At 45.1% G+C, this 71062-nt stretch overlaps 1 protein-coding gene across 1 annotated transcript; it reads left to right on the top strand.

Moving 5' to 3' along the window:
- Positions 1–19300: 19300 nt before the first annotated feature.
- LOC310646761 (solute carrier family 2, facilitated glucose transporter member 11-like) lies at positions 19301–67750 on the top strand (the record flags this gene model as incomplete). Its single annotated transcript, XM_083373425.1, has 13 exons — positions 19301–19390; positions 25219–25444; positions 27211–27500; positions 30514–30674; positions 31515–31639; positions 32732–32861; positions 33202–33350; positions 33752–33939; positions 34167–34277; positions 37772–37873; positions 38012–38087; positions 38580–38707; positions 67550–67750. 13 exons carry the CDS (start codon positions 19301–19303, stop codon positions 67748–67750), a joined length of 1977 nt encoding a protein of 658 aa, XP_083229551.1.
- Between the last annotated feature and the right edge of the window lie 3312 nt (positions 67751–71062).

Here is a 71062-nt window from a genome sequence, read left to right as displayed (position 1 = left end):
GGCTCCAGAGCCGCATGCGGCTCTTTCAGCCATCTCCTGCGGCTCCCAGTCCTCCGCCAAACAAAACAAAACACGGGACTAAAAAAGTTCAACCAATCAACTCAAACCTCTCATGGAAAAAAAACTTGTGAAGTTTGAATTGATTGGTTGAAGTTCTTTGGTTTGTGGGACTGCCCACAAACCTTCTTCGGACTGCACATGGCAGTGGAGGAAGAGATGGGAGGACTGCTGGAAAGGTGAGCAGTCAGATGGGGTGTGCGGGTGTGGTGGTGGTTTCTGAGCAGCATATGGAGTCTCGGGTGCTGCCAGACCCCCCTCCTTTCCCCCCTTTTCCCTCTGTGTGTGTGTGGGGGGGCCCCGCGGGGAACGGCTGGTAGGGAGGCGGCAGTCTGGCAATTTCCCCCCCCCCCCATTTATATGTGTGTCAGACCCGCGGGGAACAGGTGGGGCCGCAGTCTGGCGTTTCCCCCCCCTCGTGTGTGTGTGTGTGTGTGTGTGTGTGTGTGAGAGAGAGAGAGAGAGAGAGAGAGAGAGAGAGACCTGCGGGGAACAGCTGGTCGGGAGGCGGCAGTCTGGCATTTTTCCTCCCCTTGTTTGTGTGTTTATGTGTGTCGGACCTGCGGGGAACGGCTGGTAGGGAGGCGGCAGCCTGGCATTTTTTTCCCCTCGTTTGTGTGTGTGCATGTGTGTGTTGAACCCGCGGGGAACAGCAGGTAGGGAGGTGTCAGTCTGGCATTTTTCCCCCCTCATTTGTGTGTGTGTCGGACTCGCGGGGAACGGCAGGTAGGGAGGCGTCAGTCCGGCGTTTCCCCCCCTCCATGTGTGTGTGTTTGTGTGTATGTGCTAGGAAGGCAAAGCCTGCCAGCTCCAGGCTGGCCTTTCCAGGAGAAGCTGCGTGCGGTCAAACTGTCAGGCCAGACATCCCTCCCCACCCCTTCAGGCGGGTGTAAGCTGGCAGGAATTGATTCAACCTAGGACTTGACTGGAGACCGGACTCGTCACTCTGCTTTCTGGGCCGGGAGGGCGAGGATGCTGAGGAGAGGCTTCAGTCTGCGAAGCTCAGCATACCTATCTATCGCACCTCGGCTCATGCCTCCGCCAGTCCTGCGCAAACTCCCAGGCCGAATGGGAACTGCATGGTGCAGCCAGCAACTTTCCCTGCCCCCGCTTCCATCCCTCCCGGCTTCCCTAGCCCAGCGTCTGCTGCAGGAGAAGCCAATAGCAGGCGTGGCCTCCCTTGGTGTCGGACCCGTGGGGAATGGCTGCTATAGGTGGCTGTCCGGTGTTCCCCCCCCCCTGTGTGTGTTGGGCCCACAGGCTTGACACACAGACGCAAACACCAGACCGCTGCCTCCTGTTGTGACTCAGGGCCAGCCTGTGGGTCCGACAGCCGGGTCCGATGTATCGGAGGACTCAGATGTGGGGGAGGAGGGAAACGAACCGGCTGATGATGATTTGGAGACTTTGCAGAGTCCTCAGCCGGGAACCTCTTCTCAGCTGTGTGAGCCCGAGAGTGCGGAGGATGATGACCCACAGCTGGCCCTGTTCAAGGACGCCCGACGCAGGAGGCAGACGAGCAGGGACAAACAAAGAAAGGCTATGGGACTCCTCGGGAGGAGGCACAGGGAGACCACGCCCTGAGCTCTCTATAAAAGAAGTGTTTGGGGAGGGGCTGGTTGCTGAAAGCAACTTTTCCGTTTGAGAAGTCAAGCTCTTGTATTCTTGTATCAGTGTAATTAAAACTTGGCAGAAGCCTTTTGGTCTTGGACGCTTTCCAGACTCTTCTTTTGATTAGGGGTGCGAGAAGAGGGCTGGTTCAGAACACCTCCCTAGTGCCCTAGCTTAGTGCCCTTGCGAGATATGGAGGTGTTCCAGGCTTGCGCTCCACTCCCCTCCACTGTTGGTGACTCTCTACATCTGGCCCCGACCTCCGCTGACTGGAGCCCATTGGCAGAGGTCAGAGCCGGTGGTACAGAGTTGTCAGCCGATCAGCGGCCCTATGTATGCATCCTCCTGGGCTCACAGGAGCTCTGGTGTCTCCGTAAGTCCGGCCCTGAACTTCACAAGTGGAAATTGAGGGAGATTGGCATTTCTCAGCCCGCACTGATCTTGCGCTCCTTACAGTCTCCCTTTCTTTGTTTTAGCTTGCTTTCTGTTGATCAGCACGTGCGGAGAAACGCCCATTCCCTCTGCTGCACCGTCCCAATTGCTTGCCTTGCAGCAAGGCAAGCAGTTGGGACGAAGACTCGAGTTTCGGTGTTTCTCCGTGCCCGCTGATCAGCGGGTGCGGAGAAACGCCCATTCCCTCTGCTGAGCCGTCCCAACTGCTTCCCTGGAGTACCTCCATATCTCGGCAAGGGCACTAAGCTGCCTCAAAAGCAGCCACCACTGCCGCCACTGCTGCCACCAACCTTTCTGTTTCTTCCGCCCGGCAGGCAGGCATTGCTACTCCTGCTGCCAAAGACGGTCCAGTGTCTCGACAAGCACACTTGGCCGCCCCAACAGCAGCCGCCACCGGTGGGGCGATTGCCTGCTCCTTGAGGCTTGCTGCTGCCATGGGGACCGGCATGGGGATTTGTTTTTGCGGGGGAGGCGGAGGCTGACGGAGATGCAACAGACCTCCAACGTCTCTTTTGCCACTGCCTCCACCGCTACTGTCGTCGGCTTCCGCTACAGCTGAACCCGGGCAGCCTCCTCCACCCCCAGCAGTGGCGTCCGAGGATTCTCCGGTTTCATCAGAACCAAGCAGCAAGTGAAAAAGTTGGCAGTAGCGGGAGTGGTTTTAATTGCCAAGTGTCCCCATGGAAATCAATGGAGGCGCTGCGGGTGGCCTTTTGATTGGTGAGTGAATGAGAGCGAGAGAGAAACTTTTTCGAGCAAAGTGTGAGTGAATGAGTGTGTGAAAGGCTTTTTAGAGCAAAAGTGAGGGAATGAGAGAACCAGAGAGAAGCTTTTGCAAACAAAACATGAGTGAATGAGAGCAAGAGAGAAGCTTTTCCAAGCAAAGGCGAGTGAATGAGTGGAGGGGGTAGGGCGGCTGCATGTCTTGCCTTAGGCTCCACTGTTGTCAAGCCTTGTTTTGCATATGCATGTGCATGCGCACATGTGCGCGTCCATTTTTTGCGGCTCCCAGTTTTTCCTTTTGTGAGGGAACCGGTTCCGAGTGGCTCTCACTGTTTCAGGTTGCAGACCCCTGATCTAGGAACTCAGTTAATGGCTTGTTTTAGAAGTAATGTTTCTTCCTCTGTTGCCTGTCCGTATGACAGTTTCTCTGAAGTGCTTAAGTTAACAAAATGAGCTTCCTGATGTTTCTATTCTGGCTGTACATGAGTCTCTTTTAAGCAACACCTGTTATCATCTGCTTTAGTATTTTACCCACTTCTGCAATTGCCAGAGACCTCTGATTATATTTTAATAAAAATTTCCAGTCTGACATAACAAATATTGAAATACTATGGGAATATTTTAGAAGCTTTATAATGCTGGATTTAAAAAGGTTTATATTTTATATTATAAATATATTTATAAGCTGCTGTGGACATGGCCTATCTGGATTTCAACGAAGTGTTTAATTCAGTTGCACATAACAAACTCATGAAAGGTTTTTCAGGCTTTGGCTTAACCACTGGGTGGTTCAGTGGTTAGAAAGTTGGCTCAAGGATAGAACCCAGGGTATGATTGTTAATGGGCCACTGTCTGAGACCTGTCACAAGCAGCCTTCTCCCAAGCTTAGTTCTAGGTCTTCTGTTCAGCATTTAAATGATACAACAGAAAGGTTGCTAGGTAAGATTTGTCTTTTTGCTGATGACACAAAAATGTGTAATAGAGTTGATGTTCCTGGGGATATTCGTAACATGGAAAATGATTTGGCATGGTTGGAAAATCGGTCAAAATGTAAACTGCAGTTCAGGGTTTTTAAATGTAAGATCATGCACTTGGGGGAAAAGAATCCTCTGGCAGGGTCCAGTATTGGGGGTCCAGTGTTGGACAGCAGAAGAAAACATGTAGTTGTGTTCATAGCAGATGACTGCAAAATGAGCAAACAGTGTGGCCAGATAGCTGTGAAGGCAAACAGAATTCTGGGATGTACCACTAGAAGGATCACCAGCAGGAAAAAGGAGGTCCTAATTCCGCTATATAAAGCTTTAGTCAGACCCCATTTGGAACACTGTGTCCAGTTCTGGAGACCCTACTTTAAAAAAGATATAAGACTGAGCGGGTCCGAAGATGGGCAACAAAAATGCAAGCTTTGAGGGATAAAACATCAGGAGAGATTGAAGGAACTGAATACATGTAGCTTGGGAGACAGAAGGGAAAGGGAGAGGGGACATAGTGTAACAAGATGGTGGGTTTGTTGTCACTGTGAGTTGAGAGGGGCATGAAGGGAGGCTCAGCCAATCTCCCTGTACACATGTTGTACTTTGATAATAAAAACTCGTTCGTTCATGGTTTAAACCTTTAAATATATTAACCTTTCTAACCATGGCCTGGAGGTTGGGGACCCCTGTTCTAGAAGGCAGCATTTTCAGTATTAATCAAAACTCAAGAATACGGGGGCATAACCTCAAACTGACAGGAGGAAAATTCAAAAGACATATTCTTCACAGAAAGAATAGAGGAAGCTTGGAACCAGCTTCCAGCAGAGGTTGTAGCTCGATCATAAGTAACTTAATTTAAACGTGCTTGGGTTAAGTATATGTCCATCTGACAAAAATAAAAATAAAAGTTTAAAAATTAATATAAATAGAAAACAAAAATATTAAAAGGGCAGACTTGATAGCAATTGCACTTAGACTTATATAGTGCTTCACAGCCCTCTCGTGAGTAGTTTACAATGTCAGTGTTTTGCCCCCAACAATCTGGGTCCTCGTTTTACTGGCCTCAGAAGGTTGGAAGGCTGAGTCCTCCTTGAAAAGCTGTGGTGGCACAGTGGTTAGAATGCAGTATTGCAGGCTAATTCTAGTGACTGCCAACTGCCAGCAGTTTGGCAGTTCTAGTCTCACCTGGTCAGCCTTTCATCCTTCCAAGGTCAGTAAAATGAGGACCCAGATTATTGGAGGCAACATGCTGACTGTAAACCCCCACCCCCACCCCCCCAGAGATGGCTGTAAAGGACTGTGAAGCGGTATATAAGTCTAAGTGCTATTGCTATAAAAGCACCCTGGTGGCGTAGTGGTTAGAATGCAGATTACAGGCTAATTCTGCCAACTGCCAGGAATTTGATTCTCATTGGCTCAAGGTTGATTCAACCGTCCATTCTTCCAAGGTCGATAAAATGATGACCCAGATTATTGGGGGCAACATGCTGACTCTGTTAAACACCCAGAGAGGGCTGTAAAGCACTGTGAAGCAATATTAAGTGTTATTGCTGCGTTTGAGATGGTCAGGATTGAATTGCTGACAATGTGAATGCAGAGTCAGCCTGCAATGCCTGCACTGCACCACCACAGTTCCTGGTGATGGACCACCAGGTCTTTTTTTTACCATCAAGTTTTCTATGTTCCTATATAGGGCCTCCATATAAAATAGTAGCTGAGTAGATCTGCCTTTGGTTTGTTTGCTCTCTCAAATGTTAGGACGGGTGGGGTGAGAGAGCACCAGGAAATCCCAGCATTAGGGTTGGCTAAATGGGTAAAAGGCAGGGCGAAGCCACATCTGCTGCTTTCTCAAAAAGTGTGTCTAATAGTCACCAGGAGTCCAGTCTGACTTGAACTCCCCACCTCATCCCCATAAAAGGGAATGCAGTGGTCTCTCACTGACTTGTATAAATGAGAGAGACTCCCTTTATCATCTCTGCCCCCCCCTCCCCATCCAATAATGCTTTCCAGGCTTTTTGCCATGTGGTAGAGTTGATATGAGGGTTTAGGCTGGGGCATACAGTTAAGGCAACCCCTCTGTCCCTCCTGAAATCTCAGGTTGGACTTGCCTGCACTGAATCAAATTCAGAGATCAAGACCTGGAGACTAAAATGACAATGTGGAAGCTTACCACAAGAAGGTTGAGGGGTTGGTGAACTGGTGTAAGGAAAACAGCCTAGTTTTAAATACTGGAAAAACCAAAGAGATCATTGTTGATTTCAGAAAAGGCAGGCCCAGCCACACTTCTCTGTGCATTAATGATTCACCTGTGGAGATGGTTACCAGCATCAAATTCCTGGGTGTGTCGCAAACGAGTAGTCTGGCTTAGTTGCTCAACAGTGAGAAACTGGTGAAGGGGGCACAGCAGCACCTGCACTTTCTGCATTGCATGAGAAAAGTTCACCTTCCTTCTCCTGTTCTGACCACTTTCTACAGGGGGACGATTGAGAGCATCCTGTCATACAGCAACACAGTCTGGTTTGGAAGCATCACTGCTTCAGACAGGAAGGCGGTGCAGAGTGATGACGATGGCCAAAAAGATCATTGGCAGTTCCCTCCCTTCCATCCAGGACATAGCACAGAAGCGTTATTTGAACGGGGTCTGTAAGATTATCTGGGACACTACTCATTCTCTTCACAACCTGTTTTCCTTGTTACCTTCTGGGAGGAGGCTTCGTGGTATCTGTAGCAGAACATCCAGATTCAGCCATAGTTTCATTCCATACAGCATTAACCTTGTGAACTCTCAGGCTTCCTCCTTCCGTTATATATTCAAGATGGACAGTATTTAATATTTTATTGTTACATATATGTAGGGGTGTGAGTGTATACATATGTTGTTTATAGTATGTTTTAGGTATGTGTCATGTATGCTTCACTTTGAGAACGGGCAACTAAATTTCATTTTTGATGTGTGCTGTTGTGCCCACAGTAAAAAAAATGACAAGATTATCTTATCTAAAACATACAAAGAACGGCTGCAGGACTTGGGTTTAGCTAGTCTAAAGAAAAGAAACGGGAGACATGGCAGCAGTATTCTATTATCTGAGGGGCTGCCACAAAGAAGAGGGGGTCACGTTATTCTCCAAAGCACCTGTCAGAACCCACCTCAACTCACATCTTAAAAAAGTAGAACTCTTGGAGACAGTTTTTCCAAGCAGGAACGTTTACTAAGAAATAGATAGCAGACATAATAGACAGGATCTGAGGGATTCCCTTACATCTCAATAATTTTAAAGTGCCCCCAAGCAAACCCCACCCCACAGTTCATTCGGTCAGTTCTCTCCCTTGGGAATGGCAGAATCCAGGGGAAGATTAGATTTGGTTTTAGCACAGAGGAGATAGTTAGAAATAAAATATAAATGGATTCTGACATCCTGCCGCCCTTAAAAATAGGAGAGATCCACCTGTAGAGGAAACAGAAATATAGATGTTAGCCTGGTTTGTTGGGATATTCTGTATGAAACTTCTTTAGCAGCTTCAGTGCTGTGATGTGACATTTATGGACCCACTCATTTTCTGAGGAGGGAAGGTGTTTCCAAGCTACTAGGTATTGAATTGCTCTGTGATACTTTCTACAATCTAGGATTTCTTTTGTTCTCCTTCAACCATGATTGGAGGTTGGGGGGGATTTTTGACCATAAGGGTGACATTCCCTTTTCAGCAAACTAGTGAAAAATTAGGTGTATTTGCCTAGGATTTTTGGGTAGTTCTAATTCTACTGTTACTGGATTTATGATTCTTTTAATTGGAAAATGTCCTATATATTTTGGTCCAAGATTTTTACAGGGCTGTAGGGATTTTAGGTATTTTGTAGATAAATATAACATTTCTCCTATACTAAATGGTGTGGGTTCGACTCTCTTTTTGTCTGGTTGTGTTTTGTATGCTTGCCTAGCTTTGTCTAAAGCTTTCCTAATGATTGGCCAGGTGTTTTGCATTTGTGCAATCCATTCTTTCAGTGATGGGATTTCTGCTTCATTTGGGATTAGTTCTGGCATAGGGTTGAAACTTTGACCAGTGGCAAGTTGAAAAGGAGTGTAGCCTGTGCAGGAGTGGACTGCGTTATTGTAAGCAATTTCTGCGAAGGGCAGTAGTAGGTCTGTCCAATTTGTTTGCTAGAAATTAATAAAGCACCTTAAGTATTGCTCAAGTACTGAGTTTGAGCATTCTGATTGGCCGTTCCCCTGAGGATGATGACTAGATGACAGTCCCTGAGTGGTTCCTAAGAGGGATAAAAATTCCTTCCAAAATTTTGATGTAAATTGCACTCCTCTTTCAGATATGATGCATTGGGGTGCCCCATGCAGTCTGTAAATATGCTGCACGAATAGTTTCACTAAGATTTTTGTGGTGGGAATCTTTTGGCAAGGGATAAAATGCACTTGTTTGGAAAACAAATCCATAACTCCCCAGATGACAGTGTTTCCATTGCTTTCTGGTAATTCCACTATAAAATCCTTGGATATTTCTTTCCTGGGGGCTGAGGGGTTCACCACTGGTTGTAACAGTCCAGACAACTTCCCTTGCAGCCTTGAGAACTGTGAGACTACCTATAAGGCCCGATCCCCACATTGATTCAACAGATGTTACAGGGAATTTTAGCCCACCCAATGAGCGAGTGCACATGGCTGCCTCACGGCCACCAGGCGAGCCACTCATCCCCAGCGAGTACCAGCACCTAGCGGAGGCATTTAGTGAAAAAGAATGTGACACCTTGCCTCCTCACTGGCCCAATGATTGTTCCATTGAACTGTTGCCTGGGGTCAAACTTCCATGACCAAGAATGTACACTATGTCTCCCCTTGAAATGGATCAGATGCAGCGATATGTGGATACAAACCTAGCGAGGGGATTCATTGAACGGGCCAAGTCTACTGTGGGAGCCCCTGTGTTGTTCAAAGAAAAAAAAGATGGGTCTATTTGTTTCTGCGTAGACTATAAGGGCCTTAACGCTGTGAGTGTGGAAAATAAATACCTTCTCCCCCTCCTGAAAGACTAACTCACCTGGTGAAGGGGAGTGTCTTCACTAAGTTAGACCTGAGAGAAGCCTATTACCGGGTGAGTATAAAGGAGGGGGATGAGTGGAAAACAGCCTTCAACTGCCCCTTGGGAAGCTACCAATTCAAAGTCATGCCATTTGGACTGCAGGGGCCCCCAGCCGTATTTATGCAGTTGATTAATGAGGTCCTAAATGATCATTTATACAAAAGGGTTCTGGTGTATCTTGATGACATTCTGATATTCAGTACGAATATGAGTGACCACATTAGACTGGTCAGAGAAGTGTTAAAGAAACTATTGAATACCAAACTTTATGTCAAATTGTCAAAATGTGAATTTCACCAAACCCGATTAGATTATCTTGGCTATAGAATTTCCGACGAGGGCATCGAAATGGACTCAGCCAAAGTGAAAGCTATAATTGAATGACAGCCCCCAAAGACTCGCAAACAGCTCCAGAGCTTCCTAGGGTTTGCCAACTTCTACCATCAATTCATTCCCTCTTTTGCCAAGATTGCTCTACCTTTTACAGAATTACTCAAAATGGGCAAGGGAGGGGGAAAACCACAACCTGGCCAAACAATAGCATGGATTATGAGTTGTCAGAAAGCTTTTGAGAATTTAAAAAGACTATTTTCTGCTGAACCAGTTCTAAAGCACCCCTGCCCAGGGGAGCACTTCGTAATTCAAGCAGACGCCAGTGACGTAGCAGTCGGAGCTTTGTTACTACAAAAGAATAAAAGTGGGGTCCTGCAACCTTGTGCCTACACCTCTAAGAAATTCACTGAAGGCGAGAAGAGATGGACAGTCTGGGAGAATGAGGCCTTTGCAATTGGGTGGGGGCTATTAAACTGGCGACACTATTTAGAAAGGAGCAAGGTGCCTTTTGAAGTATGGACAGACAAATTTAGAGGCACTAAAAACTCCCCGCAAATTGTCCCCAAAGCAAGTGCGATGGGCACAGTACTTTAACTGTTTTAATTTTACTCTAAAGTACATACCAGGAAGAAAAAACTTCCTAGCTGAGGCGCTAACCCTATTGGCACAGTAAAAAAGTGAACGCGAAGAGGTCTATGAGGCAGTTCACAACCTGCGGCACAACTCACACCTCGCAGAACCCCTAATCCTGATGACCCTGGAGTGAAGAAGATAAAACGAGACAACCTCACCGATCAATGGTTCAAAGATAATCAAACCTCCCTAACATGCAGGGATGGTTTGGCATACCTTTCATGGACAGACCATTATCTCCTGCGGTTGGGCCTCCGTCATGCCACTCCCCGCTGCTGGGAGGTGGAACCGACCAGGTGGTTCCACCCCAGGCGCCTGATGGACCCAGATAGGTTCCAGACGGTGCTTGGATTGATTCCTTCCTCCCTTTCCCACAGCCTGGTCGAGACCTTAGTTGACGCCTGGCAACGGGCTGCTTCAGAGGTTCTCGACCGTGTTGTGCCTTTGCGGCCTCTGACCTGGCGCAGATCCCAGCTCGTTTCTTGGTTCTCCGTAGACCTGCGGGAGATGAAGCGCCGGAGAAGGGGCCTAGAGAGCATTTGGAGATCCAGTCGGTCCGAGTCTGACCAAACACAGTTAAGATCCTTTTCTAGATCTTATCTTGTGGCAATGGAGGTGGCGAAGCGTGCTCACTTCGCCACCCTCATTGCATCTGCAGATAACCGCCCAGCCGCCCTATTTAGGGTGACCCGCTTCCTTTTAAATCGGGACGGGAGAGGACCCCTTGCGGGGACGGGCCGAGGAGTTTAGTGAGTATCTGGTGGATAAAATAGCTCAGATTCGGGCTGGCTTGGACTCTGACTGGGCAGTATCTGATGAGGGGGAAGCGATGGGTTTGGCCAATAATATTTGGGAAGAGTTTGACCCTGTGACTCCGGATGAAGTGGACAAGATCATGGAGAAATTAAGTGCCGCCATGTGTTTGTTGGACCCGTGTCCCTCCTGGCTGGTTTATGCGGCTTGGGAGGTTACACGAGGCTGGCTCCTGGCAGTTATTAATGCTTCCTTGAGTGAGGGGTGCTTCCCTGCCGCCTTGAAAGAGGCGGTGGTAAGGCCCCTCCTCAAGAAACCTGCCTTGGATCCAGCTATTTTAAATAACTTTCGTCCTGTCTCCAACCTTCGCTTCCTTGCGAAGGTTGTTGAGAGCGTGGTGGCACGGCAGCTCCCTTTGGTCCTGGAGGAAACTTGAGTATCTGGATCCATACCAATCGGGTTTCAGGCCCGGGTACAGCATGGAGACAGCATTGGTTGTGCTGGTGGATGATCTCTGGCGGGCCTAAGACAGGGGTTATTCCTCTGTCCTGGTCCTATTAGACCTCTCAGCGGCTTTTGATACCATCGACCATGGTATCTTGCTGCGACGTCTTGAGGGGTTGGGAGTGGGAGGCACCGTTTTATGGTGGTTCTCCTACCTCTCGGGCCGTTCGCAGACGGTGTTGGCAGGAGGGCAGAGGTCAACCCCGAGGCCCCTTAGTTGTGGGGTGCCTCAGGGGTCGGTACTCTCGCTCCTCCTGTTCAACATCTGTATGAAGCCACTGGGTGAGATCATCTGTGGTTTCAGGGTGAGGTATCATCAATATGCTGATGATACCCAGCTTTTCATCTCCACCCTGAACCAACCCAGCGATGCCCTCGATGTGATGTCCCGTTGCCTGGAAGCGGTACGGATTTGGATGGGGAAGAACAGTCTCCGGCTCAACCGGGCCAAGACTGAGTGGCTTTATGTACCGGCATCTCGACTTGTCCAAGAGGTTCTATCTTTGGTTATGGGAGGAGAGGTGTTATCTCCCGTTGATAGGGCACGCAATTTAGCCGGACTCACAACTCAGTTTTGAAGATCATATTGGAGTTGTGGCCAGGGGGGCATTTGCCCAGGTTCGCCTGGTGTGCCAGTTGTGCCCCTATCTGGACCGAGATGCCCTACGTACGGTCACTCATGCACTCGTTACCTCCTGGATAGATTACTGCAATGCTCTCTACATGGGGCTGCCCTTGAAGACCACCCGGAGGCTCCAGCTGGTGCAGAGTGCGGCTGCGCGGGTAGTGATGGGAGCACCCGGATACTCCCATATTACACCCCTCCTGCGTGAGCTGCATTGGTTACCGGTTGTCTTCCGGGTGAGATTTAAGGTGCTGGTACTTACCTTTAAAGCCCTACATGGCCTAGGCCCGGGATATTTGCAGGACCGTCTGCTGCCGGGAACGACTTCCCATCGCCCAGTGCGCTCACACAGAGAGGGCCTCCTCAGGGTGCTGTTGGCTAGACAATGTCGGCTGGTGACCCCCAGGGGGAAGGCCTTCTTTGTGGGAGCGCCAGCCCTGTGGAACCAACTCCCCCTTGAGCTCCGGATGGCCCTGGATTTCTGGTCCTTTTGCCGCGGCCTTAAAACATTCCTTTTTCATCAGGCTGACCTGGACTGACGACAGAGTTTTTTAAAATGTTTTTTAATTTTTAATTGTTTAGTTTAACTTATTTATTGGGGCTGCTTATTTAATTTCTTTTAACTTTTGTATTGTTGTTTTTATTGTTGTTAGCCGCCCTGAGTCCTTTGGGAGATAGGGCGGCATATAAGTCCCAAAAATAAATAAATAAATAAATACAAGAGGGGGAAATTGTATCTACCTGAAGCCCTCCATCTCAATGCTCTCAGACACAGCCATGATGTAAAACAGGCTGGACACTTCAGATATTTAAAAACCCTACACTTCATCCGCCGGCAATTTTGGTGGCCGGGGCTAAAATAAGATTTAGAAAACTATGTCGGGAGTTGTACCGTATGTGCCACCATGAAAAGAATTCTAGGTAAAACCTCTGGGCTACTGCAGTCAGTGGCAAACCCTTCTCAACCATGGGAAGAAATAGCTATGGACTTTATTGTAGACCTACCCCCAAATAGAGGAAATACTGTCATCTGGACTGTGATACATCTGCTTTTGAAGCAGGCTTATTTTATCGCCTGTAAAGGACTCCCATTTGCACGACTGACTAAATTGTTCCTGAAACATATCTACCGTCTGCATGGCACCCCTAAGTGAATAATTTCAGATAGAGGAGTGCAGTTCACAGTGAAATTTTGGAGGAATTTGCTTAAATTAATTGGATCATCTCAAGGCTTATCATCTGCTTTTCATCCAGCTACCAATGGGGCTGCAGAATCCACTAACAAAATGGTGGAACAATATCTCAGATGCTATGTTTCCTACCAACAGACAAACTGGACTGACCTCCTCCCTTTCGCCGAGGTGGCCTACAATAATTCTGTTCACAGCAGCTCTGCCTACACGCCTTTCAGAGTAGCCACAGGAAAAGAGTTCAGCCCAATGCCTGACTACCCTCAGGTGCCCTCCGCTTCCCAGACACTTGATCAGTGGGTGAGGGCGTGGGAAGAGGTTTGGAGAAACACGAAAATGGCATTAAAAACGACTTCTGAGGCTTATAAAAAACAGGCTGATAAAAAGAGGGGTCCCCAAAGAACATTCCAAGTTGGGGAAAAGGTTTATCTGTCAACTAAATATTTACAACTCAAATTACCCAGCAAGAAATTAGGACCAAAATTCTTGGGGACTTTCCCCATTGTGAGAATCATCAACCTGGTCATGGTAGAATTGAAGCTCCCCAGACTTTTGGGAAAAATTTGCCTGGTTTTCCATTGTAGCTTACTGAAAACTTTTTGGGCCTCCACTTTAAGACCTCCCCCTAAGAAAGCACCCGGACCCCTCTTAGTAGTGGGTCAGACCCATTATGAAGTGAAACGTATTCTTGACTCTAGAATCTTTAAGAGAAAATTGCAGTACCTAGTACAATAGAAGGGATACCCATTGTCTGAAGCCATTGGGTGAAATCTAGCAATGTGAAAGCTGACAGACTTATCAAAACGTTTTATGAGAAACACCCCAACAAACCAAAAGCCAGCTCCTAACTTGTGTTCTGTTTACAGGATCAATAGTCAAGCTATTCTCCAAAGCACCTGAAAGCAGGACAAGAAGCAACTGATGGAAACTAGTCAAGGAGAGAAGCAACCTAGAACTAAGGAGAAACTTCCTGACAGTTAGAACAATTAACCAGTGGAACAACCTGCCTCCAGAGGTGGTGAATGCTCCAACACTGGAAGTTTTTAAGAAGAGACTGGACAGCCATTTGCCTGAAATGATATAGGGTTTCCTGCCTGAGCAGAGGGTTGGACTAGATGATTTCCAAGGTCCCTTCCAACTACTACTACTACTACTACTACTACTACTACTACTACTACTACTTCTTCTTCTTCTTCTTCTTCTTCTTATTATTATTATTATTATTATTATTATTATTATTATTATTATTATTATTATTATTATTATTCCCATGCCCATTGACAACTGAGGTTGTGGTCAAGTGTCTCCATCACCTCTTCCCCTGAGGATTATGATGCTTCATATCCTGATAGCTGGTGGGGCCTCGGTCGGGGGGGAAGGCTCCCTTCCCATAGGGCTTTCTTCCTTCCCTGCCTTGTTGTTTGACACTGTATTTTTTGCAAAGTCCTCCAGTAAGGATCTTCCTTCCAGGTTAACTATTAATGCAGATCCTGTCTAATGTCAGAACCCACCCCAACCCACATCTTAAGAAAATAGAACTTTTGGAGGCAGTTTTTCCAAGCGGGAATTTTTACTAAGAAATAGGAGATAGCAGGCATAATAGACAGGATCTGAGGGATTCCCTTACATCTCGATAATTTTAAAATGCCCCCGAGCAAACTCCACCCCACAATTCATTTGGTCAGTTCCAGATCAGCCAATCTCCAGGTGGTAAGTCCATCGTGGGAAAGGAAAGATCTGGTTCCGTTTGCAGCACGATCATTTCCACAGCTCCTCACACTTCCTTCGGAGAAATAAACCAGATCCTGGAGGAAGTTATGCCTTATTGATTATATTGAATGCTCATTTATGTTTATTATATTTTGATACCTCTGCAGCAGTTTTCTGATTTTCATTGTTACATGTTTCATTCTTTTTTCTTTTAGTACAGATTGAGTTTAATTTCATTGATCTAGTGGTTAAAGCTTTGGTTCGGTCATAGGCAGCAAAGCTGGCTGGGTGACTTTGGGCCAGTTTTTCTCAACCCAACTCACCTCAGAGGCAAATAGTTGTGGAGAAAATAGGAGAGAGGGAGGAGATTTAGATATGTTCACGATCTTGAGTTATTTTATAAAAACAATAAAGATGAAATATTTGTGATAATTACCCCTTGTGATTTCCCTCATTTATCCTTTTCTGCCCATGCCCAGCTGGCATGATCATTTGCTGCGGAAGGGCCTTTGCATGGACTGTTCTGTTTTGAGGCTGTTTTTGGAATTTGGGTTTGTAGAACTTGGGTGGAGGGGCTTCTCTTGCTGCTTCTGATGCTCCTTTGGGTTCATTGATCCCACAGAGCCCTAATGCTTGACTTTGTCTTGAGATGTTGTCATTGGTAAACCAAGGATTGTAGCTTCTTATTATTCATGAACCCAGCCAGTTATTGATTGAAAAGCAAAGGGGTTGCCAGCCATTCCTCTCCGCAGATGACTACACTGACCTAGTAGGGAAGAGCAGAAAATATGTACCTTTTCCTTAGGGCAGAACTGCATGGTAGGAAATAATGTAGAGACCAATGGAAGGTTTACAACAAAGCTATCTTCTTTCCTGTTTCTGCTAATAGAAGGCAGAAAAAAGTGGGCAAATATCCATTGTAGTTGTTTCTATTCTTGATTTAAATGTAGTTTAGAGAGCAAAAAGAATGTTTTATCAGAGAGTGCATGGTGCTTGAACCAGAATCCCTAGTAATGTTTGTTTCTCCTTTCTAAAAGTCCCCTCTGTTGTGATTTTGACCTGGGTATGAAAAATACTGAGGAGAAGGACTGGGGGCAACATGATAGCAGCCTTGCGGTACTCAAGGGGTTCTCACAGAGAAGAGGGGCTCAACCACTTCTCCAAAGCACCAGAGGGAAGACAAGAAGTAATGGCTAGAAGAAGTTGTGGGCACACCATCACTGGAGGTTTTCAAGAAGAGAATGAAGGACCCAGATTGTTGGGGGCAATAAGCTGACTTTGTAAAAATGCTGTTTGGGGGGGGGCGAAAGCCCTAATAAGCAGGCATATACATAGAATGAAATCTAGATTGTAAGCCGCCCTGAGTCTCCGGAGAAGGGCGGGATATAAATGGGAAAATAAATAAATAATAAATAAATAATAAATAAATAAATAAAAATAAAATAAAATAAAATAAAATAAAATAAAATAATAAAATAAAATAATAAATAAAATAAAATAAAATAAAATAAATAAATAAATTTGTCCAGAATTGTATGGTGTCTTCTGCCATGGACAGGAGGTTGGACTGGAAGACTCCATGTCCCTTCCAACCTTGTTATTTTATTGTTCTGCTTTGTCTTTAACTTCCTCAGAAGCATGAGTTACTGTGCGTGTTCGTAACATCTCCTCCTCTGGCCTAGGAAAAGAGCACTCTAGACAAAGGTGTATGGTTAATGATGTGTAACTCACAGGACAGGAAACGAGTGTAAAAATTTACAGCTTAAAACACAGAAAGGTCAACAGGATCTTACAAAATCCACTTACAAATTGTTCCTGTGGGCTATGGTCTTACTGTCCCAAATGGAGAGGCAGCATGGTAGAGAGGTTAATATTTGACACTTGCTCTCTCTCCCCAATTTCAATTCGTCATGTATTATCTGAATTGCAAATTACCTTGATCATATCCAGCAATTGCAAACCTCTAGTACTGGTAGGTAATGGAACAACAGACCTGTGGAAAGCCCTGTTCAAGACCACCTTTGGCCATGAAAGTTTGGGAGCTTTCAGCCCAATCTGCCTTACAGAGTTGTGGGAATACTCTATATGAAAGTCAGGTTGTAAGTGAGTGAATTATGAGCTGGAAGATGATATAGGCCAACGCTCACATTCTAGCAGAAGCCCCCAAAGACCCCCTGCCTTTGTTTCATGGCTCTGGTCATGCTGTAAAGGGCATGTGAGCAGCAAAATCCACACATGAAAGGCCGGGCTGCTTTGGAGGGCATCAGTCCCATTAAGAGCCCCTCAGGAATTAACCCCATTGATTCTGACATCAACATTAGTAGACCTTGCTTGCTCTTCAGCCGATTGGTAAACCTGGTTATTCACAACAAAAGTTGAGGGGCTTCAGAACAACATCTCCTGGTCTGTAGGCATCTGGTCCTCTTGCCCCTTACTGCCGCCGCCTCCCAGTTCAGTGGAAACTTTCAGAGCAGCTTCCCACCTGCCAAGCTAAATGTTTGCATCATGGTGTAACGGGTGACTAAACACACATTCCTAACTTAGAGATTCAGACAGTCATCCAGCATTCTTCCCAAAGAATTCAACAGACTGGCCGGGTGCAAATCTCAAGCAGAATGAGCACACTTCAGCAAGTGGTACAGTTTTAAGTTTTATTTTTGGGATCAGCTGGTTGGCTTAGCTATTCTTCCTGGAATCCATGGGACATAGGTGGGTGGTCACTCCTCTCTTTTCTGGGGAAGCCCAGGGGTTGTGGGGGGAACCTTGCCACACTGTCGTGAGCGATGGGAGCTACTTCCCAAAGCAACAAGACAGCCACAGTCTGCTGGGGAGTGGGGGAGGGTTGCTCTTCAAGGGAAACAACTTGTTGAAAAACAAGTTGAAAAACTTGTCAAGGGAAACAGCGCCTGCAGTTATAATTTTTAAAAGTTGGCTAAGCATCTGCTTTGCTGCAATAATGCCAATGCTGATTGCTCCAAGACAAAAAATGGCAAAGGTTTCATTCTTCTGACAGCTGTTAGGAAATGGTCCCTGTAGCAAGACTTGGAGGTCAGTGAGTAGATTCAGAGATTTAACATTAAAACTTAGAATAATGTGGTTGCATAAAGTTGACACCAATAAACTAATACTTTGCTGAAGAACCTTTTGATTTTATGAGAGCATTCAGTCTTTTGGGGTAGGAGCGTCTCAGCGTAGCATGTCTTGCCTTGGGAATCGGGTTCCAGATTGGTCTGATCGCAAGGGCGTCTCTTGTGAACAGCCCTTTTCAGGTCACCTCACAGATTTTCAAGTAGATTCAAGTCTGGCCTCTGTTTGGGCATTCGAAAACTTTGATCTTCTTCTGATGAAGCCATTCTTTTGCTGATTTGGAGGTATGCTTTGGGTCATTGTCATGCTGAAAGATGACATTCCTTGTCAGCTGCCTCTCAGGCCCATGGTTAGCCAAATGTACACTTTACTAAAGCCAAGTGGTTACAGAAGAAGCAAAGCTAGATCCAGGGTTTTCATGCTTTGGGCATTCTTAACTTAGTTAACTTTCTCTTAGTTCCATCCACCTGCCTGGTTATCAGAGAGTCCAATTGGGTGCTAACAAATTGTTTGGGTAACAGCTCCTGTCTGTGGACTAGTTGGCTTTGCATTCCTTTACGTGACCTTGAAATGCCTGGTGATTCTCATGGGATGGCAAGATGCATGATTTTGATTCCTCATACTAATCCTACCAGTGATCTTCCCCTTCGGTTGCATATGGTAGGCTGTCAATAGGCAATGCATAACATAGCAGAATGGCAGCCCTGATATTCCTCTTCATCATTCTAGTAGAGGCCTGAAAGTTTTGTGCCAAAATTGATTGACGTTTGGAACTGTTCATCTGTTTCTCCTCCTTGACTATAGTACCAGTTCCGGGTGAAGAAAAGCAGCTCCAAAGATAATGCTTTTTTAATAAAAGTTTTATTTTCTAATATTACATTTAAATATTTAAAAAGCAACATGGTGGCTGAGTTAATAATTAATAACATACAAGTATCTTTAGTACAAGTCTCAAACTAATATATTAAATATTTCCTCTCTTTTCCCCCTTAGTATTTACTGTCTCATGTTTAAACTAATACAATTCTTATTATATCAATTAAATAAAAATAACATTCTTACACTTATCAGTAATTTTTAGCTTATACATATCCTGGTTATTTTAACATTCAGTCAATAATTGTCCTAATTTTTTTTTTTGCGCATGCCCAAGATGGCGGACGTACTTGGCTGAGCTCCACGAAGAGCTCCAGCTATTTAGGCGATTCTAGGAGCCCTACAGAGGTGTTTTTACCCTCTGTATTGGGGTTAAAACACGCAGGCAGAAGATTTTTATGTTGCCGCTTTTTCAGCAGCGGCAGAGCCCTCCGTATCAGAAATCAGCTCCGAGATTTCCGGCGACCTTCGGAACGGCCTCGAAAGAGCCTGGAAGAGCCTGGAAGGCCCAGAAGAGCTGCAATTTACATAGCGCCAATCAGCTGATTATCGGAGCCGATGGAGCTGCAGCTTAGAACGGCACTTGAAGTACCGAAATATCGGAAAAATGACAACAACGTCTGGACCGGCTGGCGGGGAGGAGAACTGAAATGCCCCGGCCACTCCGACATGGCCACTCCGACATGGGGATCCAGAGCCCAGTGATGGAATGCAGGCAGTTTGAGCCACAGACCGTTGGGCGACACAGCTCATCTCTCCATCGTTCGCGCTCCGTGAGGCCAGCTAGACCAAATGGAAGATCTACGGGAATTTTAATTTTTTCCCCTACTTGCCCTAATAAATCCAGAAACACAGGGTTTGGCAAGCTGAATGTGGACCTGTTTAGTTCATTTAGTCTATCTAAACTAGCACTGTCCTGCCAACTATACCTGGGAGCTCTGGTTTTATGGCTCCTTTACCATGATGGGGCATGCTGGACTCGAAGCTGTTGGTGCTCAGCCAGCCGATTTTGGTTCCACTTATCGCCTACTCCTCTCCTGATACGGAAAAGAATATGTGCAGCCGGAAGACCTTTCCATTTTATTATTCAACTGGCTGTTATGCCTTTGACCAATAGCTGCTTAATTCCTCTGTCTGACATACCCCCAAAGGACTCAGAAAGACCCGGGTATAAAGTCACTGTGAGAGAGTGGCTTAGACTTTCCATCGGCTACTCCCTAGAGGTGAGAGATCTATGGGGGTATGCCTTACCCTGGGCGTATATTCCAAGCCGCTTACCGGATCAGGCCTATGACCGTCGTGAGAGGACGGTGGCTGACCTGCTCCGGAGATTTAACCAGCTTGAGTGGCAGTGGAGCTGGTTTGACGGTCTGGATATCTGCCAACTTTCTGACTTTAAATCCTCCTGATCAATCATGGAATCGCCTATTGCTGGACCTTATGAACAATTATGGCTCGCCTTTGTTACGCTAGCACAGACCTATTCGCTCTCAGGGGTACCCCCTCTTCCTGGGTGTGACCCACCTCTTTCTCTACTTCTCCTCTTGATGACGGACCCAATTATTGGGACCCCGAGAGATGGTTGGGCAGGGACAGGGACCTCCGATATAAATCCAATAAGAGATCCCTGGTTTATTTTTTAGCTAATTTTTTTGTGGGGTTAGGGAGAGGGGAGGGATTACGGGTTCGGCTGGATACTGGGGGGTGTCCACCAACCACTATTCAGGCCAGGCCTGAGATTGATCACGCTGAGATGGAGCTTGGACTAGCTACACCCAGGGCCCCGAAGCAGGGTGTGGGATTACCTATTCCCACGATGTTAGGGAATGGCAGTAGGTGTACAAACAGAGGGCCGCATCAACATCCGGGAGTGCGTCCCTGCTATCTTCAAGCGGTGATGTGCTCCGACCCTCTAGTTTCGGCCCCTGGTTCCGGGAGCGAAGATAAGCAACCACCTGAGCTCAGGCTTGTATATCTTAATGCCAGGTCCGTAGTTAATAAAGCTCCTCTCATCCGGGATTTGGTTGAGGGAGAATATGTGGATCTGGCTTGCATTACGGAGACCTGGTTAGGACCAGAGGGTGGTGTCCCTTTGGTGGATCTTTGCCCACCAGGTTTCTGGGTGCTACACAGGCCTCGGGCTCAGGGAAGAGGTGGGGGAGTGGCGGTAGCGGTGAGGGAGAACCTATATCCGTGGGAGGCCACTGTTGTCCAAATAGCCGGGTGTGAGTCTCTCCTCCTAAGATGTGGCCCTAAGGCTCAGTTGGGCTTGCTGCTGGTGTACCTTTCACCTAGTTGCGTAGCGGCAGCCCTGCCTGAGCTTCTTGTCATCCTCTTGGGACTGGTGGTTGAGTTCCCCAAATTTATGATCTTGGGTGACTTCAACCTACCATCCCTGGGGGGATCATCTGAGTTAGCTCGGGAGTTCATGGCTTCCATGACGGCCATGGACCTGACGCAGGTAATCCAGGGCCCGACTCATGTGGGGGGTCACACGCTCGATTTGATTTTCCTATCTGGACAGTGGTTAGATGATCTGGGTGGGGGTTCCCCAATTGTTACACCCCTGTCATGGACTGATCATCATCTCCTGCTGCTGACCTTCCATTTTGCCACTCCCCATCGTGGGGTTACTGAACCAACGAGATGGTACCGCCCCAGATGGCTAATGGACCCTGAGCGGTTCCAAACAGCGCTTGGGTCCCCACCTGCCTCCTTTGCTCATAGGTCGGCCGATGCCATGGTGGAAGCCTGGGAAAAGGCAGCCATGGAAGCACTCGACCGAGTTGTACCCATGCGGCCCCTGACCCGGTGCAGATCCCAGTGGGTTCCATGGTTTTCTACGGAGCTCCGGGAGATGAAACGTTGGAGACGGGGCCTAGAGAGCTGTTGGAGATCCAGCCGATCCGAATCCAACCGATTGCGACTAAGGTCCTTTACGAAGTCTTATCTCGCGGCGTTGAGGAGGGCAAGGTCTAATTACTTTGCTACCCTTATCGCGTCAGCAGATAATCGCCCGACCGCCTTGTTTAGGGTGACCTGCTCCCTCCTTAATCAAGAGGTGAGGGAGGATCCCTTACAGGGTCGTGCCGAGGAATTTAGCCAACATCTGCTGGACAAAATCGCTCGGATCCGGACCGGTTTGGATTCCGACTGGGCAGAATCTGACAATGAGAAAATGGACAGTCTTGTTGATGTTATCTGGGAAGAGTTCGATCCTGTGACTCTGGATGAGGTAGACAAGATCATGAGGAAGCTGAGCTCCACTACGTCCTTATTGGACCCGTGCCCCTCCTGGCTGGTTTATGTGGCTCGGGATGGGACACGAGGCTGGATCCATGCAGTGATAACTGCTTCATTGAAAGAGGACAGTTTTCCCACCACCTTGAAAGAAGCGGTGGTGAGACCCCTCCTCAAAAAGCCTGTCCTGGACCCAGCTGTTTTAAACAACTTTCGCCCGGTCTCCAACCTTCGCTCTCTTGTGAAGGTTGTTGAGAGCATAGTGGCGCATCAACTTCCTCTGTTCCTGAAAGATGCTGATTATCTAGACCCGTACCAATCAGGTTTCAGGCCCGGACACAGCACGGAGACGGCATTGGTCGCTCTGATGAATGATCTCTGGCGAGCTCAGGACAGGGGTTGTTCCTCTGTCCTAGTCCTATTAGACCTATCAGCGGCTTTTGATACCATCGACCATGGTATCTTATTGCGGCGTCTCAGGAGGTTACACCTGAGGCACTGTTTTTCAGTGGTTCTCCTCCTACCTTCTGGAACGTTCACAGTCGGTGTTGGGTGGGCAGAGATCGACCCCGAGACCTCTCGTTTATGGAGTTCCTCAGGGGTCGGTCCTCTCACCTCTCCTGTTTAACATCTATATGAAGCCGCTAGGTGAGATCATCCGTGGTTTTGGAGTGGGATATCATCAGTATGCTGATGATACCCAGCTTTTCATCTTGACCCCAAACCACCCCAGTGATGCCCTCGACGTGATGTCCCGTTGCCTGGAAGCGGTCCGGGAATGGATGGGGAGGAACAGGCTTCAACTCAACCCGGACAAGACTGAATGGCTGTACATACCGGCATCTCAGGAAATTCAGATTATTCCATCTCTTACTATTGGGGGTGAGTTATTACCCCCCGTAGATAAGGCTTGCAATTTGGGTGTCCTCTTAGATTCACAGCTCTCCTTAGAAGATCATATAGGAGCTGTGACTAGAGGGGCCTTCGCCCAGGTTCGTCTGGTGCGCCAGTTGCGACCCTATCTGGACCTGGATGCCTTGCGTACAGTCACTCATGCACTTATGACCTCTCGTTTAGACTACTGCAATGCTCTCTACATGGGGCTGCCCTTGAGGACCACTCAGAAGCTTCAGCTGGTACAGAATGCAGCTGTGTGAGTTCTTTTACACTTCTGCTCCGTGAGCTGCATTGGCTTCCAGTTGCCTTCCGGGTGAAATTCAAGGTGCTGGTGATGACATACAAAGCCCTACATGGCATGGGTCCGGATTACCTACGGGAGCACATACTGTCGGCATCAACTTCCCTCCGTCCTGTACGCTCCCACAGAGAGGGCCTCCTCAGGGTACCACTGGTCAGAGAATGTCGGCTGGTGACCCCCAGGGGGAGAGCATTCTCGGTGGGTACACCAATCCTTTGGAACCGCTTACCGGCTGAACTCCGGATGGCCCCCGACCTTCGCTCCTTCCGGCGTGATCTAAAAACTTATCTATTCAAACAAGCCGGCCTGGCCTGATGGGTTTGGGGTTTTAACATTATTTTAACTAACTTACTACATTGGGCACAATCATTTAACTTTAAATCTTGTATCCTGTATTCTTATTTTATTGCCCTGTACACTGCCCTGAGTCCTTCGGGAGAAGGGCGGTATATAAATAAAATAAATAAATAAATAAATAAATAAATAAATAAATAAATAAATAGTTTTCCCCAATTTTTAGTTTTCCCCTTAATATTTAAATTTAACATTTAATATTTAAAATTTCCAAGTTTTAAATAACCAAAGTTCCCTTTATCACAATTCATCACAAAATCTAATGTTCAGGATACACTTCATCTATTTGAATATGTTCTATTTCTCACTACCTTACATCAACTAATAATACAATATAATATTCTTATTTTCTATTAATTTCCAAATGTCTTAAATTTATTAACCAAAATTTCTCTTATTTCAACATTAAATACTTCCTTTCTTTCTCTTGATGTCTACTATCTCATATTTAAGCTAGTATTTTTTATTATAACAGCTAAGTAAAAATATATTTATTACATTTATCAATAGATTTTTACCTTACATATATCTTAGTTACTTTTACATTCAACCTTTATAAAAAAATCAATATTCAAATTTAACTTTTAATATTTATACTTCCAAGTTTTAAATGACCAAAGTTTTCTTTATCTCAGGTCATAACAAAATTTAGTATTCAAAGTACACATCTTGTCTATTGAGTATGTTCTATTTTAATTCTCACTAATAAGTCAAAACCCCAATTTTCTTCAGCCTTATTCTAGCTTTCTTTCTTTGCCAACTCACCTTCTATGTCTGTGCTTTTAAGTCATCAAATAGATTTCCCTTTGTTATTATATATATTGTTTGAAATAGAAAAGGCCATCCGAACTAACAAATCATCTCTCTATTTTTTTCCATCTTGGAGTAGTTGTCCTGAAATGTTTATCTTCCCTTCAGTCTGTTCTTCTTCTTGATCCTCAGGTTTATTCTGGTTTATATAGAAAGTCTTTTCCACTTTCCGTGGTGTCAGTCCCTTTTCTGGATTTTCCATTAACTGTTTTTGTTGATCAGTTGAATCTTCTATCATAGTATTTGATTGTTCCACTTCTTCTGTTATATTCTGTGTAGTTGATTCTTTAGTTGTAATCAAAGTTTGGGTTCATATATCTAGGCTGACATGTTTTTTTCTGTAGCTTCTTATTTCATCAGTAGCTGTAAGAATAGTTTCATAAATTGCTTTCAACATAAAGAGAATCTGTTCCTGATCTTCATCCATGTTCTCTTAGTAGTATGTTAAATTAAAAGCTTTATAATCAGAGAATTAAAATTTTGTCACTGAGTATAGAACACAGCTGTTCTATATCTATAGTCTGGGATTCAAGCCAAGTCTCTTTTAGACAGTAACAAGTTGTAATATCAGGTTTAGCCACAAGATGTCACCTATACCATTTAGGATTTTTTTTAAGTCCAAAAATTTTATAATCCTTTTTCCAATTTTACTTCTTTTTTGTAAGTAAAAACCCAAATCTTCAATAAAAATAAGAAGTATTTTAGACCACAAATTTTAGAAAGATAAAGATCCAGTTAGAATCAGGTTATTCTTGCAACATTTTAAACGCCCCTGGATAGTCAGTCGCCAATGTTTTTAGAGGGTGGGATAGAATCTCCCTTCCCTCTCTCACAGAGGGGAAAATACTTTGGGCAGCTTATACAGTTAGGATTGAAGAGAGGTAGATCTCACCCAGTCTCATCCGCGCTGCTTTATAGGTGCCTGGTGGTAAGTTTGACTTCGGCTGTCTGCAATCTAGTGACGGGCCTTATTTCTATGGCCGGTCTTTCATACACCAGTTTGGAGGGCTGCCCCAGATCAGGCGGAAGGGCTACTGCCCTCCCGCGATCAAGCGGGATTCCCCCTCCTTGCAGGGTGACTTTCAACCCTTTCCTGGGTCCCCCAGTGGTGCAAAATTGGTCGTGGAAGATGGAGCTCGCCTTCCAATGTCTGCGGTGGCTGTGTCAGCAAACCAGAAGCCTGAAGCTCCAAACATAATGCTACCAACATTGTCCTTCACTCTGGGTATGGTGTACTTTCGGTGATGCACAGGTTTGTTTTTGGGTCCAACATACTTTGTTCTGTCCCAGTTCATGCAATTAACACCAGAAGGATTTGATATATTTATTTCACAACTATATCCTTTCAAACATTCCCAAAGAACCCTCAGTTTTCATGCAATTCATGGAGTTCAAAGGAGTGACTTCCATAACTGGACACCATCCCATCCAACAAGTGGGCTTGCTGATGGGGTTTGGCTAAGAGTGGCAGTCCAACATGAGAGACACAGGCAACAAGGAGGTGAATGGCTAACCACCAAACAGTAATGCTTGAGCACAGAATAGAGGAAGACCGTCCTAAGCACATGGCCAGCACACTCGAGAGACCTCAATAGTCCAGAGGTGCCATAAGGCAAGAACAGGTCTCATTATGAAAGTTGAACACCCACAAAATTCAGGAAAAAAGATGAAGGAACGATGGTTTCCTTGAACTTGAATAAAGGCAAGGCATGGGAATGAAGCAAGACTCAAAACAAGGATCTGAAGATGTCACACTGAAAATAAACAAGCAGTTGTCTCTGACAACCAACCGCTCCATACTACTCCCTTAAATCACTCCTCACCTAGTGTTTCTCATTAGGAAGGGTGAGGCCGCTTTCTTGAGAGTAGCCTTGCTACTCTCTCCTTGACTCTCTCCTCTGGGGAACTACATCTTCCCTGATTTCTTACTTCCACACTATTTAAACGTGGGAGGGGGCAAAATGGGGACTGGGACAAGGGCAGACAACCCACCCTAGACCTCCCAAGCCATTAATCATGTGGTGCCCTCTTTTGAGGGTCAGCTGTCAATGCTGCTAACATCGAATGTTATTGCTTGACAAGAGATGAAGAAGTAGCCATTTCATATGTTAAACTTGTGTATTGCTTTAAGAGATTTAGTTTAAGGTTGGGAGGGGGGAGGAGTAGGATTTCACCTTCAAGGCCATCTCTCTAACTAAAGAAGATAAGACCTTGGCGGGTTTTCTAACCGAAGGGAAACTGATTCTTTAAATTAACTGGAGAATATAATTAATAACAAAATTAGAAAGGTGGAGAAATTTGTTTTAATATATTGTGCAAGGGGCGGAGATTTCAGATTCCAGCTTCCGTCAAGCAAGCATTTGCCAGTGTATTAGGCTAATAAAGGACTTTTAAAGTAAACAATGCCTCAGAGTCACTTGAAAAGCCCATATGCCGGAAACTTGACATCAAGTTTCAGCGTCACTAGGTAGATCAGTCCAGGAGGTCAACGGCTAGGAAAGCTAGAACTCCTTTTATTGGGATTTGCTCTTGTAAGTCAGCTTGTGCTGTACTGCCTCATCCTTCCTACAGTTGAACAAAGGAGAGGAACTGTGTCCATAATGTCATGTTGTTGTTCTGGACTTAAGAAATGCTCCATGCAGCCCACCGCCCTCATTTACACCTGAAAGGGCAGGGAGAGGGTGCAGAACTCGAAAGAATGACTTCAGCGCTCTCACCCCAGCTTCTCTTCATGCTCCTGAATGAAACAGTTACAGTATTCTGTGTTTATTTTTTTTATACTGGAGTTTCTGAACTTCAACAGTTCTGCATTTTTTCTGCATTTTGTAATAGTGAAACAAGCCATTATTACTTCTGGATATACTGGCATAAGTTGTTACCCAGAAAGTAAAAGATGGAAAAAGTCACCCATGATTTTGATATTCTGGAATAACTGAACAAATCCAAGTGGTCTGCGAAGGTGAAACAGGGCCTTTCCAAGAAACTGCACAGGAGCAAGCTGGGCAGGGGCAGCTGCACTCTCTCCCCCCTCCCCCATCTTCCCTTGGGGGTCTGGAGCCCAGCCAGGGAAGTCTTCAGCTGTGCCTGTGGTGGCTGCTCTTGGCACTGCCCTCCAGGATGGTCTGACACTTCCCGCCACGGGTGCTGCACTTGCCAACCCTTTCCTTGTGATTCTTCCCCAGCTTCGAGGTAAGATCCTGATCCTGACAGTCTGCGCGGCTGGGATTGGTGGCACTTTCCAGTATGGCTACAATCTCACGATCATCAACGCACCCACTGCAGTAAGGCAGCCCTTTTCTTACCATAGCCTTTGACCATCTCTCATTGGAAGAGGCCCCCAAGGGAGGACAGCCTCTCGGTCCGCACCCCCAGATTTTGTGATAATCTCATCTCTGAGCTCCTTGGAAGGTGCCCCCCTTTGCTTATCAAGGTGAAGGACAGGACAGGGTGGGCTTGGGCCTCTATCAGGAGAAACCTAACAATATTTCCAAACTCCTCTGACATTCAGCTGTCCCTGAGGTCATCTGCAGTTTCTGAACCCTCTGCACAAGAAGAGACCACTACCGTATCAGTAGTGGTCTCTTCTTGTGCAGAGGGTTCAGAAACTGCAGATGACGTTCCGGTGGCGACGCGACGGCGAAGACAGCCGTTTTCGGGCTGCCCGCTCCGCAGCTGTGTTTTTCCATCGTAAACAGCGCCGATCAGCTGTTTAGATGGATTTGAAGCCCCCTCCTCGGGAGAAGAGGAGGGGGTGAGGCCCCAGGTAGGGGTTGAGCTCTCTGGGGCCGCCTGAGCTGAGAGCTTGGGCGACTGAAGGATGAGCCCCCCCGAAGCCTGGGTTGCTCCGAGCTGCGCAGCGCCTCTGCTCTGGGATTATTGGAGCAGAGCCAGGCGTTAGCAACCACCCCTGCCAAATGGAAATACTTTTGATTATCAAGAAGCAGGCAGAGCGGTACAGGAGGTCAAGGTGAAGTGGACTCTTTATTTTTACTCTCTAGCTCAATGGATTTTATAGCTTCAAAGTGAAAGTGAGTAATAAGTGAAAGTGGGGGAAGATGGCGGCTAAAACTTCTAAAGCTCTTCGGAATGTGGGGTCTTCCCTGGTGCAACAGACCTCATTGCAAGCTTTGCTTCCTCCTGCATCTCCCCCGGCATTAACGCTTAAGGATTTACAAGATGCTCTTGGAAAGCATGTACAATTGATGTCTGATATGATGGATGAAAAGTTGAAAAAGCTGGAGGAGAAAATGGAGGAGAAAATGGAGAAATTGGAGAAGAAGATAGAAGAGAAGCTGAGAGCAATGAGGGTGGACATTTTGTCTAAGGTTGAATCCGTAGCTGAATGTGTGCTACAGCTGGATATAAAAGTGGAGGATCTCAGTCAAAAGAACTCTATATTAGAAGCAAAGGTATTAGAAAATGAAAATATAAGGGATAAAATGGACGAAGAATTGAGCCTTGTTCAGTATAATCAGATGCAGCATGCTATTAGAATTAGGGGTTTAAAGGAGAATGGTAAAGAAGATTTAAAGCAGCTGATTTCTGAGGCTCTGGAAGGGGTACTGGGCCAGTCAGCATCTGAAATTGAGGGAAATATGGACAAAGTTTTTCGTGTAAATTCATGGATTGCAAGACAGAGGAAGTTACCCAGAGATGTGGTGGTCTATTTTACAAAGAGAGCAATGAGAGATGAAGTTATTCAAGCTGCTTATGATACTAATTTGGTAGTGGCTGAGCAAGAAGTTTTGGTTTTAAAAGAGATCCCTCCGAAGATCCTAAGGAGAAGGAAAGATTTTGCATTTCTGGTACAGGAACTTAAGAAACGTGATATTAAGTTTAGATGGGAGATTCCAGTTGGATTGGTGGCGACGTATGAAGGTAAAAGACATCATTTGGTTACTGTGGCTCAGGCACGTGATTTTTATAGTAATGTGTTAAAAGCAACCCCCCTATCATTTTTGGAAGTTGCAAAAGGATACGGTGGGGGAAAGCCTCAAGATGTTACAGATAGACAGACAGAGGACAATGGTGTTGGAGGGGATCAAGTCACAGTTTCATCGGTTGCTGCAGGAGGCCAGAAGATGACGCGTGCCGCCCTAAGAAGAGCGAGACGAGAGCAAGAGCAAGATCAGCAGAAAGTTATGGAATCTCCAAAGCGTGCTTACAGTGAAGATGTGAGAGAGGAGCGGTCTAAAGAAGTTTTGGGGGTCATGACAGAGGTGCTCCAAAAGTTTTGGGGCGTTAAGATTGCTGATTAATTTTTAGATTAGAATGTCAATGGAGTAAAATTATTATAGAGGAGAAAGAAGGTTTTTTTTCTTTTTTTTTCTTCTTTTTGTTAATATTTTACACAATTTAAGATTGCTTGTTAGAAAAGTATATTAGGGTAATGGACTTAAAGTATGTGTTGAACTAAGAATTAACAACAAGTTGTCTTAGAGACTGCCTTTTTAATATATTCTTTGTATTTGAACTTTTATTTGAACTTAAGGATGATTTGGAACTGCGAGACATTTGGCGTGATACGTGCAAGAACTATTTTTGATCGTAGTTTAGTTTGGTTGGAGATTATTAAGATTAACAGAGATAGGCGCTTTTGGCATGTAATTGAGAATTTGTTTGGAAATTAGAGAAAGGTGGGAGAATGCAAATAGCAGGTGAAAGTTTTTTTTGTTTTTTTTTCTTTTCTTTTTTCTTTTTTGAAATTAATATGAATAAGGACTGGGATTAAGAAAATTTATTTTGAGTAAAGCTTTTTTTTCTGTTTTCCTTTTTTTTTCTTTACTTTATTTGTAAAGTTAATATTGTTTGTATTCATTTTATATGAGCTAGAGAGAGATAGAATTTATAGTTTATTGTTGATAACATAGGGGTGTTTATGTTTGTTTTTTGATTTTATGCCCTGTACTTAGCTCTGGGAAGTCGGGGGGGGGGGGGGAGGGAGTGGGGGAAAGGGACAGGGAGGGTTGGATAGGGGTGGGGGAGGGGGGGATTAAAGTTAAAATGTATTGTAAAACTTTTTAAATAAAAAAAAAAAGAAACTGCAGATGACCTCAGGGACAGCTGCCCTTCCAGTAAGGCACTGGCCTTCTGGATGTTTCCCAGATTTTCCTGCAATTTTTGAGGAGTTGTAGCTTGTGGAGTAACTAACCTCAGATTCCTGTAGTGAGTTTCATGGCTCCCACCCACTGCCACAGAAAGCAGACCACAGAGCAGCTGGTTTTCAGTGGGTGGGGGCTCTGTGTGATCCAGTTCTGATTTCTCTCACACAATATTTTTTTCTCCACCTTGTAGTTCATCCAGTCCTTTATTAATGAAACCTGGCTGGATCGCACTGGAGCTGCCTTGGAGGGAAAGATGATCACGCTGGTCTGGTCCTTCATTGTTGCCGTGTATCCTTTGGGGGGCCTGGTTGGAGCACTAATTGCTGCTCCCATGGCTGTGAATATGGGCAGGTGAGGGGTTTGGGAAGTCTGTGCTAGGCTAGGTCAGCCTCTCAGCAGGAGGAATATCTTTTAGTGTCTTCTAGAACCAGATTCAGCCAGGAGCATTTGAATACAGGACTTCAGATAGCTCTCTTTATCACCTACATATAATGACACCAAATAGAATGTAATTGAAGCACTTTTTGCCAGCTTAACACTATCTGATTAATTCATGGTAACCTGCTATTTTCTCCATGTTGACAGGTTCCAGTTGGATGATCCTGATCACTAGTGCAGCCTGCTCCACTAGTGAGGGGCAAGAAACCTGAGTGTTCCATACACTGCCAGATGGAGCTGGGAGCCAGGATTGTAGTCTAGCTGTGCAAGCTTTCTTCAGAGGGCTGCAAACTAAGGAGGGTGGGGGCTGGACAAGGACAGGGACAACCATCTCTTTCCTCCCTTGTGGGCTGCTTGGAGGCTGCCTTCCCTTTTGCTCAGCCAAGCAGCCCAAGGGACACAGGGATGGTAGGGCCAGCTCAGGGTCCCAGGAGAAGCGCCTGTAAGCAGAGACCACCGAAGTTTCATTTGCATTCAGGCATGCATTGAGGCTTTCCAGTTGGCAATCCCATGCCCAGATTTTCCCTGCTCTCTCAGGGTTTGGCATCTCACCTCTTGGGAAAAAAGGCTACTAACATGCCATGCCCTGTTGAAAGTCTTGGCACTGGAACCCAAGCTGTCTGCCACTCTGGCCACGCAAGGAGCCAGCAGGAGCAGCCATGATGCCAAATGATGGCCAAGAGAGTCCTAGGGAAAAGAGACACACAGAGTGAAATAAGCCTTTGAAACTTTTCTCCCTTGGTTCCCTTGAAGGAAGAAATCTTTACTGGTGAACAACGCATTTGTGGCCCTTGCTGCACTGCTGGTGGGGTTCAGCCGGGTGGCAAAATCCTTTGAAATGATCTTGCTGAGCAGATTTTTCGCTGGCATCAATTCTGGTAGGTCCAAGACATGAGCAGATACATGGCAGCTGTAGCATTTGGAAAAGCAATCTATGCTATCTGACCAGGGTTTGTTCCTTAAAGATAGGGCATGCACCTTCACCATAACATGAGCCAAATATCCATCAAAATCTGCTTTTCTTCCTCTGTCTTTGCTTTCCAATTGGGGTGGAGGTTCTTAATCTCTCAGTTGCTTTCAATACTATTAACCATCCTTCTGGGCTGGCTCTGGGGACTGGGACTGGGAAGACAGTACTTTAGGGTGGTTCTCTTTGTTCTTTTGGGGCTGGTTCCACTATTGTTGGCCAGGATACATTGATTATACCTAATTTTGTCTTTTAACATCAGAGTGGCCAGATGAGGCTGTCAAGGTTAGTTTGGAAGGGAAGGAACCATCTCTGCCTCAGTCCTCTCAATGGCTGCAGATATAAGGTCTCCTGCCTTGGACCCAAGACCTCCAAGGTCTCTTCCAGTCCTATGAGAGCCACTAGATCTGAGGATACTCCATCTTTAACTTTGGATGGAGTAGCACCTCCTTATTTAAGGGTGGTGCATGATCTGGTGATCTTTATGGACTTACAGCTCCTGCTCAATATGCAGCTGATAGGTGTGGATAGGAAGGTCTTGGCACAGCAGCAACTACTGTACCAGCTGTGTCTTTTTCTTGACCAGTAGGCTCTTCAAACAGTCAGTTATGCTGTAGAGTCCACTCTTGCAATGCACTCGAAGACCACTTAGAAGTTTTCGCTGGTCCAGGATGCAGTGGCATGGGCAATAATGGCCATGCCTTGATATGCCCTTGGGATTTCTCTAATCTACAGACTGCATTGATTGCCAGTTTTTTTAAGGTGCAATTGAGGTGCTAGAAACCCTATGTGGTATAGGGCTTGAGTTTTTTTTAAGGGACTCCCTATCTACTATGGTACCTGTTTGGGTGAGGCCAAGGAACCCCTTGGCTGGGAAACTTTCACTCATTTAGCATGAAAAGCTGTGGCTGACCAATCCCTGTCACCAGAAGTGACAGTGGCTATAATAAATGCCATAAAATAAACACATTTCTTTTCTGAGACTGGGGACTTGTCTGCACAGGAGTGGCCATGAGCATCCAGCCCATGTACTTGGGGGAAAGCGCACCCAAAGAGCTCCGAGGAGCCGTGGCCATGACTTCGGCATCCTTCACGGCCCTTGGCTTGGTGATTGGCCAGGTAGCTGGACTCAGGTAAGACACAAAGCTCTGGGGAAACCTTGGATGTGTGTGTCATCCACAAGGCACACTTCCCTTTGCTAGAGACCTGCTGTAGATTACCAAGGGCTGGGCTATGGCTGCACCTTAAATAAAACTCTAGAAGCAGAAAGATGTTGGGTAGACAGATGCCCTGCCTTGACACCTCCTGCCCAAGTCCAGTCAGCAGTCAGTCCTGTTGTCTCTTTTTTGTATGGATTTATGGAAAGGTGTTGCTGTGATGACAATCAGCAAGTAAGTTAAAGAAATACAGTCTGTTAAATGAGACCCTGAACCATTTGTCTGTTTCCATAAGTGACTCTGGATTTTAATGTAGGGAAATCTTGGGAGAAGAAGAGAGCTGGCCTGTCCTTCTAGCCAGCAATGCGGTGCCTGGGTTGGTCCAGTTGGTGCTTCTGCCTTGGGCTCCAGAAAGCCCCCGCTACCTCTTGATTGACAGAGGAGATCAAGATTCATGCATCTCTGGTAAGCAAGGGTGGCCTGTCTTGAGATACAGCCCAGAGAGCAAATCATTATAGGGGCTTGGGAGGGAAGAGAGCTGTGGGGAAATATGGGCTCATTACATGATGCCATTTTAGATTCTGTGGGGATTACAGCAATCCTTGTACCCCACAGAAGTAATGTTTTCTCCCAAAGGGAACTATGTGAGGAATCTGGCCCCATCTGGTGTAAGCAATGGAATCTGTGTCCAGACATTCAAATCCATTCAAATGATTTCTGCCATGAGATGCTGTGCAGTTATTGCACGTGTTCTGCTTTTCTCAAAGGGGGTTGGAACATGTTGAGAAGTTCTAAGGCAACCAACCCATGTATCGGAGGCCTCCACAATGCCCAACAACATCAGGCTAACCTTTGGCTTCTTTCAGCCTTGCGGCAACTGAGAGGCAACAGCGACCTGAGCATTGAGATGAAAGAAATCCTGGCGGAGCAGGCTGCCCTACAGGGACAGGCAGCCAAGGCACCCTGGGAGCTGTGGAGCAACCGGGCAGTGCGGTGGCAGATTATCACTGTGGTGGTGCTCAGCAGTGCCATGCAGCTCTGTGGCAATGATTCTGTAAGTCCAGTCACTTGGCCAGGGGGCTGCCCACTGCTATCCCGTTTCAAAGGGAGTTGGGAGATATATATTTTTTTGCTGTTTAAATTGTGATATGGCTTTACATTACCATTTTCATGAGTTTCCTATCTCAGATTAGCAGATTAACCTCCCCGCTTTACATAGCAATGAAAAATAGGGGCTCAGTAGCCCAGGGATAACGTGATACTTTTTCTTTATTCCTGCAGATGTACTTCTACACTTCGTATGTTTTTCGAGAGGCAGGGATTCCATACGACAAGATCCAGTACAGCGTTATTGGCACTGGGAGTTGTGAACTTATCATGTCCATGACTTGTGTGAGAATTTTATCTCCTCTTCTTTCTGCCCAATATGGTCTTCTAGACAATCAAAAGGAGTTTTGCTCCTTTGCAGAGCTGCCTTCCATTTCTGAGTAGTATTCAGGACACTTTTGTCACAGCACAGAAATCATGGGTCTGCTTTGGATCATCCTCCCTTCTCTTGTTTTACCTGTAATTTTCCACCTTCTTCTAGTGATTCTCACCTCAGCTCTTGTTCCCTGCAGGAAGGAGACCCATCAATGTCAGCCTAGGGAATTATGTGTATAGTTGTTGACACTGAATCTGGAAAAACTTTCAGATAGTGGACTGGTGCATTGGAACTCTGCCCTTTTCAGATAAGGTCCCTGAAGGCTTCACCACATTGGTCACACACACCCTGTGCTTATCTTTGGTATCAGCTAGGGCAAACTTGGTTCCTAACTCTATGGGCCACTCACAATGTAGGCAAGTATCTTGAACAGTTGGGGGTTCCATGTAATGTATCTCATGATGAGGCCTTTAACCAAGTCATGAGTGGTCAGTGTAGATGTGTAGATGTGATCAGGATGGGAGTGGCAGGGTGGGATAAACTGCAGTCCAAGTCCTAGGGCTGATAGGGAATGAGACTTCTACCTCTATGCCCTGTAGTTTCTAGCTGCAAGTGCCGTGTATCCTTTTGCTTGAAGAGTGGAAAAGATTTAAAATTAAATTGATGAAGTCAATCCTAACCCCACTGCCACTGCTGTATAAAAAGACTCAGCCCTGGTACCACTGAAGGTACTGATAAAGGAGAATATTTGTAGCTCAAGGTTGAAACATGTAGGACAAACAGGCAGAAGACTAGCAGAACACATCCATGAACACCAACTAGTAGTCAGAAGACATGATGAAAACGCTTTAATTTCACAACATATGGACAGACATAACCATAATTTTTACTGGGAAACAGTGACCATCCTAGACCAAGCCAAGTCCCAAAATTCTAGAGAATTCCTGGAAGCCTGGTAGTCTGACAGTTCAGCCATCTATAGACACATAAGCATAAACAGCATTTATATAAGCTTACAGGGACACGGTGGCTCAGTGGGTTAGGACACTGAGCTTGTCGATCAGATGGTCGGCAGTTTGGCGGGTCAAATCCCGAGTGCCGCGTAACAGAGTGAGCGTTTGTTACTCGTCCCAGCTTCTGCCAACCTAGCAGTTCGAAAGCACGTAAAAATGCAAGTAGAAAAATAGGGACCTCTACAGTGGGAAGGTAACAGCGTTCCGTGCGCCTTTGGCGTCTAGTCATGCCGGCCACATGACCACAGAGACATCCTCGGACAAGCGCTGGCTCTTCGGCTTTGAAACGGAGATGAGCACCGGCCCCTAGAGTTGAAAACGACTAGCACACATGTGCGGGGGAACCTTTACCTTTTATATAAGTTTGGAAGAATAAACTCTCACTAAAGCTTGGAAGAATAAACCTTTGGTCTCAATGACCGACTCAGATTGGGTTCTACAATTTCTACATACTGTGCAAAAAAGACAACACCCCAAAAGGGGAACAAAAAGACCAAAACACCTCCCCACCAGCAATCAGGACCCAGATGAGCATGGACTGATAGATTAGCATCATACCAACAATCAAAAAGTAAACAATACCCCAATCAAGAAACTGCCAAAGAAGCCAACAGTAAACAGGCCAACTAAGGAACCTCCAAGACCATCCCCACTAAAACTGACAGGGCAAGATGCTAGAATATAATCTGAGAGCAAACCACATTCCTTACTAACACTGATGATGTTACATAGTTTGGTTAATAAAATGGCCGCAAAAAAAGAACTAAGCTCAGAGTGCACCTAGGACACCTCGTCATTGGAGGTGTACCTTGACAAGACACCAGCAATTGCCCCTCAGAAAAACAACTTTGAGTGAGATCCCAAAGAGAGATTCACATTCACAGTTTGTATCAGGAGCAGCATTGCTTGTGATTAGGACTGATAAACCCCAGATTTGGGCATGCACACTTAAGCCTTTAACATCACACCATTAAGTATGAAACAATTTCCTGTTACAGTCCATTCTGCAGGCATCCGTCCATTATGTCTGAAGTTGAATCCCTGACTTCTGATTCACCTTAGCCATGTTTCTGCTTTGCTGCATGGAGCAACTATTGGCAACTATTGGCAAAGGGTTTGGAGCAAACTTTCTTTCTTTCCTTTCACAAGAATAGAAACTGTACTCTTATCACAGTCATGACCAGTGAATTCTTTGACTTGCAGGTAAATCAGCTTCATTTGATCTGGCTCTAAAACAAAATGGTCCCAGATGTCTTTTTTGTTTTGAAAATTGCTTTGTTCTTCCTTCTATCTCAAGACAGTTTCTTCCCATATCTTTCCTGACCTGATCAGCTCGCTAACTTTCATTTCATGTTGCTTGGTGTGATGTCATACAAGGACTAACCATTTTGGGCTGATCATTGGCCACTGAGCAATGAGGTGGCCTCCCCCCTCCCCCCAGGGGGCTTCTCTTCCCCACCACCAATTGGGTTAATTGTTCCTCTTGTGCAAAAAAGTTGGCTGGGTGATATGGGGCCAGTCACTCTCTCTGTTCAACCCATTTCATAAGGTTGTTGTTGTGGGGCAAACAGGAGCATAGGGCATATTGTACACCACCTTGTCTTGTAAAAACTAAAGGTGGGGTATCAATGGCTTGTAAACTTTTCAGCTCCAGGTGGTGATAAAGGCTATTCTGTGCCCCTTCTTTGCCTTATCAGGAAATTTGCATAATTCATGGGCTACTCTTTGCAAAGCATCCATAAATGGATGCAGGGGCAGCTCTTTGGGGAAGGTAAGGCCTTCTTCTCTGGAGCGCTATGCCTGCCAGTCCCATTCAAGTAAGCTCCCTGACAGAGAATCGCTGGCTCAGTGGCTTTGCGTGTCCATTGCAGGACCAGCAGTTCTGAGTACTGCAGACCCAAAATCCTTTGTGGAGGATCCTGAGCAGTCGGGCCCTAGGATCCACAAAGGTTTGCATGCATGGAGGCAGCTGTGAAGCTTTTTATGCTTTCATTACAAGAAAAGAGTCCTTCGACTTTCCATTTTGGCCATTTATTTATAGTATGCTAATAGTATGAAAAGCTTCTCCTCTGTCTGAAATGCCTCTTGGAACATCACATGACTGGGATACTGTCTTCTTTAAAGGACTGTAAAAGTTATTTGAGTATATTGTGCGGTTCCTTTTTTTAATCAGGTGAAGTATCACATTCTCCATATGGCATGTAAAAACTGAATCCCTCTCAGTAAATGGCACTTTTTGGAGCTGTTCTAATCCCAAAATGTACAGACTGAAATCAAGGGAGATGATCACTCAGTCAGTCTCTAGAAAGTACCAGCCTATTGATCTCCCCTTTTGTATCTCTTCAATGGTGAAGGGGTGGAGGTTGATCTGTTCAATGGGGAGGGGTAGGCCTCTCTGTGGAGAGCCTGGGTCGGTCACCCATTAAGGGTATTCTCTGTGATGCTTCCAGAACCTCCTCATCGAGTGTGTCGGGCGACGGATGCTGCTCATAGGGGGATACAGCCTCATGGCCACCTGGGCCATTGTGTTCATGGTAGTGTTATCTCTACAGGTAAGAGCCACTCTTTGTTCCTTTGGGTTGAAGGACCTCAGATCTTCCAATTCAGCAAGAATCACATGCTGGGCACTTCCTAGTTTGCCCATTCCCCTCCCTCCCCTCATCTGCCCCACCACTTTTTTGGTCTTACAGGAACAATTCAGCTGGATGCCTTATCTCAGCATGGCCTGCATCTTTGCCTACATCCTGAGCTTTGGCATTGGACCGGGTGAGTTACAAAAGCACTGAGGGTCTCAACAGGGGCATGAAAAAATGTGCCACCACCACACATTCATTCATGTCCAGGCGATTTAGAGATTGGGGATCTTTGGGGGGGGGTTTTCTGTGGTAGATGAGGGTCATGCTAGTATTTTAGTATCTGCTTCTTTGAAAACTTTCCAATTCTTCTAATTAGGATAATAAGCAGTAAAGTTAGCATCAAGCAGAAAAACAGTCTGTGGGTGGAACATCCTGACTTTGACTGCTTCCCAGGAGAAACGTCCATATTTATTCACATCCATATTTGGGGCTTCGTGGTTGTTTCCAGCTACAGGCAGCTTTTCTGCTTCCCAAGATTCACCAAGACTGCTTACCACTCTGGCATGCCTGGGCAAAACACACTGTGCACCTCAGTCTAGGAAAGGTCAGAAACTGGGCTGATATTGCCATATTTTTATCTTCCTTCTTAGAAAGTAACATTTAATTTGCCTGGTTTCTCTAGCTGGTGTGACAGGAATTATACCCACGGAGATTTTTGATCAGGTTGCCCGCCCAGCTGCTTACACAATCAGCGGTTCTCTACTCTGGATCAACTTATTTCTGGTGGGCCTAGCATTTCCTTTTGTGGTGGTAAGCTCTGTTTATATTTCTGCACAGCATCAATTAATTCATGAGGGACACAGGAAGTAGGAGCTAGTGGTTTTGAAGCAGACATCCTTTTTGTCCATATTGATGGACAAAAGCATTGTCCTAGCTGTGGATTCAGGGAGATGGAGCCCCCACCCACTCAAGGCTAGGTGTTCCTCCTGTTCTAGATTCAGTTGTGACTCCTCCCAATTGCTATACAGTCACATGACCAAGGATCTCCTCTCCTAGCAGGTTGTTGCTGTTTTCTCCTCCAGATGGTCAGTCCAAGGAGGCCTTGCTCAAGTCTTTCTGGAGTCCTAACTTTCCTTATTTTATTTAAGGCATTTATATAGCCACCCATCTTTTGGCAACTTTGGGCAGCTCCCAGACATAAAATATTTTTAAAAAAACTATTACACTCAACCACTTAAAACATAAAATGTTAAAAAAAACTGGTGCCAATCCATGATAAAGCTCCATCATGTAAAGTTCTTCTAGTACTGGGGGAAGAGCCAGGTCTTTAAAGCCTAATGGAAGGGAGGCTTGCCAAACTTCAGGGGGCAAGCTATGCTGCAGGGCAGGGGCTGCCATGGAAAAAGCATGCTTCCTAACTCCATCAGATGAAAATATTAGGAGGAAGGAACCAGAACACGTCCACCCTCTCTGACCTAGTAGAATGGGTAAATCTGCTGAGGTAAAGGCAGTCTCACAGATAGGATGGTCCCAAGTTGCTGCATTCTGGACCAATTGAAGTTTCTGGGTGGTCTTCAAAGGCTGCCTCAAGCATACCACATTGCAGTAATCAGACAGGAGATGCCCAAGACATGAGTGACTATAAGTAATGCCTCCACCTCCAAGAAAGGACACAACTAGTGTACCAGATGAATCTGTGCAAAGCCTGCCCTAGTCATGGTTGCCACCTGCTCATCAAGCAGGAACAATGAGTCTAGTCCCCCCCAATTGCATACTAACTCAGCCTGGGAATGGGCCACCCAATCCAAAGGCAAAGATAAAGAATCATCCAGTCTGTGTGGCCAAAGAACCAAAATGACTCCATCTTGCCAGAGTTGGATGGGCTGGTTACTCCAGGTGGATGGGAGAATGGAACAGATCCAGCCATATCCAAGGTTAAAATCCTAGTTTCTAGACAATGACCATTCCTGTGTAGAGGTTTCCTTGCAGTGCTTGGTATCTTTTTCTTTCTTGGTCAATAGGAAGAGAATACAGAACAGACTTGGAAGGGACCTTGGAGGTACTTTAATCCAACCTCCTACTCAAGCAGGAGATTCTATACCATTCCAGAGAAATGGCTATCTGATTTCTTGGAAACCTCCAGTGATGGAGTACCCACAACTTCTGGAAGAAAGCCATTCCACTGGCTAATTATTCTCATTGTCAGAAAATTTCTTCTTATTTCCTGGTTTTCTCCTTGATTAGTTTCCACCCATTGCTTCTGGTCCTGCCCTTAGGTGCTTTGGTTGACCTCTTTGTGGCAGTCCCTCAAATATTGGAAGATTGCTTTTATGTCACCCCAGTCCTTCTCTTTGTTAAGTTTAAGTTTAAGTTTATTAAATTTTTATACCGCCCTTCTCCCGAAGGACTCAGGGCGGTGAACAGGGCATAAATAAAAATACACAAGTACAAAAGTTAAAAAAAGAATTAAATTATTGCCCAAAGTAAAACAGTAAAAATATACAAATATTAAAACCCTGAGTTAACTCCCCATCAGGCCAGGCCAGCTTGTTTGAATAAATGGGTCTTTAACCCGCGCCGGAAGGAGCGGAGATCCGGTGCCATCCGGAGCTCAACCGGCAGTTGATTCCACAAAGCTGGGGCACCCACAGAGAAGGCCCTCCCCCTGGGGGCCACCAGCCGGCATTCTCTGACCGGAGGCACCCTGAGGAGGCCCTCTCTGTGGGAACGCACAGGGCGGAGGGGAGTCGACGCCGGCAGCAGGTGGTCCCCGAGGTATTCCGGACCCATGCCATGTAAGGACTTAAAAACCATCACCAAGACCTTGAACCTCACCCGGAAGACAACTGGTAACCAATGCAGCTCGCGGAGCAAAGGTGTAACATGGGAGTACCGGGAAGCTCCCAAGACAACTCTCGCGGCCGCATTCTGTACCAGTTGGAGCCTCCGAGTGGTCCTCAAGGGAAGCCCCATGTAGAGAGCATTGCAATAGTCAAGACGAGAGGTCACGAGCGCATGAGTGACCGCACACAGGGCATCCCGGTCTAGATAGGGCCGCAACTGACGCACCAGGCGAACCTGAGCGAAAGCCCCCCTAGTCACGGCTACTATGTGGTCATCTAAGGCAAGCCGTGAATCTAAGAGGACTCCCAAGTTGCGAGCCCTATCCACGGGGGGTAAAGACTCACCCCCCATAGAAAGCGATGGAACATTTTGAATGTCCCGGGATGCCGGAATGTACAGCCACTCAGTCTTGTCAGGGTTGAGTTGAAGTCTGTTCCTCCCCATCCAGACCCGAACCGCCTCCAGGCAACGGGACATCACAGCGAGGGCATCACTGGGGTGGTTTGGGGTCGAAATGAAAAGTTGGCTATCATCGGCATATTGATGATACCCAACTCCAAAACCACGAATTATCTCACCCAGCGGTTTCATGTAGATGTTGAACAGGAGAGGCGAGAGAACCGACCCCTGAGGGACTCCACAAACAAGAGACCTAGGGGAGACCTATCTCTGCCCCCCTGCCAACACCGACTGCGAACGTCCCAGGAGATAGGAGGAGAACCACCGAAGAACCGTGCCTCCCACTCCCAATCCCCTGAGACGCCGCAGCAGGATACCATGGTCGATGGTATCGAAAGCCGCCGAGAGGTCTAATAGGACTAGGACAGAGGAATGTCCCCTATCCCGAGCCCTCCAGAGATCATTCACCAGAGCGACCAATGCTGTCTCCGTGCTGTACCCGGGCCTGAAATCCGATTGGTACGGGTCCAAATAATCCGCTTCATCCAGGACCAGAGGGAGCTGATGCGCCACCACACTCTCAACAACCTAGACATACCCAGTTCCTAGAATCATTCACCATATGTTTTAGCCTCTAGCCCTCTTATCATTTTTGTTGATCTTCTCTGAACTCTTTCTAGGGTCTCAACATCTTTTTTGTATTATGATGACCAAAACTTGATGTTGTCTGCAAATTTGATGAGTTTCCCTTCTATCTCCTTATTTAGATAATTTATGAAGATATTAGGCCCAAGATAGAACCTTAGGTGCTCCACTGCATGCTTCCCCCATTGTAGATGTAGTTCCATTGCGAACTAATTATTAATTAATTAATTACATTACATTACATTTATATACCGCCCTTTCCCGAAGGACTCAGGGTGGTTTACAGGGTGATTAAAAACAAAGATACAAAAGTTAAAAACCGATTAAAAAAATTATATTCGTCCCTGCATAAGTAAAACCCCAGTTAAAATTAAGATTAAAGCTAAAATTAGAATTCTCAGCCTGGGCCAGAGAGCTCGAAGAGCCAGGTCTTCAGGTCCCGGCAGAATGAACGGAGGTCGGGGGCAGTCCTCAGCTCCACTGGCAGCTGCTTCCAAAGGGCAGGTGCACCCACTGAGAAGGCCCTATCCCTGGGTGTCGTCCACCGGCAATCTCTTACCGGTGGCACCCTGAGAAGACCCTCCCTGTGGGAGCGCACTGGATGAAAGGAGCTTGATGCCGGCAGCAGGTGTTCCCTCAGATATCCCAGACCCAAGCCATTTAGGGCTTTATAGGTCATCACCAGCACCTTGACTCTCACCCGGAGGGCAACCGGGAGCCAATGCAGCTCACGGAGTAGAGGTGTTACATGGGAGTATCGGGAAACCCCCATCACAACTCGCGCGGCCGCATTCTGCACCAGCTGAAGCCTCCGAGTGGTCCTCAAGGGCAGCCCCATGTAGAGAGCGTTGCAGTAGTCTAAACGGGAGGTCACGAGCGCACTAGCCGTTGAATGCAGTTGAGAAGCCACTTATGAATCCACCTGGTGGTGGTGATGCACTCTATGCCACATTTTTCTGTTTTACTCAGAAGTAGGTTGTGGTCTACTTTGTCAAATGCTTTACTGAAGTCCAAGTATACTACATCCACAGCATTTCACTGACCCACTAACTTAGTCACTTTGTTAAAGCATGCAATAAAGTTTGTCTGGCATTATCTGTTTTTGACAAACCCATGTTGGCGTCCAATAATAGTTTTTCTTGTTTCAAAGTATTCACAGATCTATTGCTTGATTATCTTTTTCAGGATCTTTCCAGGTATTGATGTCAGGCTGAGTGGTCTCTAGTTTCATGGATCCATTTTTTGTCATTTTTTAAAGATGGGAACCACATCAGCTCTTTTCCAGTCATCTAGTAGTTCCCCAGGCTCCAATATTTTTGAAAGATATGCTTCAATGATTCTGAGATCATATCTGCTAATGCCTTCAGAACCTTGGGGTGTAATCCATCTGGACCTGGTGATATGAATTCATCTAGAGTGAATGTGTTCTGTCCCAGCCTACGTGAGTCCTTGTTAAGTTCACAAAGAGAAACCCCTGTTCCAACAAGCAGGCTGAAACCACAGGAAAAAACCAATCCCCTTTTATTATTCACAGACCTGAGTCAATGTCCAAAGGCAAACAAAACTGTTGGCCGGGGGGCAGAGGTCAACCCCTAGGCCCCTTAGTTGTGGGGTGCCTCAGGGGTTGGTACTCTCACCTCTCCTGTTCAACATCTATATGAGGCCGCTGGGAGAGATCATCCATGGCTTCGGGGTGAGGTATCATCAATATGCTGATGATACCCAGCTTTTCATCTCCACCCCAAACCAACCCAGTGATGCCCTCGATGTGATGTCCTGTTGCCTGGAAGCGGTACAGATTTGGATGGGAAAGAACAGGCTCCGGCTCAACCCGGCCAAAACTGAGTGGCTTTACGTACCGGCATCTCGTTTAGTCCAAGAGGTTCCATCTTTGGTTATAGGAGGAGAGATGTTACCTCCCGTTGATAGAGCACGCAATCTAGGCGTCCTCCTGGATTCACGACTCAGTTTTGAAGATCATATTGGAGTCGTGGCTAGGGGGGCATTTGCCCAGGTTCGCCTGGTACGCCAGTTGTGCCCCTTTCTGGACCAAGATGCCCTATGTACAGTCACCCAGGCACTCGTTATCTCCCGTATAGATTACTGCAATGCTCTCTACATGGGGCTGCCCTTGAAGACCACCTGGAGGCTTCAGCTGGTGCAGAGTGCGGCTGCACGGGTAGTGATGGGAGCACCCCGATACTCCCATATTACACCCCTCCTGCGTGAGCTGCATTGGCTACCGGTTGCCCTCCGGGTGAGATTTAAGGTGCTGGTACTTACCTTTAAAGCCCTACATGGCTTAGGCCCGGGATACTTGCAGGACCGTCTGCTGCCGGTAACGAATTCCCATCGCCCAGTACGCTCACACAGAGAAGGCCTCCTCAGGGTACCGTCGGCTAGACAATGTCCAGGGGAAGAGCCTTCTCTGTGGGAGCGCCAGCCCTGTGGAACCAGCTCCCCCCTGAGCTTCGGATGGCCCAAGATCTCCAGTCCTTTTGCCGCGGCCTCAAAACACTCCTTTTCCACCTGGCTGACCTGGACTGACAGGGATTTTAATTATGTTTTTAATTTTTAACTCTAATGTTTAATTTATTGTAATTTTAATTTCAATTTATTGTACAGGGGCCTTTAATTTTAATTTTAATTTTAACTTCTGTATTTATTGTATGTTATTGTTGTTAGCTGCCCTGAGTCCTTCGTGAGATAGGGCGGCATATAAGTCCAAATAATAAATAAATAAATAAATAAATAAATAAATAATAAAACACAGTTCACAGAAACTTGATTCCTTAATACAAATGGTTGCCTTTGGCAACCAGCACCTCTCACACTTTCCCTTTTATTAGACAGCCAAAGTGTGGCTTCCTAATGCCTTCTCCTTTGCCTTTGGAGCTGCCCAGTCTGTCTGACTCTCTTTTCTTGTCAGCATTTTTGTGCATCCTGGATAGCTCCCAGCTGTGAGTCATCACTGTCCAACTCAGGCTCCTAGCACAGTTGTGTCTCAGCCTGAGCGCAAGTAGAGGGGGGCAGGTTCCTCATCAGACTGTAAGTCTTGGAGCTCCTCAGAGCCTTCCTCTGACTCTGATGTCACTCCAGGTCCCTCCTCTTCCTCTGATTCCTCTGACTTAGCTGCCAGGTCCACTGGCTGATGAGGAATCACAACAAAGTGTTGTCTTACCATTTTCTTGCCTATTTTAGTTTGCATTCCTAGTTTGTCTTTTATAGTTGTGTTTTTAGTAGGTTGAGCTATTTTTCCCCCTTTTGTGTGAAGACAGATGCCAAGAATGAATTAAGCAACTCTGCTTTCCCCCTGCTGCCGGTCACTTCCTTGCAATCTTCTCCTATTAGTGGACTAATTGTTTCCTTGACTTTTTTCTTTTTTTTTACTTTGAAACTTTTAAAATTATTTTTGACATTTGTGCAAGTCTTAGTTCATTCTGAGCCTTAGCTTTCCTAACTTAAAAAAATTAAAACCCTATACATCCACAGAATTGCAGCCACAGGGGAAAAAAGTGAATGGAGGAAATGTGTCAGAATCCATTTATATTCCATTCGTAAAATCCTATATGTATGTTCTAAAAATCTTACAACCCCACTGGATTCTGACATTTTTCCAAGGAGGAGAAGAGATTATGTTAAAAAACGCAAGGATGTCTATTCAGACTGCCGGGAGGCTGTCTTCAAAGACCAGGGGGAGAACCTTTGGACTAAACCAACAAAGGAAGGGGGGGGAAGAGATCTGGTTTGTATCTCTGATTTAAATCTCTAAAGGAAGGGAGTAATTGTCATAAAGACATGAGAGTTCCCTCTTTCCCATGGAAGGATTTGACACCTGAATTTTAATTGATCCGGGACAAACCAGATGGCTTGAAGGGAGGGGGTTCGACCGGGGACAATTTAAAAAGTACCAAACTGTAACACAATTTCAGATCCTATCTAGTATTTCCATCTCCAAACATGTTTTAGTAAAAGCTCCTTTTGGACAATTTCTGGTTCAAGAGTTCTTTCTTTCCTAAGGTGTGGATTGGGGTGGGTCCTGACAAAATGACTGGACATGGAGAGAAGAGCTATTGACCTGATGAAGACAACTCTTAGCTCACTAAGAGAGGAGAAAGCTGAGTACTGCAGCCGCAGCAGCGCCTGGGGCTGCAACTGAAGAGACAATGGAGGGGATCTGATACCTGCAACACCGGGGCTGTCCACTGGAACAGGAGTTTCTGCCTCAGTAGTACCCCCCCCCCAAAACCACAGATGGGGATCAGTATGAGGGGCAATACTGCCTGCAGCGCAGACAATGGTCCAGTCAAAGACTTCCACCCCTGGAAGCAAAATTCAAGGGGGAGCCACCACGCTTGGGGTTTTTCCTAACCCAAGTCCTCAGCTATATGGAAGAATATGGATGGGACATCCCCAGTGACAGAGCCCGCATCCGCATTGTGCAATCCGCCCTGGACAGACCGGCTGCAGACTGGGTGGTGAACCTACATGACTCCAACACCCCAGAACTCAATGATTTCAACCTCATGTCATCCTTGAGGCGGCGGTTCAAGGATCCTTTGGCTAATCAGAAGGCCTGAGAGTGAATCAAAACAGTGAGACAGGGCAGGCGGGCAGTGGCTGAATATACCCAAGAATTCTGAGCCATTGCCAGCAAGCTGAACTGGCCAGAAGATATCCTCCTTAGTCATTTCAAAGATGGACTAAACTATGACCTGTATGACGCTTGCCTGCCTCGAGGAGACCCACGCCATCTCGACGACTGGTATGTCCTGGCAGAGGAAGTGGAAATAAACCTACTGAAGAGACACTGCTGAGGAAAACCATGGGGCTGCCCGCCACCCGAGCAAACACGCGAGGGAGGAAAAACACCATCCACAGCTAAAAAGTCAACGGGCTGTTTCAATTGCCAACGGGCCACTGCACTGCAAAATGTCACTCAAAAGGCCCCCCCCCTTGAAAAACAGAGGCATCACTTTCCAAGAAGTTAGGGAAGCCCCAAGGCAGCCCTAAAGAATCTTCCATGAAGGGGACAGAGGCTGTAGAGCCCACAAACCCTGCCAAGAATTGGGATTAGATTCCGGCCTACAGGGGTGGTGGACACCTCGGAAGACAGCTCAGAGGGAGAACCATTGGTAAGTGGATCCATTCCACCCATTCTTAAGACAGTGACTATATTAGCTTCCTCTATGCCTGAAGCCGTCAAAGTAAGAGCACTAATAGACTCTGGTTGCACCCGCTGCCTCATCAGCCCAACGCTGGTGGGGAAATTCGGCATCCCAGTGAGGAGACTAAAATAGCTGATCTCTTTTAGCAAACTAGATGGGTCAATAGCAGGGGGGGCAGCTACCCTAGTCACTTTACCAATTTGCCTATCCCTGGGGCCTCATGAGGAAGACATAATGTTTGTAGTGGCCTCAGGTATGGAATACCCAATGATTTTAGGACTGGAATGGCTGAAAAAAATGGAACCCCGGGATAAATTGGAGTACAGCAGAACTCAATTTTCCAGAGGGGGAACATAGAAGATTAAAATCCCAAAGCATTCCCCCAACCCGAAGGGAGGAGACAGCATCAGAGATACCGGATGAATCCAGGGACCTTGCTGAGGTTTTCAGTGAGGAGCGGGCAGATGAGCTTCCCCCCCACCACGCCACAGACTGCACCATAGAATTCAAACCTGGGGCAAAGCTCCCAAAACCCAGGATATATGCCATGAGCCCAAAGGAAATGGCAGAAATGGAAAGGTTCATAAAGAAAAACTTAGAAAGAGGATTTATTGAGCCTGCCAAACCCAAAGTGGCCGCCCCAGTCCTGCTCAGGGAGAAGAAGGATGGTTCTTTCCACTGTTGCATAGATTACAGGAATCTGAACACAGTTACTGAATGTAATCTGTACCCCCTACCCCTAATGAAGGATATGCTATCCCACCTATCGAATGGAAGGATTTTCACTAAACTAGACCTGAGGGAAGCATATTACCGCATTAGGATTAAGGAAGGAGGTGAATGGAAGACTGCATTCAACTGCCCATTGGGTTGCTACCAGTTCAAAGTACTGCCATTTGGACTGCAAGGGGCCCCCACAGTCTTTATGCAATTAATTAATGACGTGCTAAGAGAGCACCTATATAAGGGGGTCCTGGTTTACCTAGATGACATCCTGATATTCACTGAGACCAAAGAGGAACATATCAACCTAGTCAGAGCAGTCCTGAAAAAGTTGCGGGCTGCCTACCCATACGCTAAATTATCGAAGTGTGAATTCCATCAGGAAAAATTCGACTACCTGGGATATCACATATCCCCAGAGGACATCGAAATGGACCCTGAGAAAGTCAGGGCAGTATTAGAATGGGCACCCCACCGCACACGGAAGCAATTGCAAAGCTTCCTGGGATTTGCAAATTTCTACCGCCAATTCATCCTTTCATTTGGCCAAATAGCCATTCCCCTCACAAACTTGTTGAAAATGAAGGGGGGGTCCCCGTGAAACCCAGCCAGCCTCTGAAGTGGACCATGGAATGTCAGGCAGCATTTGAAAGGCTAAAGAGACTTTTTTCTGCTGAACCTGTCCTGAGACATTCAAACCCCGATAAACCTTTTGTAATACAGGCAGATGCTAGCGATGTAGCGGTGGGAGCCGTATTATTACATGAAAATGATGAGGGCGCGTTGCAACCATGTGCATATACATCCAGAAAATTTGCGGAAACAGAACAATGTTGGCCCATATGGGAAAAGGCGGCTTATTCTATAAGATGGGCATTAATTACATGGCACCAGTTCCTAGAAGGAAATAAAATCCCCTTCCAGGTCTGGACAGACCACAAAAACTTGGAAGCACTAAAAACATCCAGGAAACTCACTCCTAAGCAAGCCCGCTGGTCCCAACATTTTAACCGATTCAATTTCACTCTCAAACACTTACCGGGGGGTAAGAATTTCCTGGCGGATGCATTATCTTGCATGCCCCAATATAACAGCACACGGACCACTGACTCTAAACCACTTGTGCCTGAACAACAACTGGCAGCACCAGTCACCACCAGGGCTCAAATAAAAATGAAGCCGAAGGTGGATAGCCAAACTGGAATAGAATTCCTAAAGTCTTTGGAAAGTGATGAATGGTTCCAGAAAAATAGACATGTGTGCTCAATTAAAGATGGACTACCCTGGGTGCGTGAGAAGTTATACATACTTGGCACCCAGAGGATCAATTTCATGCAACTGTGCCATGATACAAAATCAGCAGGGCATTTTGGGTTTGTAAAAACCTTACACTTAACTAAAAGGCAATTTTGGTGGCCATTGATGAAAAAGGACATACAGGTGAAACTTGAAAAATTAGAATATCGTGCAAAAGTTCATTTATTTCAGTAATGCAACTTAAAAGGGGAAACTAATATATGAGATAGACTCATTACATGTAAAGCAAGATAGTTCAAGCCATGATTTGTCATAATTGTGATGATTATGGCGTACAGCTCATGAAAACCCCAAATCCACAATCTCAGAAAATTAGAATATTACATGCAATCAATAAAACAAGGAGTGTAAATAGAACAATATCGGACCTCTGAAAAGTATAAGCATGCGTATGTACTCAGTACATGGTTTGGGCCCCTTTTGCAGCAATTACTGCCTCAATGTGGCGTGGCATGGAAGCTGTCAGCCTGTGGCACTGCTGAGGTCTTATGGAAGACCAGGATGCTTCAATAGCGGCCTTCAGCTCTTCTGCATTGTTCGGTGTCATGTCTCTCATCTTTCTCTTGGCAATGCCCCATATATTCTCTATGGGGTTCAGGTCAGGTGAGTTTGCTGGCCAATCAAGCACAGTAATCCCACGGTCACTGAACCAGGTTTTGGTGCTTTTGGCAGTGTGGGCAGGTGCCACGTCCTGCTGGAAAATGAAGTCAGCATCCCATAAAGCTCATCTGCGGAAGGAAGCATGAAGTGCTCCAAAATCTCCTGGTAGACGGCTGCGTTGACCCTGGACTTAATGAAGCACAGTGGACCAACACCAGCAGATGACATGGCTCCCCAAATCAACACAGACTGTGGAAACCTCACACTGGACTTCAAGCATCTTGCAGTGTGTGCCTCTCCATTCTTCCTCCAGATTCTGGGTTCTTGGTTTCCAAATGAGATGCAAAAGTTGCTCTCATCAGAAAAGAGGACTTTGGACCACTGAGTAACAGACCAGGTCTGTTTTTCTTTAGCCCAGGTAAGACACTTCTGACTTTTGTTGTTCAGGAGCGTCTTGACAAGAGGAATATGACATTTGAAGCCCATGTCCAGGATCCGTCTGTGTGTGGTAGCTCTTGATGCACTGATTCCAGCCTCAGTCCACTCCTTGTGAAAGTCCCCAACACTTTTGAATGGCCTTTTCCTGACAATCCTCTCCAGGCTGTGGTCATCCCTGCTGCTTCTGCACCTTTTTCTTCCACACTTTTCCCTTCCACATAACTTTCTATTAATGTGCTTTGATACAGCACTTTAGGAACATCCAAATTCTTTTGCAATTACCTTTTGAGGCTTTCCCTCCTTATGGAGGGTGTCAATGATGGTTTTCTGCACAACTGTCAGGTCAGCAGTCTTCCCCATGATTGTGATTCATACTGAACCAGACTGAGAGACCATTTAAAGGCTCAGGAACCCTTTGCAGGTGTTATGGCTTAATTAGCTGATTAGAGTGGCACACTTTTCATAATATTCTAATTTTCTGAGATTGTGGATTTGGGGTTTTCATGAGCTGTACGCCATAATCATCACAATTATGACAAATCATGGCTTGAACTATTTTGCTTTGCATGTAATGAGTCTATCTCATATATTAGTTTCCCCTTTTAAGTTGCATTACTGAAATAAATGAACTTTTGCACGATATTCTAATTTTTCAAGTTTCACCTGTAGAAAGCTATGTAGGCAGCTGTCAAATTTGCGCGATGGCCAAGAGGCTGCAAGGGAAATTGCCAGGACTGTTACAACTGGTGGCGAACCCCTCAGTCCCATGGAAAGAAATAGCCATGGATTTTATAGTGGAACTACCAGAAAGCAACTGTAACACTGTAGTCTGGACTGTCATAGCTCTGTTCTCTAAACAAGTGCATTTCATACCGTGCCAAAAGATCCCTACTGCAAAAGTTTTAGCGAAACTGTTCATACAGCATATTTACAGATTGCATGGGGCACCACAATGCATCATATCTCATAGAGGGGTGCAATTTACGTCGGCATTTTGGAAAGAATTTTTATCCCTTTTTAGCAACCACCCAAGGACTGACATCTATTCATCACCCTCAATCGAACGGTCATGTGAAAAGGCTAACTCAGTGCTTGAGCAGTATTTAAGATGCTTTATTAATTTCCAGCAAACAAACTGGACGGACCTACTACCTTTCGCAGAAGTGGCATATAATAATGCAATCCACTCCAGCACAGGTTACACTCCTTTTCAAGTAACTACCAGTCAAAGTTTCAACCCCATGCCAGAACTAACCCCAACAGAGCCGGTAATTCCCGAACTGAAGGAGTGGATTGCTCAATTACAAAACATCTGGCCAATCATTAGGAAAGCTTTAGATGAAGCTAGACAAGCATACAAGACACAGGCGGACAAAAAATAGTAGATCCCATACCATTCATGGTGGGAGAGATGGCATATTTATCCACAAAATACCTTAAATCACTACAACCCTGTAAAAAACTCGGACCAAAATATATTGGACCTTTTCCAATCAAAAGAATCATAAACCCAGTAACAGTTGAATTAGGACTACCTAAAAATCTTAGGCAAATACACCCAATTTTTCAATGCAGCTTATTAAAGAGAGAACAACAGTCACACCTATGAACAGAAACCCCACCACCACCACCTCCCATCATGCTGGAAGAACAACACTTTGAGGTGAAGGAAATTTTAGATTCCAGAAAACACTGCGGAGCAATCCAATATTTAGTAGCTTGGAAAAACCTCCCCCCCTCAGAAAATGAGTGGGTCAATAAACACCACGTCAAAGCACCAAAGTTGCTTAAGAGGTTTCATACAGAATATCCGAACAAACCGGGCTAACATTTATATTTTATTTCCTCTACAGATGGACTTATCTTTTCGTTAAGGAGAGCAGACTGTCAGAATCCATTTATATCCCATTCGTAAAATCCTATATGTATGTTCTAAAAATCTTACAACCCCACTGGATTCTGACATTTTTCCAAGGAGGAGAAGAGAAGATGTTAATAGGCACAAGGATGTTTATTCAGACTGCTGAATAAAGACCAGGGGGAGAACCTTTGAACTAAACCAACAAAGGAAGGGGGGGGAAGAGATCTGGTTGTATCTCTGATTTAAATCTCTAAAGGAAGGGAGTAATTGTCGTAAAGACATGAGAGTTCCCTCTTTCCCATGGAAGGATTTGACACCTGAATATTAATTGATCTGGGACAAACTAGATGGCTTGAAGGGAGGGGGTTCAACTGGGGACTCTTTAAAAAGTACCAAACTGTAACACAGTTTCAGATCCTGTCTAGTATTTCCATCTCCAAACATGTTTTAGTAAAAGCTCCTTTTGGACAATTTCTGGTTCAAGAGTTCTTTCTTTCCTAAGATGTGGATTGGGGTGGGTCCTGACAAAATGACTGGACATGGAGAGAAGAGAAATCTTGGAAATCAAACATTTGTTTGGATGCAACGTTTATTCTGATGAGTCCTGCTGTGTAGTATGATCAGACTGCACTTTCCTTTGTTCCTTCCAGCATTGAGAAAAGTTTCTTTCTATAGACTGAACTGTTTTCTTCAATATTGACAGCATTCTTTTTACCATTAACACAGCATACTTACACGGAAATAATTATAAAATGACTTACATATAGATCTGTTTGCATGAGTGTTCTTTTTCCATCTCTCGTTCTCTAATGAATTAAGTGCAGAACTGTTTGCGACGGTGTTTTTTTCTTTTTCTTTTTCTCCCTTCATATTTATAGGGATTCTATTTTTAAATATATTGAATGAACCTGAGAAAACTGAGTGATTATTTTAAAAAGTTGTTTACAAATACTATAAATTTTTACTGCCCGATCACAAATTTTTATTACTTAGATGGTATTTTTATATATATAAAAGTTGTATTAATTTTTAAGAATAATAATCCTTAGTAATTGGTAAACAACATGTTGTCTCCATCCCGCTGTTTCTGGTGGGAGATGTTCTGATCGGCAGAGCAGACACGCCCGTTGTTCAGGGACCAAGAGGGACTGGTGAAAGACGAATGTAGCAAAGTTAACCGATAAGTGACCAAATTAATGATGGCTTCAATAGGGAAAGGGCCTAGGTATTGGTGGTCCAGTTTCTTGGCAGGCCGGTCTGACAGAAGGTTCCTGGATGACAGCCATACTATACTATACTATACTATACTATACTATACTATACTATACTATACTATACTATACTATACTATACTATACTATACTATACTATACTATAAACTATACTATACTATACTATACTATACTATACTATACTATACTATACTAATACGTACCCTATTTTTACTCTCAGCTGAGATACTATTCTTTTCTTTTAAGCAGAGATTTTGTTTTACTTTCCAAATTTTATTCATCTGTCATTTTCAATACGTATGTGGATTAAAAACTATACCCAGAGAGCAACATCAAGATTAGCTACAGGAGGGAACAAAAAGAGAACTTGAACTCCTAGGTGAGAGATGACCCAGCTCCAAGGTGGCCTGGTGACTCATCTGAGAAAAGGAGAGAGAGATGAGCTGAAAGACAGAAAGGCAGCCCAGCAACACAGCCTGATACCTGAGCAGAGGCAGTGTGGTGCAAACAGAGGCCATTGAGCATTGGTGAAATGGAACTAGGTTGCAGCAGACCAGTGGCTGTGAGCACACAGCAGACCTTAAGCAATAGCAGTGCAGAGCTAAGCAGCAGAGGAATGAAGTGCCCAGACCAGCAACTAAGAGCAGCATGGTGGGCTAGCAGCAGCTGAAAACAGTGCAGAGGACCAACTGAGCAGTGGCACCCACAGCAGCAACTGAGAGCAGCGCAGCGGACCAGGTAACTGAAGGGCAAGAAAGTAGGGAAGAAAAGGATAAGTACAAAACACTTGAGGATAGGGAGGAAAGGGATAAACTTTCAAAGCATGACGTAGAGGTTTAAGAGCATAGCATCTCCTAGAAAACAGCCTGAGATTTCCAACAAAAAAGAGGTGCATACTGCTTAATAAAGAGCCAAGAACTTGTAAATTCTTAAATTTTTAAGATTTCTGAATTCCATTTTTTCAAAAGAAATACTTTTTTCAATTTTTTCAATTTCTTTTTTCAATTATCTAATTCTTTGTTCATTTTTTCAATTTAATTTTTTGATTTTTTAAAAAATATTTTTTTCCACTTTTTAATTTATTTCTTCAATTTTTAAAAATATTTTCAATTAAAAATTGGAAAAATGGTTCCCTTATTTTAATTCTTTAGAATTTTTAAATTCTTAACAAGTAATGTTGCTATAGGCATATACTACACGCCATCCAACCAAGCAGAAGAAATAGATGAACTATTTTCTAATGAATTACCAAATGTATGTAGGAAATATACTACAGTAATAATGGGAGACTTTATCCTGATATTAACTGGGAGACAAACTTTGCAGTGAGCAGGAGATCAAACAGATCCCTAAGCAACTTAGTTGACAACTTTGTCATCCAAAAGGTAGAGGAGGGAACCAGAGGAAAAGCCTATACTGGGCCAAATTCCAGTAAAAGAAGTGATAAAGAGAGTTGTAATTGCCAGAACCTCAGGTGAGAGTGACAATGTCATATTGGAATTCAAAATAATGCAAACACAAGCAGTAGAATATAATCCAACCAGTGTCTTAAACTTTAAAAGAGCTGATTTTAACAAACTTATAGAAAGCCTAAGCAAAATTTCATGGATAAAAATCCTAGAGGAAAATAACTCAAGAAGCAGGGGAAACTATGAAAAATATGATCATAAAAGCCCAGTTCAGCATAATACCACTAAAAAAGAAAAACAAGAAATCCAAGAAGAAACCAGCATTGTTGCACAACGATCTCTCTGATAAACAAAAAGGATAAGTACAAACAATGGAAAGAGGGACACATAACTAAGGCAAAATATCAGCATATAGCCCAAATCTGCAAAGATGATGTCAGGAAAGCAAAGACTCAGAATGAATAAAGACTTGCAACAAAAGTCAAAGATAATAAATTTATTTCAACATATAAATAAAAAGAAAAAAAGTCAAGAGAGAAGATGGCAAAGAAGTAACAGGCAGTAGAGAGAAAGCAGAGCTGCTTAACTCATTATTTGTATCAATCTTCACGCAAAAAAAAACATTATAGCACAACCTATCAAAAACCTAACTGTAAAAGACAGACTAGAAATAAAAATTAAAATAAGAAAACGGTAAAAGAACAGCTGTCTGACCTTGATGAATATAAATCACTGGAGATAATGGACATCCTTGTCTTGTACCTTTTCTTATCTCAAAGTTCTCTGTGTAGTCTCCATTTACAATCACTTTTGCTGTTTGTTTGTGGTATTGTCAGGACCCACCCCAAACCACGTCTTAGGAAGACAAAAACTCTTGGAGTCAGGATTTTAGTCCAAAAGAAATCTTTACTATGACGTGCTCGGTTGTAGGAAATGAGACAGGGCTTAATATTTCCACGATGTAAACCCTTATAAAGAGTTCCCAGTTTAACCCCCCTTAATCCCCATTTGGTCAGTCCCCCCCCCATCCTTCCTCTCGTATCATCCATCTCGTGGGAAAGAGGAAGTTAGGACCCTTTTGTTTATTGCTGACAAAACCCAGATGCTAACCCCCCCTTTTGTTTCCCCAGTTCAAAAGGCTTCTCCTTTCCTTTGAAATGCCTATTGCCGGTTCAATACACATCTATCCTCTTCTCTTCGGGAGATGACAGAATCCATGGGATATGTTTGAAACATTCCATTTATGAATATGATATAAATGGATTCTGACAGTCCGCTCTCCTTAGAAGAAAGGTGTGTCCATCTGTAGGGGGAGAAAAGAAAAGAGAAGAAAAAATAACATGTGTAAATGTTAACTCGGTTTGTTTGGATATTCTGTATGAAATCTCTTAAGCAGCTTTGGTGCTTTAACGTGGTGTTTGCTGACCCATTCATTTTCTGAGGAGGGGAGGTGTTTCCAAGCCACTAGATATTGAGTTGTTCCATGATGTCTCCTGGAATCCAGAATTTCCTTCACCTCGAAATGTTGTTCTCCTTCCACCATGATGGGAGGTGGTGGTGGTGGAATTTTTGTTCGTAGGGGAGATTGTTGTTCTCTCTTTATTAGACTGCAGTGAAAGATTGGGTGTATTCGTCTAAGATTTTTAGGTAGTTCTAATTCAACTGTTACTGGGTTTATGATTCTTTTAATTGGAAAAGGTCCAATGTATTTTGGTCCTAGTTTTTTACAGGGTTGGAGAGACTTAAGGTATTTTGTAGACAGATATACCATCTCTCCCACCTTGAACGGTGTGGGATCAGATCTTTTCTTGTCTGCCTGTGTCTTGTGTGCTAATCTAGCCTCTGTTAATGCTTTTCTGACAATAGGCCAGGTGTATTGTAACTGAGCAATCCATTCCTTTAGTTCTGGAATTACCGGTTCTTTTGGGGTTAGGTCAGGTATGGGGTTGAAGCTCTGGCCTGTGGCTACTTGAAAAGGAGTGTAACCTGTGCTGGAGTGAATTGCGTTGTTATATGCCACTTCTGCGAAAGGCAGCAGGTCTGTCCAATTGTTCTGCTGAAAATGTACATAACATCTTAAATATTGTTCAAGTACAGAGTTAGCCCTTTCCGCTTGCCCATTACCCTGAGGGTGATGACTAGATGTCAGTCCTTGGGTGGTTCCTAACAGAGATAAAAATTCCTTCCAGAATGCTGAGGTAAATTGCACCCCCCTGTCAGATATGATGCGTAGTGGTGCTCCATGCAATCTGTAAATATGTTGTACAAAAAGTTTTGCTAATGTTTTTGCAGTAGGAATTTTTGGGCAAGGTATGAAATGGACTTGCTTAGAGAACAGATCAGTAACAGTCCAGATAACGGTGTTTCCGTTGCTTTCTGGTAGTTCCACAATAAAATCCATGGCTATTTCTTTCCATGGGGCTGAGGGATTCACCACTGGTTGTAACAGTCCTGGCGATTTCCCTTGTAACCTCTTGGCCATTGCGCAAATTTGACAGCTACCCACATAGCTTTCTATGTCCTTTTTCATAGATGGCCACCAAAATTGCCTTTTAGTTAAGTGTAAGGTTTTTACAAAGCCAAAGTGTCCTGCTGATTTTGTATCATGGCACAGTTGCATGAAATTGATTCTCTGTGTGGCAGGTATATATAGCTTCTCCCCCACCCACGGCAGTCCATCTTTAATTGTGCACACATGTTTATTTTTCTGGAACCATTCATCACTTTCCAAAGATTTCCTGAATTCTATTCCAGTTTGGCTATCTACCTTCGGTTTCATTTTTTCTTGTGCCCTGGTGGTGACTGGTGCTGCCAGTTGTTGTTCCGGTACAAGTGGTTTAAAGTCAGTAACTCTTGTGCTGTTATATTGGGGCATGCGGGATAATGCATCTGCCAGGAAGTTCTTTCCCCCCGGTAAGTGTTTGAGAGTGAAATTGAATCGGTGAAAGTGTTGGGACCAGCGGGCTTGCTTAGGAGTGAGCTTCCTGGGCGTTTTTAGTGCTTCTAAATTTTTGTGGTCAGTCCAGACTTGGAAAGGTATTTTATTTCCTTCCAAAAATTGACGCCAAGTTAATAATGACCACCTTAATGAGAATGCTTCCTTCTCCCATATTGGCCATCGTTGTTCAGTTTCTGTAAGTTTCCTGGATGTATATGCGCAAGGTTGCAACGCCCCCTCATCATTTTCTTGTAGTAATACGGCTCCGACTGCTACGTCGCTCGCATCTGCCTGTATTACAAAAGGTTTGTTGGGATCTGGGTGTTTAAGTACAGGTTCCGCAGAAAAGAGTCTCTTTAGCCTCTCAAATGCTGCTTGACATTCCATTGACCATTTCAGAGGCTGGCTGGGCTTCACGGGTGACCCCCCCTTCGTTTTCAACAAATTTGTGAGGGGCATGGCTATTTGGCCAAATGCAGGGATGAATTGGCGGTAGAAATTTGCAAACCCCAGGAAACTTTGCAATTGCTTCCGTGTGCGGGGGGGTGCCCACTCTAGTACTGCCCTGACCTTCTCTGGGTCCATTTCGATGCCCTCTGGGGATATGCGATATCCCAGGTAGTCGATTTTTTCCTTATGAAATTCACACTTCGATAATTTAGCATATAAATGGGCAGCTCGCAATTTCTTCAGGACTGCTCTGACTAGTTTGATATGTTCCTCTTTGGTTTCTGTGAAGATAAGGATGTCATCGAGGTAAACCAGGACCCCCTTATATAGGTGCTCTCTCAGTACGTCATTAATTAATTGCATAAAGACTGCGGGGGCCCCTTGCAGTCCAAATGGCAATACTTTGAATTGATAGCACCCCATTGGGCAGTTGAATGCAGTTTTCCATTCGTCTCCTTCCTTAATCCTAATACGGTAGTATGCTTCCCTCAGGTCTAGTTTGGTAAAAATCTTTCCTTTCGATAGGTGGGATAGCATATCCTTCATTAGGGGAAGGGGGTATAGATTACATTCACTAATTGTATTTAGGTTCCGGTAATCTACAACCAAACGAAAGGAACCATCCTTCTTCTCCCTGAACAGAACCGGGGCGGCTACTTTGGGTTTGGCGGGCTCAATAAATCCTCTTTCTAAGTTTTTCTTTATGAATCTTTCCATTTCTGCCATTTCCCTTGGGCTCATGGCATACATCCTGGGTTTTGGGAGTTTTGCCCCAGGTTTGAATTCTATGGTGCAGTCTGTGGGGCGGTGGGGGGGGAGCTCATCTGCTCTTTCCTCACTGAAAACCTCAGCCAGGTCCCTGTATTCCTCCGGTATCTCTGTTAGCCCCTTCTCTTCCCCCACTGCTGCTTTTTCCTCCCTCTGGGTTGGGGGGGTGTTTGGGGGTTTTACGTTTTCCTGTTCCCCTTTTGGGAAGTTGAGTTCTGCAGTCCTCCAGTTTATCCCGGGGTTCCATTTCTTCAGCCATTCCAGTCCTAAAATCATTGGGCATGCCATGCCTGGGGCCACTATAAATGTTATGTCTTCCTCATGGGACCCCAGGGACATGTGGAGTGGTAGAGTGGCTAGGGTAGCTGGTCCCCCCCCTGCTATAGACCCGTCTAATTGACTGAAGGAGATTGGTTGTTTTAGCCTCCTCACTGGGATGCTCAGTTCCTCCACCAGTGTTGGGCTGATGAGGCAGCGGATGCAGCCAGAGTCTATCAAAGCTTTTATTTCATTGGCTTTTGGTGCAGAGGAAGCTAATATAGTTACTGTCTTAAGTATGGGTGGAAGAGGTCCACTTACCAAAGGTTCTCCCTCTGAGCTGTCTTCCGAGGTGTCCACCGCCCCTGCAGTGTAGGCCGGAGTCCAATCCCAGGTTTTGGCAGAAATTGTGGACTCTACAGCCTCTGTCCCCTTCATGGAAGATTCTTTTGGGTTGCCTTGAGACTTCCCCAGCTTTTTGGAAGATGGTGCCTCTGTTTTGCGTGGAGGGGCTTTCGAACGACATTCTGCAGCACGGTGGCCCTCTCTCCCGCAATTGAAACATCCCTTTGATTTTTTAGCCGTGGCCGGTGGGTTTTCCCCCTCACGTGTTTGCTCGAGTGGCGGGCGGCCCCATGGTTTTCCTCTGCGTTGTCTTTTCAATAGGTCTATTTCCACTTCCTCTGCCAGGACATACCAGTCATCGAGATGGTAGGGGTCTCCCCGAGGCAGGCAAGCGTCATACAGGTCGTAGTTTAGACCGTCTTTGAAATGGCTGAGGAGGATGTCTTCTGGCCAGTTCAGCTTGCTGGCGATGGCTCGGAATTCTTGGGTATATTCGGCCACTGTTCTCCTGCCCTGCCTCACCGTCTTGATTCTCTCCCGGGCCTTCCGGTCAGCCAAAGGGTCCTCAAATCGTCGCCTCAAGGATGACATGAATCGGTTGAAGTCGTTGAGTTCTGGGGCGTTGGAGTCATGCAGGTTCACCACCCAGTCTGCGGCCGTCCCGTCCAGGGCAGATTGCACAATTCGGATGCGTGTTTTGTCACTGGGGATGTCCCGTCCGTACTCTTCCATGTAGCTGAGGACTTGGGTTAGGAAAAATCCCAGTCGTGATGGCTCCCCCTTGAATTTTGCTTCCAGGGGTGGGAATCTTTGGCTGGATCGTTGTCTGCGCCGCGGAGTGTATCGCTCCTCATCTCGATCCCCATCTGTGGGTCTGGGGGGGGTGGGTACCGCTGAGTCAGCGGCTCCTGTTCCATTGGACAGCCCTGGGGTTTCAGGTGTTGGGTCCCTTCCGTTACCCCTCCAGTTGCGACCCCAGGTGTTGTGGTTTCCAGCTCTCTCCTCCCTTAGTGAGCTCAGGGTTGTTTTCATCAAGTCAATAGCTTTTTCCAGAATCCGCTCTTCCTCACTGGCGTGCAGGGAGTTCTCCATCTCTTGTTTCCATTCCGGTTGGTGGTCGCTCCGTCTCAGGGTCACTTCTCTCGAAGCCTTTTTCCACTCACTTTTCCTTCCAACGCCCATCGACCACCGGGGTTTTTGTTCGTGCTGCTCCGCCGTTTCTTCCCAGGAGGAATATGATGCCTCAGTTTCCCAATGTTTCTGGGAGTTCGGCTGGGGGGAAGGCTCCTTCTCCGTGGGGCTTTCTTCCCTTCTTGCTTCATCGTCAGACATCATATTTATTTGCAAAGTCCCCCGGTAAGGTTCTTCTTCCCAGGTTGACTTTCGTTGCAAGCCCTGTCTAATGTCAGGACCCACCCCAAACCACGTCTTAGGAAGACAAAAACTCTTGGAGTCAGGATTTTAGTCCAAAAGAAATCTTTACTATGACGTGCTCGGTTGTAGGAAATGAGACAGGGCTTAATATTTCCACGATGTAAACCCTTATAAAGAGTTCCCAGTTTAACCCCCCTTAATCCCCATTTGGTCAGTCCCCCCCCATCCTTCCTCTCGTATCATCCATCTCGTGGGAAAGAGGAAGTTAGGACCCTTTTGTTTATTGCTGACAAAACCCAGATGCTAACCCCCCCTTTTGTTTTCCCAGTTCAAAAGGCTTCTCCTTTCCTTTGAAATGCCTATTGCCGGTTCAATACACATCTATCCTCTTCTCTTCGGGAGATGACAGAATCCATGGGATATGTTTGAAACATTCCATTTATGAATATGATATAAATGGATTCTGACAGGTATATTGTTTCAATCATATTTATAAAGTTTTGTCCAAAGTCCATAGTTTTTAATTGTTGAGTCATAAATTGCCAGGAAACATTTTGAGCATCTAAAAATACTAGTGCCAGTTGTTTCCCTATATTCATTTCATAATATTCAAATACGTCCATTATAACTCTTAGGTTATTTTTGATTTGTCTCTTTGGTAGGAATCCGTTTTGATCTGGATGTATAAATTCAGTTAGAAATCTTTTCAGTCTCTCCGCTGTTATTGAGATAAAAAAATTATAATCCACAATTAGTAATGATATTGGTCTGTAATTTATTATCTGTGTCAAATCTAAGCCTTCTTTTGGTATTAAATTAATATTTGCTCCTGTCTATGTATTTGGGAGTTTAACCTCCAACAAAAGTTCATTAAACAAATCTTTCAATGGTGCACTGTATCTTGTAGGCATTTATACAACACTGCTGGTAACCCATCTGGTCCCCGTGTTTTTTCATTTTTTTGTCTTCTTATAGCCTTTGTCAATTCCATCACTGTTATTTTTTCATTTAACATAATTTTAAAGTTTTCTGAAACTTTTGGTAAGTTATTTTTTCCCATATATTGAATCATTTTCTCCCATGAATTTTTTTATATATCATACAGTTTCTCATAGTATTCTTTAATTAGCTTTTTTATTTCTTCATTTTTAAATTGTAAACAGCCTTTTTTGTCTACTAGATTATTTATCAATTTTTTCTCCTTCTGTTTTTTAAGTTTATAAGCTAACCATCTTCCTGGTTTATTTGTGTGTTAAAAAATTGTTTGTTTTGCTCTTTTAATTTGCTGTGCCAGTTTTTCTATTTCCATTAAAATTAATTTATGTTTTGTGATTTCCATTTGTTTTTTCAGTATTTTCTTTTGTGGATTTATTTGTAGTTCTAATTCTAGTTTTTTTAATTCTTCCCTTAACAATGTGTTGTTGTCTTTTTTCTTTGGTTTTTTTTGCCATATATGTTATAGCTACACCTCTAAAATATGCTTTGGCTGTATCCCATACATTTTGTAATGTTGTATCTTCTTTTTTGTTTTCTTTGAAAAGTCCATTTCTTTTGTTGCTAGTTCTATAAATTCTTTTTCTTTTAATATGGATTGGTTCAAGGTCCATCTTGATTTTTTGTATTCCTTTCCATTTCATTTTTAAAGGGTTGTGATCTGCCCAAGTACCTAATTCTATCTCAATCTCCTGTATGTTGTTGTTATCTGCGAACTCGTGTCCAACCCATCGCAACCCCATGGACAATGTTCCTCCAGGCCTTCCTGTCCTCTACCATCTTCTGGAGTCCATTTAAGCTCACACCTACTGCTTCAGTGACTCCATCCAGCCACCTCCAGTCCAACTTTCACTGCCATAGCCTTGACTATACGCACTTTTGTTGACAGGGTGATGTCTCTGCTTTTTACTGTGCTGTCTAGATTTGTCATTGCTTTCCTCCCCAGCAGCAAGCGTCTTTTAATTTCTTGGCTACAGTCCCCATCTGCAGTGATCTTGGAGCCCAGGAAAATAAAATCTGTCACTACCTCCATTTCTTCCCCATCTATTTGCCAGGAATTGAGATGGCCAGATGCCATGGTCTTGGTTTTCTTAATGTTTTCAACCCAACTTTTGCACTCTCCTTCTTCACCTGCAACAAGAGTCTCTTTAGTTCTTCTTCACTTTCTGTCATTAGAGTGGTATCATCTGCATATCTTCGTTGTTGTTGTTAGCTGCGAAGTCATGTCTGACCCATCACGACCCTATGGACAACGTTCCTTCAGGCCTTCCTGTCCTCTACCATCTTCTGGAGTCCATTTAAGCTCACACCTACTGCTTCAGTGACTCCATCCAGCCACCTTATTCTCTGTCGTCCCCTTCTTCTATTGCCCTCAATCTTTCCCAGCATTAGGCTCTTCTCCAGTGAGTCCTTCCTTCTCATTAGGTGGCCAAAGTATTTGAGTTTTAGCTTCAGGATCTGGCCTTCTAAAGAGCAATCAGGGTTGATCTCCTCTAGGACTGACCGGTTTGATCACCTTGCAGGCCAAGGGACTCGCAGGAGTCTTCTCTAGCACCATAGTTCAAAGGCCTCAATTCTTTGGCGCTCAGCCTTTTTTATGGTCCAGTTTTCACTGCCATACATTGTAACTGGGAAGACCATAGCCGTGACTATACACACTTTTGTTGACAGGGTGATGTCTCTGCTTTTTACTGTGCTGTCTTAGATTTGCCATGGCTTTCCTCCCAAGGAGCAAGCGTTTTTTAATTTCTTGGCTACAGTCCCCATCTGTAGTGATCTTGGAGCCCAGGAAAATAAAATCATTCACTACCTCCATTTCTTCCCCATCTATTTGCCAGGAATTGAGAGGGCCGTATGCCATGATCTTGGTTTTCTTAATGTTAAGTTTCAACCCAAGTTTTTCACTCTCCTTCTTCACCCGCAACAAGAGGCTCTTTAGTTCTTCTTCACTTTCTGCCATTAAAGTGGTATCATCTGCATATCTTAGGTTGTTGATATTTCTTCCAGCAATCTTAATTCCAACTTTTGATTCATCTAGCCTTGCCTTTCTCATGATGCGCTCTGCATATAAGTTAAATAGGCAGGGCAACAATATGCAGCCTTTTTTTAAAAAATCCCATTTATATCCCACCCTTTTCCGAAGACTCAGGGCAGCTTACAATCTAAGAAGTACAAATCAATGTGCTTAGCAATAGCCTTCATTCTATGTATATGCCTGCTTATTAGGGCTTTCGCCCCCCCCAGCGGCATTTTTACACAGTCAGCTTACTGCCCCCAACAATCTGGGTCCTCATTTTACCTACCTCAGAAGGATGGAAGGCTGAGTCAACTTTGAGCCTGGTGGGACTTGAACCTGCACTAATTGCAGGCAGCTGGTGTTACTTAAGGAGGCATTAGCCCACTGCTCCACCAAGGTTCTTGCCAGACTCCTTTCCCAATTTTGAACCAATCAGTAGTTCCGTGTCCAGTTCTCACTGTTGCTTCTTGGCCCACCTATAGGTTTCTCAAGAGACAAATAAAATGGTCTGGTACGCCCATCTCTTTAAGAACTTGCCACAGTTTGTTATGATCCACACAATCAAAGGCTTTAGCATAGTCAATGAAGCAGAAGTAGATGTTTTTCTGGAACTCTCTAGCTTTCTCCATGATCCAGCGTATGTTAGCAATTTGATCTCTAGTTCCTCTGCCTCTTCGAAATCCTGCCTGTACTTCTGGTAGTTCTCGATCCACATATTGCTGGAGTCTAGCTTGTAGGATTTTAAGCATAACTTTACTAGCATGAGAAATGAGTGCAATGGTGTGATAGTTTGAACATTCTTTGGCACTGCCTTTCTTTGGAATTGGAATGTAAACCGATCTTTTCCAATCCTGTGGCCACTGTTGAGTTTTCCAAATTTGCTGGCAAATTGAGTGTAGCACTTTTACTGCATCGTCTTTTAAGATTTTGAATAGCTCAGCTGGAATACTGTCTCCTCCAGTAGCTTTGTTGTTGCTCAGCTTTTCTAAGGCCCACTTCACTTCACATTCTAGGATGTCTGGCTCGAGGTCAGTGACCACCTCATTGTGATTATCAGGGACGTTAAGCTCATTCTTGTATAGTTCTGTGTAATTTTGCCATCTCTTCTTAATCTCTTCTGCCTCTGTTAGGTCCCTGCCATTTTGGTCCTTTATCATGCCCATTTTTGCATTAAACGTTCCCTTCATCTCTCCAATTTTCTTGAAAAGATGTCTGGTCCTCCCTATTCTATTGTTTTCTTCTATTTCTTTGCACTGTTCATTTAAGAAGGCATTCTTATATCTTCTAGCTATTCTTTGGAATTCTGCATTCAATTGGGCGTATCTTTCTTTTTCTCCCTTGCCTTTTGCTTCTCTCCTTTCCTCAGCTATTTGCAAAGCTTCCTCAGACAGCCATTTTGCTTTCTTGCATTGGATGGTTTTAGTTGCTACCTCTTGTACAATGTTGTGAACCTCTGTCCATAGTTCTTCAGGCACTCTGTCTATCAGATCTAATTCCTTAAATCTATTTGGGATATGATTTAATTCATACCTGAGTGGCCTCAGGTATGAATTAAAGTTTCCCTACTTTCTTCAGTTTAAGCCTAAACTTTGCAATGAGAAGCTCATGGTCTGAGCCACAGTCAGCTCCTGATCTTTTTTTTACTGACTCTATAGAGCTTCTCCATCTTTGGCTGCAGAGCATATAGTCAATCTGATTTCTGTGTTGACCATCTGGTGATGTCCATGTGTAGAGCCGTCTCTTGGGTTGTTGGAAAAGAGTGTTTGCTATGACCATTGTATTCTCTTGACAAAATTCTATCAGCCTGTGCCCTGCTTCATTTTGTACTCCAAGGCCAAACTTGCCTGTTATTCTGGTTATCTTTTGGCTTCCTACTTTAGCATTCCAATTCCCCATGATGATAAGGACATCATTTTTGGTGTTAGTTCTGTAAGGTGCTGTAGGGCTTCATAGAACCAGTCAATTTCATCCTCTTCAGCACCGGTGGTTGGGGCATAGACTTGGACTACTGTGATATTGAATGGTTTCCCTTGGATTCGAACTGAGATCATTCTGTCATTTTGAGGATTGTATCCCAGTATTGCTTTTCCTACTCTTTTATTGACTATGAAGGCTACTCCATTTCTTCTGAGGTATTCTTGCCCGCAGTAGTATACCTGATGGTCATCTGAATTAAATTCACCCATTCCTGTCCATTTTAGTTCACTGATTCCTAAGATGTCGATGTTCAGTCTTGTCATCTCTTGTTTGACCAGGTCCAGTTTGCCTTGATTCATGGATCTTACATTCCAGGTACCTTTGGAGAAAAAATCTTTACAGCATCGGACTTTTCTTTCACTACCAGATACATCCACAGCTGAGTGTCCTTTCGGCTTTGGCCCAGTCGCTTCATTCTTTCTGGCGCTACTAGTACTAGCCCTCTGCTCTTCCCCAGTAGCATATTGGACGCCTTCTGACCTGAGGGGCTCATCTTCCAGCATCATATCTTTTTTCCTTTTGGTACTGTCCATAGGGTTTTCATGGCAAAGATACTGGAGTGGGTTGCCATTTCCAGTGGATTACGTTTTGTCAGAACTCTCTGCCATCTTGGGTGGCCCTGCATGGCATAGCTCATAGCTTCATTGAATTACGCAAGGCCCTTCACCACAACAAGGCAGTAATCCATGAAGGGGAATCTCCTGCATATTGGTCCTTAATTCAGGCATCATCCAAATCATATCAATTCTGGATCAAGATTTTATGGCTATTTGAATAGAATGTGTATTGTAATTTTCCTGGATTAGTTTCTCTCCAGGTATCTTGTACCCCAATTTCCTCTATCATATTAAAAATTAATCATCATCATCATCATCATCATCATCATCATCATCATCATCTTAGGTAATCTTTTTCTTCCACTTTTTCCTGTTTTGCTACTTTTATAATCTAATGTCCCATCTACTGTTGCATTAAAATCTCCTACTAGACAAATATTTCTACTATTTTTCTATGAAGATTTTGATAAAATTCTTCTTGTTTATTATTTGGTGCATATATTACAACCAAAAGTGTTTGTTTTTGATTCAAAAGTATTTCTACCATCACAATTCTTCCTTCTTCATCTGAATAAATCATTTTGGTTTCTTTTGGTGTCTCATTTTTTTTCCTGAATGGTATTGTGCTGGACTGGGCTTTTAATAACCCAATTTTTCAGAGTTTTCCAAGTTTCTTGAGTTTTTTTTACTCTTACTGTAATTTTTTTCATCCATGGAATCCTTCCCAAGCTTTCTCTAAATTTATTGAAATCATCTCTTTCTAGTGTAAAGGTCTTCCGTTTCTAAGTCATTAGTTTGACTTTATTCTGCATAATGTTGAATTCGAATATGACATGGTCACTCTCCCTCATTCCATTTCTGTTAGTAAGAAATTTCAGTTAGTCACGAAACAGTCCTGGATGCATAAATCAACCGAAGAGAACAAGTTAAGCATGCCAGACCTGGCATAGATCTTTGGATCCTTATCTCAGCATACAGGCCAAGGGGTATGGTGTGGGGGAGCAGGATGGTGGGGACCAGGAGTGGGGAACTGGAATTGAAGGCCGTTCTGGAGGTACACTGGGACATGTCAAAAGCAGCTGCAGTTGAAGGAGTCAAACAAGGGGGTAACAGCACCCTCTTCTTTAAGGACCTCCATTTCTTGCATTTGGGAACAGTAAGTCAACATGGAAAGAAGCAGATCTGCCAATAAAAGCCACACATTACTGGATGGGGGGCAGGGGGAGGGAAGCAGGCCACTCCAAGGACCACTTTGCAGCAAAGCTTTGGCTCTGCTTGCATGTGCCTGTCAACATGTGTTTTATGTGCTGATCACTTTCTTCTCTCCTCCTCCTCTCAGGAAACTCTTGGCTATTACTGCTTCCTACCATTCTTCACCATCTGTGTTGGAACCGCTCTCTATGTCTGGTTTTTCCTCCCGGAGACAAAAGGAAAGAGCTTCCTAGAAATCTCAGAAGAGTTTGTTAAGCGTAACTTTGGAGGTCAGCCCTGTGACAATGCTTGGGTGTGTCCAGAAGAAATTAAATCCACTATGTTGTAGCTTCAAAAGAGAGAGAACAGCTCACAAAGAAGACATAATAATGGCATTCTTTTTCTTGTGAGGATAACATGGGATTCTTCTTCATGGTGTAAAAATCCTCATTTCCTCTTCTCTTTATTAAACTTAGGTATAAAAAGTGGCCTCCAGGGGCTGGAGGAAATGCTACCTGCCAGTCCAGGCTCAGAAGGGAAGTATCCTGAGCTAAATGTACCCTCCCAATACCAGTCTTGGTTCTTCTATGGAAAAGAGAGCTTTCTTCTGTATGCCAAAGCTTATGAAAGAGAGGTGCAACCTGAAATAAGGAGAAATTTTCTGACAGTGATAGCAATCAATCAATAGAACAGCTTGCCTCCTGGGGTTGTGGGTGCTTTATCACTGGAGACTTTTAAGAATAGACTGGACAATCATTTGACTGGGATAGTATAAGGCTCCTACCTTGAGCAGGAAGTTGGACTAGAAGACCTCTGAGGTCCGTTCCAGCCCTATGATTCTATGATTTATTGGAGGTCAACTTAAGGACAGGGCTGGTGGATTTCCCCAGCTCCATTGCCTCTCCAAAGATATCCTGCTGAAATTCTCTCTCAAACCAGGACAGACAAATTCAGATGGATGCTTCAATAGCATTTCAGTAGCTATCGTGTTGCCCAACAGGCAGGCAGAGGGAGGGAGGACAAGGAATGAACAAGGAATTCACCATCACCAACCCCACCTATCAGCTGCCGAAAGAGAAGTAAGACTCTGTTTGAAAGGAGACCATTTGAGAGAGAGATTGAGGCTGGATGAAGCTGAGGGCTCAAGGAATTACTTGAAGGCTTCTGATTCAATGCTGGCCATGAGTGGCAGAGGAGCCAGGCCTGACTTATGGTCAGCAGCAACTCTACAAGGCTGGATGTTAGTGGTGGGCAGAATATAAGAAACAGCATCCCCATGTTACTATGGGCCACCAAAGGGAGTCATCCCTCAGAGATAACACAGAGGAGACTAAAAAACTCCAGTCCAGGAACTGCGTCAAAGGACAAAGAGAACCTATGAGCTTTAAGGTGCCACCAACTTCCATAGGGAGCAAATACCCATTAATTTAGTCCACCATGGATCTTATACACTTGGTTTTCTAATGGTTAAATGCTGAATCTAGTCTCACCAAACAGTAGATGGCTTGTGATCTGTAAGGAGCGAAAATTGTGATTAGTCATTTGCCGTAGTCAGATTTGGAATACAGCCAGTTTGTTGTAGTGGTTGAGGCACCAGGCTAGAAACTAGGAGACTGTGAATTCTAGTCCTGCCTTAGGTTCTAAGCCACTTGGGTGACTTTGGACCACTCACTCTCTCTTATCCCTAGAATGAAGGCAAGGGCAAACCAATTCGAAGAAAAATCTTGCCAAGAAAACTAGTGTTAAAGTTCTGAATGATGATCCCAATGAAGTAAGCGCAACTGAGACATTCCAATCTCTAAATGCAAAACTTTATTGAGCACACCATATCAGCACTAATGAATAGAAAACCAGCTCTGGCTAAATTGGCACCAGGATGGTAAATTAAAAGTATAGAAACTCCCCTTTCCCCTGACAGTGCAAGTCACATTCCCCAATTAAACACCAGACAATTGTTATGAGAGAAATCTTTCATTACTTTGTAAATAATCTGAATGACCTTGATTTTCAGACTTCACAGCTTACACCTGCAAATACACATTCCATTCAACCCCCTCATCCCTGGATCTGTAGGCAAGCTAAGAAATAGAAATGGCTGAAGCATCATGGGGTTTCTTTGTAGCTTGACACTACAGTGATTGGTCCAGGCAGTCACCAGGAATCAATGCTGGCTCAAAGATGTGTGTAGACCATGGGTCAGCAACCTTAAACACTCTAAGAGCCATTTGGACATGTTTCCCACAGAAAACAAAACACCGGGACCCACAAAACCCTGCTGCTCCCCCTCCCCCATGAAGTGCCCCACCACTACTGCTTTCCCCACCCCCTGACGGAGTGCTCCACTGCCACTGCTGCTTTCCCCCAGGACGGAGCACTCTGCCACTGCTTCACCCAGTGGTGAAGGTGGAGTTTGGGAGGCAGTGGCAGGGCATAGCCTAGGCATGGCCCAGAAGCAGCAGCAAAGCTCGTCCTCCCAACTCAAGCGGCCACCAGTGGCTTGGGTGCCTCTGTTCCGTCTGAGTTGAAGAAAGCAGAGAGACAGCAGGATTGTTCTCAATAAGCTGCGCACACATGAGTGAGCAGCACACCCGGCTCTTATTTTTTGAAAGCAATCCTGCTGCTGCACCTCTGCTTTCTTCAACTTGGATGGAGCAGAGCCACCCAAGCTGCTGGCAGCCAATTGAGTGAGGACGAGGAGGAGAAGAGTGTGAGGCTGGCCAGCCAGGTGAAGAGTAGGTAGGGCGATGGTGGCTGGCTGGAGAGGGGGAGATCAGCCAAGCCTCGGAGAGGGGGAGATCAGCCAAGCCTCATGGCAGTGGCATTGGCAGCTCCCCCCACCCGGCCCATTTCCCTGGCTCTGTACAAGATGCTTGGCAGAAAACCTACTTCATCTGAGTTGAAGAAACCAGAGGTGCAGCAGTGGGATTACTCTCAATAAGGTGGGCGCACACGAGCGAGCAGTGCACCCAGCTCTTATTGTTCAAGAGCAATCCCACTGCTGCACCTCCACTTTCTTCAGCTCGGATGGAGCAGAGCCACCAAGCTGCTGGCAGCCGGTTGAGTGGGGAGGACGAGGAGAGGAAGAGTGGTGAGATTTTGTGCCAGCTGGCTGGCCAAGTGAGGAGTAGGTCAGGTGATGGTGGCTGGCTGGCTGGGGAGGGGAGAATCATGGCCACTGGGGGGGATCTACCAAGCCTCATGGCAGTGGCATTGGCAGGTCCCCCCACCCGGCCCATTTCCCCAGCTCCGTACAAAATGCTTGGCACAAACCCTACCCCCTGTGCCCCTGATCGACCCATGTGGCACCTTCTTTCCAGCTCCACCGCAGTCCTGCGTTACTTCCTCCACCACCACATGCAGTCCCACAAACAAAAGAAGTGGGACTAAAGAAAGTTCAATCAATTCCAACTTTGCAAGATCTTTTTTTTCTCCCGCAAGAAGTTGGAATTGATTGATTGAACTTTTTTAGTCCCACTTCTTTTGTTTGTGGGACAGCACATGGTGGCGGAGGACTGAGAGCCACAGGAGAGGGTGGCTGTTTGACGCACACTCAAACACACAAAATCTATTGTCCATATGCAAGTAATTGGCACCTCTGACTCCACAAGATGGGGAAGAGATTAGGGTTATACAGATTTTTACAAGATACCCAACTTAAATA

Source organism: Vipera ursinii (assembly GCF_947247035.1).
Source record: "Vipera ursinii genome assembly, chromosome: 14".
NCBI classification, from domain to species: domain Eukaryota; kingdom Metazoa; phylum Chordata; class Lepidosauria; order Squamata; family Viperidae; genus Vipera; species Vipera ursinii.
The sequence above is the reverse complement of the archived record's forward strand: the minus strand, read 5'-3'. Positions and strand labels throughout refer to the sequence as shown.